Source organism: Spinacia oleracea, chromosome 4 (assembly GCF_020520425.1).
Source record: "Spinacia oleracea cultivar Varoflay chromosome 4, BTI_SOV_V1, whole genome shotgun sequence".
Lineage (NCBI taxonomy): Eukaryota > Viridiplantae > Streptophyta > Magnoliopsida > Caryophyllales > Amaranthaceae > Spinacia > Spinacia oleracea.
In genome coordinates this window covers 161,314,618-161,378,279 of record NC_079490.1, presented here as the reverse complement: position 1 = coordinate 161,378,279, position 63,662 = coordinate 161,314,618, and the positions used below count along the sequence as shown (strand labels likewise).

At 34.3% G+C, this 63,662-nt stretch overlaps 7 protein-coding genes and 1 long non-coding RNA gene across 19 annotated transcripts in view; 3 read left to right on the top strand and 5 right to left on the bottom strand.

Moving 5' to 3' along the window:
* Positions 1-8,122: 8,122 nt before the first annotated feature.
* LOC110799873 (uncharacterized) lies at positions 8,123-15,499 on the bottom strand. Its single transcript, XM_022005139.2, has 7 exons — positions 14,965-15,499; positions 14,361-14,609; positions 12,038-12,643; positions 10,444-11,040; positions 9,419-9,939; positions 8,516-9,058; positions 8,123-8,400 (listed from the first exon to the last, which is right to left on the bottom strand). Exons 1-7 carry the CDS (start codon positions 15,359-15,361, stop codon positions 8,290-8,292), a joined length of 3,024 nt encoding a protein of 1,007 aa, XP_021860831.1. The 5' UTR covers positions 15,362-15,499; the 3' UTR covers positions 8,123-8,289.
* A 6,730-nt stretch (positions 15,500-22,229) lies between these two features.
* LOC110799864 (uncharacterized) lies at positions 22,230-33,746 on the bottom strand. The gene is made up of 6 exons (XM_022005130.2): positions 33,018-33,746; positions 29,485-30,072; positions 26,945-27,550; positions 25,300-25,820; positions 24,078-24,620; positions 22,230-22,541 (listed from the first exon to the last, which is right to left on the bottom strand). Exons 1-6 carry the CDS (start codon positions 33,667-33,669, stop codon positions 22,497-22,499), a joined length of 2,955 nt encoding a protein of 984 aa, XP_021860822.1. The 5' UTR covers positions 33,670-33,746; the 3' UTR covers positions 22,230-22,496.
* Positions 33,747-38,373: 4,627 nt separating this feature from the next.
* On the top strand, positions 38,374-39,406 carry LOC130472100 (uncharacterized). The gene is made up of 4 exons (XM_056842534.1): positions 38,374-38,558; positions 38,709-38,955; positions 39,043-39,178; positions 39,303-39,406. The coding sequence occupies exons 1-4, from the start codon at positions 38,374-38,376 to the stop codon at positions 39,404-39,406; spliced, it is 672 nt and encodes a 223-aa protein (XP_056698512.1).
* Positions 39,407-40,382: 976 nt separating this feature from the next.
* On the bottom strand, positions 40,383-41,694 carry LOC130472099 (protein ALP1-like). The gene is made up of 2 exons (XM_056842533.1): positions 41,188-41,694; positions 40,383-41,090 (listed from the first exon to the last, which is right to left on the bottom strand). The coding sequence occupies exons 1-2, from the start codon at positions 41,692-41,694 to the stop codon at positions 40,383-40,385; spliced, it is 1,215 nt and encodes a 404-aa protein (XP_056698511.1).
* A 156-nt stretch (positions 41,695-41,850) lies between these two features.
* On the bottom strand, positions 41,851-44,433 carry LOC130471494 (uncharacterized). Its single transcript, XM_056841669.1, has 2 exons — positions 44,279-44,433; positions 41,851-42,380 (listed from the first exon to the last, which is right to left on the bottom strand). The coding sequence occupies exons 1-2, from the start codon at positions 44,400-44,402 to the stop codon at positions 41,935-41,937; spliced, it is 570 nt and encodes a 189-aa protein (XP_056697647.1). The 5' UTR covers positions 44,403-44,433; the 3' UTR covers positions 41,851-41,934.
* A 4,709-nt stretch (positions 44,434-49,142) lies between these two features.
* On the top strand, positions 49,143-50,183 carry LOC130472098 (uncharacterized). The gene is made up of 2 exons (XM_056842532.1): positions 49,143-49,713; positions 49,765-50,183. Exons 1-2 carry the CDS (start codon positions 49,143-49,145, stop codon positions 50,181-50,183), a joined length of 990 nt encoding a protein of 329 aa, XP_056698510.1.
* A 4,364-nt stretch (positions 50,184-54,547) lies between these two features.
* The window catches only part of LOC130471368 (uncharacterized), a 15,891-nt gene continuing 6,776 nt past the window's right edge, over positions 54,548-63,662 (bottom strand). The window contains exons 3-10 of one of the 12 annotated variants that reach the window (XR_008932019.1): positions 60,021-60,110; positions 59,804-59,907; positions 58,962-59,055; positions 58,432-58,498; positions 58,202-58,320; positions 57,176-57,334; positions 56,561-57,077; positions 54,548-54,854 (exon numbers count right to left, since the gene is read on the bottom strand). This is a non-coding gene — a long non-coding RNA (uncharacterized lncRNA). Of the gene's footprint in view, positions 54,855-56,560; positions 57,078-57,175; positions 57,335-58,201; positions 58,321-58,431; positions 59,908-60,020; positions 60,124-63,662 lie in introns of all 12 variants that reach the window. The other 11 variants (XR_008932020.1, XR_008932014.1, XR_008932010.1 and 8 more) reach the window with 11 other exon arrangements.
* On the top strand, positions 61,200-62,329 carry LOC130471367 (uncharacterized). The gene is made up of 3 exons (XM_056841436.1): positions 61,200-61,335; positions 61,584-61,739; positions 61,941-62,329. Exons 2-3 carry the CDS (start codon positions 61,585-61,587, stop codon positions 62,170-62,172), a joined length of 387 nt encoding a protein of 128 aa, XP_056697414.1. The 5' UTR covers positions 61,200-61,335; position 61,584; the 3' UTR covers positions 62,173-62,329.

Genomic DNA, 63,662 nt, shown 5'->3' with positions numbered 1-63,662 from the left:
AAAGAAACTCACTCAAGTTCCAAATACAATTCACCCCCCCCCCCCTCTTGTGCGTGTTCCTATCAGACTATCACATACCAAGTAAAAAAGGTTGACAAGTTCATCAATAAGGCGTTCATTACAAATACGATAAATACAAAAATCAAAGCCAAAAGGAAGCGCAACAAAGTTTTCGACTCCTTAGGTTAACCCGGGCAGGGACCCTTCACGGGTTAACTCGGCCTAATTAAGTTAGGGGACAAGACAATTTAATATTTAAAACTGTGGGTGAAAAATATATACGTTTCTTAAAGTGCCCCTAATGATGATTACCCAACTGGATGGTAGGTGATCAAAATCATTTCCAGTTTTCACTAGGCCAAGCTTTGGTTGGTACAGCTAGGGTACAACTTTGTGTAAGACTAAAGTATTGTCTTAGAAATTGCAGTAAGTTCGTATATTTTTGTTTGAACATAAAATCCATTTCAATTTAATAACTCTGTGTTTTCCTAATTTGCCCGTTAAATTGAAATAAGTTAACATAAGTTAAGGTTACCCGTTGCATTAGACATTAGACAGTTGCATTTGCTCTTTTATGTAGTAGTGTTTCCAATCCAAAATCCAACGCCTCTACACCCAAAACTTCATCCAATGAGCGTGTTTTAAGTGCTCGTGATCAAGGTCCTCGAGGCTTGCCATTTCCATTTCCATGATTGTTACCCTGAGATTTTACACTAGTTTTCCTTGCCATGGCGTCAGCACACGATAAGCTATCGTGCACTGAGAGAAAACTTGATCGAGGAGAAAGTTTCTCAGAATCTTGGGAAGTTTATAGTGCTCTTAAACAAACTTATTTTGTACAAAAAGTAGTCTTAAACAAACACATATTATATCGATCCTAACATCTTTACTATCTCTACGTTACCATTGTTAGCTGCCTCGTGAAGAGGGTTCCACAAGTTTGTTTCATCCCCTACTTGGATCAAGAGTTGTTGTGTTTCTTCGGGACTTAAAATTTCATCAATAACTTCTCTGATAAAATCTTCTCTGTTATTCTCGGCCGCCATGTGAAAGATATTCCCATAAGGACTACCATCATCGTCTTTGGGGAAGAAAGTTAAGTAATATTGGTTTGGTTTGTTGGAGGCAACACAATTTCTAAGGAATTCCAAATCTCCACTCACTGCTGCATCTCGAAGCTCTTCATCCATTTCCATGGATGCCATTTTTTGAGATGGACTCGATCTTTGAGTCTTTTTCAAACAAGTTTATTGTTTTCAGTTTTTGGTTAAGACTTTATTGGTGTTTGTAGACATGTTATAAAGTCGATCAAATTGTAAAGGAATATTACATCAACTTGCATTTTTTTAAACATCGACCTGCACAAATCAACACGTTTTATACTTATAAAATAATAAATTAAACACCTCTTTGTTCTACTAATAAGACAATCTCTATCTCTTTAGTCTAATTTAATAAACTTTTCACAAATATATATCCATGCATGTTTATGGTCAATGCCTTTCTATGCACATAATTTAATTAAGAGCATGTCTATACTTGATCAGCTTGTCTAAGTCAACTCCTCGATTATTGTTTTGTTTTTCTTAATGAAATTACAACTTGGTTTGATCGATACAATCATAATTCATACATGCTACAAAATAATACTGAATATTAAATTCCAAGTACAGTTGTAACCTATATATTTTAAGAAGAGCGATCATTTCTTAGTAAATGATTTCTTAAATCTTCCTCGGACATCACCACCTTGCCACTCCCTCTTTTGTAACCACCAGCTTGCAATGTGTTGGTCAACTAATCAATCATAGCTTAACCTCACTTAATAATGGAGTCTTAATCATTAATCCCAACTGGAATAAGGCCAAAAACAATTAACAACATAAATTACAAATTACACTAAGTAAATTAGTTGATTGAGCTCTTTGTTTAAACTTAGAATTGATCTTCTAAATTGTCCATGCGTTAATTTATATGCACATAATTGATATTAGAAAATAAATTAAGGTAATGCTCCATGGATATAGGAGCATCTGTATGCACATATGATTGATCAACTTGTCTATGTTTTATTAGTCGCCTCCTATTATAGTCAAAATCAAACGCAAATGACATTGTGTTGAACTTGTTACGGTTCAGCTCATTGATCGTTTTCCATATAAATGATATTTCGCACGTAACTACATCAAAATAACAGTTGTACATAACTGACTATAAGATTCCAAATCTGAATTAGCGTAAACTATTTGTTTATTTTAAGGAGACGAAGACCTATTATTTTTATTTTTTATTATGATCAACTCATAAATAATTCTTCTACGCAAATGACCACCAGACCACTCCCTCGCATTGTTGATGGAGTCATAATCATTATTGATCACCACACCTCCGGTCCTCTCCTCTATTTGTCAATTTTAATGACATTATCTCTAATAATACAAGAAACCATCAACAGAAATAAAAAGTTAGAGAAGCTTCACAGTACGACTTATATACACGACTTATTCATTATGGGCTACATTCAGGGCCGGTTCTGACATTTTGAGGGCCTTAGGCCAAATAAGGGATTTGGGTCCCTTCCAAAATAATACGTCTTTAACTGAAATAATATATATATATATATATATTTTTTTTTTTGTGAAATCCATTATATTGTTGAATTCAAATCAATAAAAACTCACTATATCTCCTTTGCAGGATCCTAGAATTTCAAAATCTGGCTCTATAAAATAAATACTCACTTAATTACAAGATAATTAATATGCGTAAAGAGATATTTTTTGAAAATAAAGGTTCATTTTGAGCATATAAAAATATCAGTTAATTTTGTCTTCATTAAAATGCTTATCTATTTTAAAACTTATAAACCCATAGTCCATCAAATAAGCATTTTTTTTGCTCACATATAGGGAGTCGAACCCTAGACCTCTAGTAGATATCAAAACTTTAGAACCTTCTTTCTACCAATGAGCCAAGGAAATAACATGTGTATTTAATGCGTTATTTATTACTAGTACTAAATTACTGGATAGACAATTATTTAGATTAGTTCCCTCTGTTAATACAATACATTTTTGTTATTTAATTTAATTATGAGTTACACATATATATGAACGACGAGCTTGTCATCTGAGTCGCCTAAGCCAACTCCTCGGTTATTTTTCTAATGAAAATTACAGTTAATTTTTAGATCGATACAATATTGAATTAATCTCCTTTTGCTTTGATGGAAAATACTTTAAGGGAAAATGATCTTTCAATTTTCCTTTGTTTGTTTTGTTAAGGGTGTAACAACTTTCCTTTTAAAAAAAATGAAAGCCATGTTTTCCTCTATACCCCTTCACATTTCTTTATCACACCTCCTATCCATGTATCATTTCCATTTTTCTTGGATGGAAACAAACAAAAGAAAACTATTTTCTCATGATATTTTTCCTAGAAAATTATTTTCTTTGAAAAATCACTTTCCTATGAAAATCTTTTCCATTAAACAAACGGAGCCAAAACATATTGAAGAAGGAGCATAAAAGTCTTAAGTATTTACACTACAAGAATTTGTATCTTTAACGACAACCTAATTACGACGGTCAAAAATCCCGTCGCAAAAGCCTTTTGCGACGGGGCTAATAACCAAACAATGACAGGAATAACCGTCGCAAAATGTCTTTTACGACGGGTTAACGACGGGATTTTCTATTAACGACGGCCCCCTTTTATGACGGTGTAACACCCCGATAATTCTCTCTTTTCTAAAAGAACATTTTAATATAAAACGTAGAGAATTATCAAGGCATTATCGCCCGTGTGAAAACGTAACGGCTTGTTCAGAATTTTGCAGCGGAAAACATAAAACTAACTGTAGGTTTATAAATAATCATTTTCAGAATAAATCCCAAAAACCAATCAACGAAAAACAAAGTTAATGTTACTAATTCAATAAGTTTTAGAGTCCACTTAAACAAACCAAATCCAACTTAGAAAATCAAATGAACTACAAGCTCTCTAATCCCGATCTCAATGATGCATCATCTTCAAACCTGTAGATGGGCAACGCTTATTGATCCTTAGAGACTGCTCACCAAAGATGGGTCATCACAGGATCAATAAGGCATAGCCATGATCAACACACACAAACAAAGCACGTAATCAGCAAAGCTGAGTACTACATACTAAAGCAATAATAATCCTAACATGATACTATTAAACATAATTAAGGGCAGACAAAGCATGATAATCTGACGGCCATACTTAACTAGACTAGGCTAGACTGGACTAGAATTTTATAACAATAATATTATTTTAATTGAAATAGGCAATGGACCGAGTTTTCTAGCTAGACGAGGTACGGGCGCGACTCCGTAACCTCAGTGACCTGCGATATCGAGGAACGTTTGACTGAAAATAGGACGCGGTGATCAATCCGGTCCGAATGAAAGGCCATGGGCTACCACCATGAACCCCAACTCCTGCTTGTCCGTCACTTTAGACGTGCACAGTCTAAAGCTATTGCTACTCAGTTTCACTTTACATGATTTACAAATTGACACCCTGTTATGACTCAACAATCACATAAGGCATGCAACTCACATTTATTTATAACTGTTTTTATCTTGGAATTGAGTAAGTGATCACAGAGGCATCAAACAAGACTCATTCCAATTAACTCCAATCTTTTCTCTAATACTGATCAACCCCTGTATATGGGTATAAGGTTTCAACTTACTAAATGAGGTCCTCCGCCCTCATAAAGTAGTGAAAAGCTAAAAGGGAACAACAATTAACTGATCTGAATTATATACTAAATAATCTAGTGTTCCCAATCAAACATGTTTGCATCAATCTTCCATACTAACATGTTACAATTCTCATAATGCAATATAAGTTCAATATGCCCGTCCAACAATATTAAACATGCAATTTCAACCTAACCGAGTTCGTCAATAATATCAACATAACTAAGTTCAACAACAATCTCAACACAACCAAGTTCACCAACAAGTTCAACATGGTTTCAACAATTAGCACACATTCCAAGCACACAGGTATGTACGTACCTTGTGTAAACAAACTGATAGGCCACTTTAACGAATTCAAAAATCGCCTACAAAGAATTCTTCGCCTAAAAACAGCCAATAAAATTCCCCAATCAATATCCAACAATTTACAGCAATACTAAAGTATTCTAAATACATCCTAAACATATTTTGAACCATCCCAAATATCGAAACTTAACTAAATAACCTCCAAGCATAATAACTATTAAACTAATGATCCCAAAACGTTCTAGACTCCAATAAAACATCCCTTTTAAAATTTCCAGCAATATAAAATAATTTCAAACGTCCACAAAACATAATCAGCGTTCTTAAAATCATAAAAATAATATCTTTAATAATATATAATCATTCTATTATGATTTAAATCATTTTAAACCTTAAAAATTCACACTTTAATAATTAAAATCATTCTTTCATTTCAATTACCTAATCTAAAAATTAATAATTTAATTATGCAAACTTAAAATTCTGAAATCCACAATTAAAGCATAAAGCTTATAATTTAAATTCAAGAAACGCAATTTAAATTATTAAAACGTTATTAAATTCATCATTTACACATAATATGTAAATCTGAAAATTCTAGTTAAATCATAAAAACATATAATTTAAATTCAAGAACGTAATTTAAATCCAAGAGAATAAATTCAAATTAATTTACTTAATTAAAAGATTTAAATAACTTAGGGTTTAAGAAACAACCAAAAGGAGAGGAGAGAGAGAGCAGCCGGCGGTCAGAACCACGGCGGCGCGACAGCGGTTGCGGCTGGGATGGGTTGCTGCCGTGGGAGGCAGTGGTGGTTGTTGGTCGAACCAAAAACCGCAAGGAGAGGGCAGAAACCGAAACCAACGAGGAAGGAGGATTTCCGGCTGGACAGGCGCGGCAGCGACGCTGCAGGTGGGCGGCGCAGCGAAGGGGAACGACGAGTGGATGGCGGTGCTCGGTGGTTGTGCGTGGCTGCGCAACAACAGAAACAGAGCAACTATTAACGTGCAACCGAAACCAAGGAGTTTAGGAGAACGAAAGAGAGAGAAGGAGAGGGAGGATTACCGGAGGATGGCGAGGGACGACGGTGGTCCGGCGGTGGCGCGACGGCGGCTGAAGGGAGGAGAGAAAAACGGCCGAGAGTAAGGAACGTGAAGGAGGTTTCACGTGATAGCATATATGAGAGAATGAGGGTTTGCTTTTCTTGTTTTTTTTTTTTTTTTTTTTCTTCTTTGGTTTCACGTGAATTAGGAAAAGAGAAAGGGAGTATGTAGTTTGGATTTTATTACTTTGGGCTTCACCAATTGGGCTAGAGTTAGGAGTTTAATTTTAGGATTCGAATCCAAAACCGAAATATGATCGTTTTCTAAATTCAATCGATTTTCGTAATTCAAATTCTTTTTAACTTAAAATTCTAAAATTATTCTTTATTGCACAAACCGTTAAAATATTTAGAATATACTTAAATAAAATTAAATATACATTAAATATATAATAAAGTTCTAAAATCGTTAAATATTCAGAACGTACTTAAAATAAAATAAATATACGTTAATTATATATTTATTACTTAAAATTCATAAATTCTATTTAAATATAAATAATGTACGTTAAAATATATTAATAAAATTTATAAATTTACGGGGGATTACAGACGGGTTCGCGACAGGAAATCCCGTCGTAATCAACGATTATTGGCCTTTCGCGACGGGATTTCCCGTCGTTAATAGTACAATTTCTTGTAGTGTAATTATTCGTCTTTTAACAATAAAGCTTTTTATTGTAAAATATTAATGAGAGGAAAATATTGTTGAGTTGTGTATTATATTATTCGTGAGCATACGCTCTATTTATATTACAAATGAGATTGTTGGAAATAATATAATGCAAAGAAAGAGTTTTACCATGTTGTGAAAATGTCCCACATTGGTAGAAATGAAAAGTGGGTTTTTCAAGTGGAGTATTTAAAGAAAAAGGTTTTGTCCCACATGGTAAGAAAACAAACTTTTCCCTTTGTTTAAATATAGGGAAGTAATGTTTATACTTTGAAGTACTTCCCCAAGTGGTGTGGGCTAGAAGGGGGCATCCCCATGCGCGCCGCCACCGTCCGGTTCGGTTCGTGTTCGTGTTCGTGGCACGTGCGCGGTGTGGTGGGGGCCTCGTTTTTGGGCCAAGACGTAACTGACGGTCCAGCTATTGTGAGACCGTTCAGTTACGTAGCTCACTCCATAACCTTAATGAAAGAATCGTAACCGCCGCTTTATTTACGAAAACGGTTCCTTGATTCTCGATTCCGTTTTAATTGTAAATTTTTCGGTTACGAATTTTTGTTCCTATATAAATCAGCTTTGGGGATCAGTTGTGATACACCGAAAATTCTAACTCTCTTTCTCTTCTCTTCATCTAAATTCTGAGCATTATTATGAGTTCCTAGTTCGTTTTATTCGAGTGCACGTTAAAACGAATTGCTGTGAAAAATCTTGGGGGGCAACGCCTATTGCGATTGCACCATAGTCGGGGCGAATTTTGCTTCTAAGATAGTGTTTTATAACACGTCACAACTTTACATACATCAAATATTCAGCCCACATTTTATTCTCATTTTCGTATTTTACGGTATTCTTTCCTACAGAGATATCCCAAATTTTTATAGGTTTTCTAAGTAATATAGACTTCTTTCTTAAATCATATGGCTCAATTATGACATACTACCTCCGTTATAAAATGATCTTTATAGTTTCCGTTTTAGTTTTTTTCATAATGTTGTTTACGCTTTACTTTATTTTATTTTTGGACATGAAAATTTATTACCTTACCGTTCCTACCTCACAATATTTACAATTTTCCACTCACTTTGTTTTACTTTATTCATTTTTTCTTCCATCTACACACCTTTTTACCCATTTCTTTTAATTTATCCATATTTTATTATATCCAACCAATTTTCCTTAATTTTGTCTTAATATTTGTGCAAATGGTAACCGTAAAGAACTTTATAAATCGGAGTTAGTACGAGATTCTATCATCTAGGATATATAATGTCGTTATCCTCAAGTGTATATAAGTATATTACTCCATGTACATGACAACCAACAAGATCGATCACCAAATTTTATTTTGAGGGAAATACAAAATATAAGATGAAAAAAAACTAATTTAACTTTTCACTATAAAAACAAAAATAAAATTGAAGTTTTGTGCGTCCATATCATGTACTATTTGGTATATAATAATAGAACCCAGTTTTCATTCTTCCTTTTTCAAGTTATCTCGCGGCTGGCTAGATGATCTGCGGCTTTCGTTAGTACTCTGCTCACGACTGATTAACGGATCCTGCTCATTCTTAGAGATGTACCCCTGCAATCAGACGGAGCATTAGATCGGTTACCAGATTTTTTGTATACGAGTAAAAAATACGTCATAAATGATAATTTCATAAATGGAAATATAAGTGATTTTCGTAATTACTTACCAGTTCGGCAAGTCGCATTGGATCTTGGCACTCATTTGCAGTAGGAAACACCTTCTCCATAACTTCATACAAAAAAGTCTTATCGATTGAAATTACAATGAGGGAACTTATGACGACAATAATAAGGATGGCTACCCATAAAGACCTTGGTGCTATAACTATATAGACGCCTGTCATAAACGCCAATAAGGTGCAATTCAGTGCTAACCTCAGTAGCACCATGCTTCGATCAATCAATTTTAGTGACCGACTACGATCGAAGACCATGGACCATGTTAGACAAATTAGCACCAACATCGAAAAAAATAAAGCGAATGTATCAGATATCAGAAACACTATAAAAGATGCCTTCGTTGCTAAAACTGCTTCCCCGTTGTCTTGATTAAATCCACCTGGGAGAGTGAATCCAGCGGTGAATGTAATGGTGGCTAGTAAAGCTGCTACAACAAAAAGGGAAGTTCGAACGTCTAGCATATTCGTCTTGTGTTCAAAGTATGTTGTTTTTATCCTTGGATCAAGCCCGTTTCTTTTGCACATATGGCCCTGCAATGGATTAATGTAACGGTTCATACCATTTAGTGTCAATCATGTACCAACACTACAAGAAATTGTACCATTAACGACGGAAAATCTCGTCGCTAAACGCAAATAATAGTTGATTAATGACGGGATTTTCTGTAGCGAACCCGTGGTCGTCATTAATGGAAAATCTCGTCGTAAAAGACATTTGCGACGGTTGTTCTCGCCCTTGTTTGGTTGTTATCCCCATCGCAAAATGCTTTTGCGACGGGGTTTTTTGACCCGTCGTTATTAGGTTGTCATTAAAGATACAAATTCTTGTAGTGCAACGAATGCTAGATTGTCATTAATTGAGAAAAATTATTGAAAGAATTGAAGTCATACCCATGCATTACCATCCTCGTAAACATGTGCAAGCAGATCCATGGCAGTTATAGTTTGATTGTCGTTGATGTTATCGATTATCTTCTCCATGTTGAGCAACGTTTCTGTCAAGAATATGTCCCCTTTGCGTATTGCTTTGTGTAAAGGTGTTTCGTCTTGGGAATTTTGAAGATTGATTAGATCCTTCATGTGTTCAACCTTGAGAAACTTTTCATACTCCGTTAAGTTTCGAAGTCGTATATGATGCAAGGGAGAATCTTTATGTTCAATGCAAAGATCTCTAAAGGCTCCGGGATCATGGTCGATGAAGGCACGAAGAGCTAAAACATGACCTTTCTCACATGCTTTAATCCAAACCAAGGGTGCACTACTGAAAATAGACGGATCCTTTTTCAGAACTGCGTTAATAAACCATGCAGGACCAATTTCATATGCTTTATCCCAAGATGATTGGTTGTTGATGTCTTGTTTGGTGATGAATTCTGGTGCTTCATTTACCAGCCATGTTCCAAACTCTACATCTGCATTCCATTTTGTTTTACCAAATGTTAGTAATAATGTATGTTGGTTTTGTAATTTTGTTGTCAACTTGTCATTGTCATTTACAATACTACGTATAAGAGAACCTATATTTTGACGAGGTCGTTTTTTCGGATATCAGATATGTGTGGCAACACAAATATCAGCTAAAAGACAAATAGCTAAAAGTAAAAAAGGAAGTACTATTCATATTTAAAAAGTGCCATTTAATTTCTTTTTTGTCTTTTTTCCTATTTTGTCTTTTGCTATGATATGCATTTGCAAGCACATATCAGATATCCGAAAATATTTCCTCATACTTTGACAATTTTTCCTGTGGTGGTAGCTGGATCTTGCCAATTGATTTATATAAAATAAAATACTTTTATAAGTATTTATATAATGTAGTTAGAGATATTGATGGTCAAAGTTATGCATTGACATGCTTGTCCAGTCAAAACGGTGCGAGTATTAAGGGACGGAGTAGACTAGAGATCGAATATTACCTGTCAAAGTTGGAACCAAATGCATTATATTCTGGTCATTAGAGGAATCCTCGAGATATATGCTCCGGGTTTCCTTATCCAATCTTGACAACATCTCTTTCGTTACTCGAGGGCAATTATTCTCTATAGCAAGAAATAATGTAGAGTGCTTTGGATCGTAATAATCTAGTAGTCCGTTAATATCATCTTCCTGATATAACGACAATATGTATAATGCAAAATCTTCACGTTGGTTCTGTATGGCCAAATGTAGAGGTCCTTCGTTTGCTTTATTTTTCACAAACCATGGTAATTGATCAATAGTATAAACATACCAATTTGGATATTCTTCTTTGTAAGATTCTACAAGAAGCTTTACAATTTGGACTGTTGATTCATGGGTAGTAGTTGCAGCAACATGAAAAGGATTGTTTCGGTCGTTGAAATCAGCATCACCAATGAGTTTAACAAACGAACTCCTCCAATTGCTCTTTAATATGAAATTAAAGATCCATATTTCACCGCTCGTGACCCACTTGTGCAATACTGTAGTACCCTTTTTGTCTACTCCCGTCAGTAATTCTGAATGCCCTTGAATCATTCGTTTACCAAAATCTTCTGCTTTTAATGAAAGAGTTGAATAAATATTCAAGTACTTTTAAATATATCAAAATGAATAAAAATTTTTAAAAAAATACAGGTGTTGTATGTTAAAATATTAATTTAGAAAAATCCAGATAATACACTTGTAAAAATATAACAGTGAAATGTATTGTGTACAAAAATCTAGAAATATAATTGTAAATTATAATCTAGAATAATCTTAGGAAATATCTAGGAGCTAGACTAGAAAAATCTAGTAACTAAAATGTCTAGAATTATTCTAAGAAAAATCTAGACGATGAGGGGAATAGAAAAATCTAGAAACCATATACAACAACTATAAATTAGGTTGTATGTGCATAAGTTTAGGGTGAGCCAATCGAGAGAGCTCCCACAAGATATGAGGGGTAGAACAAGTGTTCAACCAAAGCAAATATTGTTGTACAATTCTTAGTAATGTAATAAATGATGAAAATGCAATTTTGTTATATAATTGATGTCCATCAGAACTTCCGCGTGCGTCCTCAAATTTCAATCATTGTATGCTTTTAAGGATTTTTTTAATTTAATGTACTTTTTAAATATCAGATTTTTGTATTTAATCGCCTTATCAAATGTAATTTCTTATTTACTGTCTTAACTTTACGAAATACTTTTTATTCGCCATTTTTCAATGGCTTCCATTCAGTTATCGGTCCATGTCCTCTTTTATTAGATTTCAAATTAAAGAAGTTATTAAATAGGGCATGCATGGACTGAAAGTGGTATGCAATCCGATGAGATGATAAATTCTACGTATGAAATTACATTTTATAAGATGGCCGGTGAATGTAAAACGTTTCATAAAATTAAAATGGTAAATATGAAATTACGTTTATAGGTTGGTAAATACAAAAATCTAAAACCTAGGCGATTAGAATAAAAAATATCCTATTTTAAGTACCAATGGTAATTGCTATGATGCTTCAAGAAAGACCAAGATGGAAAAAGAAACAAAAGTACGTAGACTCACCTTTGCATAATGCAGCAAGATGGAGGATATTTTGGTGATTATTACTAGTAGTAAGAAGTTGAGTCCAACCTTTGTTAACTACTATCTCTAGAATCTTTTCGGCAACTTCATGACATCCCTTCTCGATTGCCAAGAACAAAACGTTCTCCTGACAGGTAATAACTACATTTACATCCACTGATAATATATACTTTGCAAGATTTTGTAATTGGCGGTCAATGGCCAAGGAGAATGGTGTATTTCCTTCATCGTCTTGCTTTAACCAGGGAAGTTGATCTTCTGAGATGCTCGATGTTTGTGCCAGTAATTCCTGTTTGTAAATTTCTACTAGCAACTTTGCTATTTCAATAGAAACTTCTTCATTAGAGGTACGCTTAACCAGAAAATGTAAAGGGTTGATACCATCGTTGTTAGTTGAAGAGACCAAGTCTGCGAAAACTCTCTTAGCATCTGGTATAATATCATTGCTTTCTAGGAGACTTTTAAATGGCCATAGTTTACGATCATATGCCCATAAATGGAATGCTGAATTTCCATTGTCATCTTGCTGTTTAATTAGGTCCCGCTCTCTTTGAAGCAACAGTCGAAAAATTTCTTCTGTTTCTCCTGTAATTAAAAAAAGCTTGTCATCATTACAAAAAATTGTATAATTTAATAACAATCTAATAATGACGGTCAAAAAATTCCGTCACTAAAAGGCTTTTGCGATGGATATAACAACCAAACAAAGACCGGAATAACCGTCGCAAATGTCTTTTACGACGGGTTAACGACGAGATTTTCCATTAACGACGGCCCCCTTTTATGGCGGGTTCGTGGCAGGAATGCCGTCGTTAATCAACGATTATTGACCTTTAGCGACGAAAATTCCCGTCGTTAATGGTACAATTTCTTGTAGTGCATGGGATACGACCGGGTACTCCGTATAGACTACTCCGTCTGTCCCTTTTTATTCTTTACGGTTTCTATTTTGAGTGTCTCATTTAATCTTTACTTTTGGAATATTTTCTTTTATATTGTAGCATAAATGTCCATAATATTCTTGTCACTCCATTTCTTTTTGTTTTCTACGTTTTACTTTTTGGGTGTCTCAAAATGTTCTTTACATTTTGTTTTATATTATCACATAAATGTTTTAATATTCTATCAAAATTTGTGTCAAATAATTATTTTAACCAATTAAATTCATTGGATAATTTAATATCTCACACTTTTCTATTGGGACATTAAATTTTTCTCATTTTCCCAATATCAGAATTTTGATAAGAGTGAAAAACATTATAAACAAACGTAACTTTTCTTGTTTAAATAAAAAAAATAGAGGAATCTCAATGCACATTAATTAGTTGCTAATAAACATGCAAAATGTTAACGTAAAAAACAAAAAGAAACGGAGGGAGTATTAAAAATCATGCAAGTGATTATTTTTATCAATCAAGTTCAATGGGGCATACTAATTTTTCACATTTTCCCATTGAGACATTAAATACCTCACATTTTTTCAGTGTCTATCTTGTAGGTAAAATTGAAAACATTATCGATAAACGTAATTTGTACTGTTTAAATAAAAAATTTGATAAAACTTTATCAACATTAATTAGTTGTTAAATCATGTGTATAATATCAAACATAAAGAATAAAAAATGACGGATGGAGTATATTTTAACTCAATTATAAATAACAAATTGAAAATATGTAACTTATGTAGATAGTGTGCAAAGTAAAAACTTGTAATTAATAACAATTATAATTTCTAAAATATGTACTACGTATTCATTGTTCTACCTTAAAAGTTAAAACCAATCGTCATTAAGGGAAAGTCTACTTTACAAGATCAACGAAGGATCCAAGCTTAAAATAATATGATAATACTGACGCGTTTGATAGTCGGCCATAAATAGTGTTAATGGAAATGAAATTGTATGTAAATTTGAAAGAAAAATCAATATTCATTTTCATTTCCATGGTTATGCTAGTTTACTTAAAATTATCTCTTTTTCTTTATAAATCTGCTCAAATATTTAATTTACTAGCTCTTGAATCACTAAAAAAAGTTATACTATTAACGACGGAAAATTCCATCGCTAAAGGCCAATAAACGTTGATTAATGACGGGATTTCCTGTCGCGAATGCGTCATAAAAGGGGGGCGTCGTTAATGGAAAATCCCGTCGAAAAAGACATTTGTGACGGTTGTTCCCGTCTTTGTTTGGTTTTTAGCCCCGTCGCAAAAGATTTTTACGACGGGATTTTTGACCCGTTGTAATTAGATTGTCATTAAAGATAAAACTTCTTGTAGTGAATTGATGAAAAAAAAATCTTACCAGAGCTATTGAAAAAATGTATGGAGTGGAACGGAGTGGTGCCATTGAACCCCGTGTAAGGAATAGAATTCGAATGGGGTGACCTCAATATCTCCAAAGCTAATTTGCTCAACTTATTATGTATAGCTTCGTAAATTAAGGAGGAGTCTCGATCAGTAGGCATTTTGCAAAGCAACTCCATATCCATTCTCAATATTTCCAATGCACATTCGTCGTGATCAGCAAACAGAGCCGTATGGCAAGGAGTACCTGTTAAATACTATACTTTAAATGATAAAAAACGTAAATACAGAAAATTAGATTAGGACGAGTTAATCTCTATCCTTAGGGTAATATTAGCCTCCACTCTATTGCTGATGGGATTCAAAGCTAATCTACCCCCAGGATTCCCTACTCATGAATGGAATACATCAAACTCAACCATTCCCATGAACATGACTTTTGGAAGAAAATGGACATTGTGAGAAGTATGAAAAAAACTGATTAAACGTTAATCTCATGCCTTAGGTTAAATAAGAAAATAATAGGCAGTTACCAAAATAACCAACTCTGATATTATCGTATTAAAACAAGTAAAAATTGAAAGACTATTATCTAACAGTACCTTTATTAGAATTCTGGATTAACCAGGGACGTTGAGAAGGATCAGATGGTAAAGATTTATACACATCTAAGAACATCTTTACTATCTCTACGTTACCATTGTTAGCTGCCTCGTGAAGAGGGTTCCACAAGTTTGTTTCATCCCCTACTTGGATCAAGAGTTGTTGTGTTTCTTCGGGACTTAAAATTTCATCAATAACTTCTCTGATAAAATCTTCTCTGTTATTCTCGGCCGCCATGTGAAAGATATTCCCATAAGGACTACCATCATCGTCTTTGGGGAAGAAAGTTAAGTAATATTGGTTTGGTTTGTTGGAGGCAACACAATTTCTAAGGAATTCCAAATCTCCACTCACTGCTGCATCTCGAAGCTCTTCATCCATTTCCATGGATGCCATTTTTTGACACCCAACCTTTTTTTTTTTTTTTTTTTTTTTTTTTTAATTTTTTATCTAGCACCTTCTTCGTTCTTCCCCATTTATATATAATGTCTAAGTTTCAATTTTGGGGTTTCCTTTATCTTTTTTATTTCATTGTATTCACTTGTTCAAAACATCGTGTTAACCAGTCTTATACTTCACCGTAATACATTAATTAATAATCAGATAATGTCAGCTTACATGTTTGGTTTTCACATGACCACCTACTATAAATAATACATTAATAACCAAGCTTCACCTAATAACATTTTCTAATCTTTGTCTAATTGTCTAGACTATTTTGAGAAGACCAATCATTTTTGGTTTATGATCAGCTAGTCTGATATTGTTTTTTTTTTATTATTGAAATTACAAGTTGGTTTGATCGATACAATCATACATGATACAAAACCAAGTAATTACTCCGTAGTTGTATTAAACTATTTTAAGAAGACCGATCATTTTAGTAAATGGTTAACTTCTTAATAAATCTTTCGCGGACATCACCACCGTGCCACTCCCTTTTTTGTAACCACCAGCTTGCATTGTGTTGGTCAATTAATCCATCATAGCTTAACCTCACTTAACAATGGAGTCTTAATCATTATGATCACTACTGGAATAAGACAAGAAACAATTAACAACATAAATTACAAACACTAAGTAAAGTGGTTGATTGAGCTTTTTGTTTAAACTTAGAATTATTCTTCTAAATTGTCCATGCGTTCATTTATATGCACATCATTGATCTTGGAAAATAAATTAAGGTAATGCTTGATGGATATAAGAGCATCTGTATGCACATATGATCGATCAACTTGTCTAAGTTTTCTTAGTCGCCTCCTATTATAGTCAAAATCAAGCGTAAATGACATTATGTTAAACTTGTTACAATTCAGCTCATTGATCGTTTCCATATAAATTAAATGATATTTCGCATTAACTACATCAAAATAATAATAGTTGTACATGACAAAGTATAAGATTCCAAATCTTAGTGTAAACGTACTATTTGTTTATTTTAAGGAGACGAAGACCTATCATTTTTATTTTTTTATTTTTTTATTATGATCAACTCATAAATAATTCTTCTACGCAAATGACCACCAGGCCACTCTCTCGCATTCTTGATGGAGTCATAATCGTTATTGATCACCACACCTCTGGTCCTCTCCTCCATTTGTCAATTTTATGACATTATCTCCAATAATACAAGAAGCAATCAACAGAAATAATAAGTTAGAAGAATTAAGCTTTACAGTACGACTAATATACAAGACTTATTCATTATGGGCTACACTTAGATTAGTTCCCTCTGTTAATACAGTACATTTTTGTGATTTAATTTAAGGCAATATATATTGTGAAAAACTACTTTATAAAATTATTTTTTTCCAAAAAATTATCTTATAAAAAAAATGTTGTAACTAACTACTTTATTAAAAATTATGTTACTTCTTTTTTAACAATATTACGGCCGTTCTCCCTCTCTCCTTTTCTCCCTTCTCTCTCGTCTTCTAGGGTTTTAGTTTTCTTGGTCGTTTAGGCCGGAAATAGTCTAATTTCTTCGGAGATTAGACTATTTTCGACCCTTATTTTTGTTTTTTTCTTAATGTTTTGTCTTTTTTGGTTTCTTTTCGTTGGTTTGTTCCCAATTTATTCTTGGGTTATTCACAATTTATTTGGGGTTTTCCTAGATTTTTCTAGGTTCTTAATTATCATCCATTGATGAGGATTTTATTTTTAGGGTTTTAATAACTGGAAAGGAGATTTGGATTCATAGAGGTTAGAGTTTATCATCAACTCGTCGATCGAAACAATTCGTGCGCAGATTGCAAAGGGCTCTACTTGGAAAGATGTGAAAACATGGAAAATTATTGCTCGCGTCAAGCTAGAAGCGGTCGATCTGAATACGAGATGTGCTTTAGGATGCAAAATAATAATTGTTTTGATTGTAAAAGTGATGTATTTTCTTTGAATCTTTGGTATGCAGATCTTTTTTTTTTATCATTGTACATGTCGTATGACTGATTATTAATGATATTGTTCTTCCCCGACAAAAAAATTTATGTTGTAAGATACTATTATGAACGTTGGCTCAAAATTCCAGAATTGACTTTACCATGTGTATCTTACGTGTCACTCAATTAACTTGTTTCTCGTTAGATAACACGTGAGATACACCTAGTAAAAGTCAATCCAGGAATCTTAACATGTTCATAATCTTACGAAAGGTAGTATCTTACAACATAAAAATTTTATAAGGTAGTTAATTACAACAATCTTTTTGTAAGGTAGTTTTTAACAAATTTGCCTTAATTTAATTATGTGTTACACATATGATTGACCTAGTACTGTAATCCCCCGTACTTTTATACATTTTGTTTATATATTTTAACGTATATTTAATAAAGAATTTACGAATTTTAGAAATAAATATATAATTAGCGTTTATTTTACTACATTTTTAACGATTTACGAAATCAAAAATAATTTTAGAATTTTAAGTTGAAAAGAATTCGAATTACGAAAATCGATTGAATTTAGAAAACGATCCTAGCTATTCGATTTTAGATTCAAATCCTAAAACTAATATCCTAAGTCTAGCCCAATTGGGAAAAGCCCAATAGTATATACCCATAACCCCATTACTCTAATTCACGTAAAACAAAAACACCAAAACTCCTCTCTTTCTATTTCACGTGAATCAGCTAAACCCTCCTCCCTCAAAACTCCCTTCTCTCCTTTTGTCGTCGTTGCTCCCCTCCACGCCGCTGTCCCCGCCGTTGCCCAGCCGCCGCGCTGCCGGTAAGTCGTTCTCTCCTTCTCCTCCGTCGTTCTCTTTCCCTTCTCTTTTCGTCCTTCCCTAACCGTTTTTCTCCCCTTTGTTGCGTCGGTTTTGCGCGCAGCCACAACAGCAGCCTCGAGCTTCGTCGCCGCCGCGAAAGCTCCTCCGTCGCAGTCGTTGCACGGTAGTTTTCGTCCATCCTCCCTTCCTTTTCTTCTTTTTTCGTTTTCTTTCTATCCTCCTCAGTCGACTTCCTGTTTCTTTTTTCGCACATCTTCCTCTTTCGTTGCATGCAACCACCCGCGACCACCAACACCAGCCGCGTCGCCCAACCCGCGACCACCAACACTGCTGCCGCCTCCCTTGCCGCCAGCCAGCATCCCCTTGAATCTTTATTGGTTATTTCTTAAACCCTAAGTAACTAATTATTTTAATTATAGTTTGTTAATTTAAATTATGTTCTTGAATTAAATTTATAATCTTTATGGTTTGAATATGATTTTCAGATTTGGTGTTGATATTATAAACTAATTATTTTCAGTTTCGGTTGATTAAAATATAAGTCAGGGTTTAATCATGTTTTATTGATTCGAATTATGTTTTCTTGAATTAAAGTTATAGTTTTTATGATTTAAATTATAGATTTCAGATCATACGAATTATATAATAAAGTTACTAATTTTCAGATTATATTATATTGGTTAAATTAGTGCCTTTAAGTAGTAAAGTGTGACTTTTGAGGTTTTAATGGCTTTAAATCATAATAGAACGATTATATGTTATTAAAGTTATTATTTTTATGATTTTAAAGATGTTGAATATATTTTGAGAAAGTTTTTAATCATTTTAGATTGCTGGAAATTTAAAAAGGAAAGTTTATTGGAGTTTAAGATTTGGGATCCTTAATATTATAATTATTATGCTTGGAGGTTAATTAGTTAAATTTCGATATTGGAGAATGTTCTAAATATGTTTAGGATGCATTTAGAATGATTTATTGTGGTTGCCAATGATTAGAAATTGATTGGGATTATTTGTTGGTTGTTTTAGGCGGAGAATTCTCTTTAGGCGACTTTTGAAAGTGTTAAAGTGGCTTATCAGTTTGTTTATACAAGGTACGTACATACCTGTGTGCTTGGAATGTGTGTTATTTGTTGAAACCATGTTGAAATTTGTTGATGAACTTGATTATGTTGGAATTACATGTTTAATATTGTTGGATGGACATGTTGAACATATATATTTCGTTATGAGAATTATAACATGTTAGTAGATGATTGATGCGAACATGTTAGTTGGGAACATTAGATTATTATATACATATATATTGATTCGGATCGATTGTTCGTTGTTCCCTTTGAGCTTTTCACTACTTTATGAGGGCCGGGGACCTTGTTTAGTAAGTTGAAACCTTATACCCATATAGAGGGGTTGATCGGTATTAAAGGAAAGGTTGGATTAATTGGAATAAGTCTTGATTGACATCTCTGTGATCACTTACTTAATTCCAAGATAAAACAGTGGAGAATACAGTGGAACAAAGCAGCAATTGGGAAATTAGTATGGAATGTTGCTCAGAAACAGGACTCACTGTGGGTTAAATGGGTGCATGAGGTGTATGTGAAGAATGGGGATTGGTGGGGATTTGAAGCTCCAAAGTCTGCAAGTTGGAGTTTCAAATGTATTTGCAAGGTTAAAGCTGAACTTGTGCAATCTGTAGGGTGTAATACTTGGCCTAATGGTCAGCCATACTCCATTTCTCAAGTGTACAAAAGGCTGCTCCCAGAGGTTATTCCACCTTACTCGTCCACCCTTATCTGGACAAGGAATTTGGTACCTAAACATAGGTTTATTCTTTGGTTGGCTTTGATGAAAAGACTCCCCACCTGTGCAAGACTGTTTCATATATTTTTTTTGATAAGCAAGTAGTATTATATATTGCAAAATCATGTACAACTCAGACTAAGATCAAGAGGACAAACCCTCTAATCAGAAACACAGGCAACCTGTGAACACTACCCTGTGACCAGGGCTAAAAACCAGCTATGATCCCTAGTGCTAACAGCCCTAGGTAAGACAATAGAAATCCTATTATGTATAGTTTTTTGTTTCATATTGGTATCAGTGATTCTGATGCCTGTGTGATCTGTGGAAGTGCATCAGAAACTCAGGACCATATCTTTGGTTTTTGCACCTATGCTGTTGGTTGCTTCTCTGTTGTCATGCAGTGGTTACAGATTCCTTATAGAACTGTTGGTCTGGACACTTTGTGCAGATGGATTAGGAATGGTTACAAAGCCTCACAATGGAGGAGGCATGTTCTCCTTGCTGCAGTTGCTGCCACAGTTTATATGATTTGGCAAGTAAGGAACAAAGGATCCGGGAACACACAATTTGTAGGATTGATAAAACTGTACAGCATATATAGTTCCTTGTAAAAAATAGATGCATTCATACTATAGGAAAGAAGATTAGTCGTGTAGATAGGAAGTGGAGTAACTCCCTATAGAGTGTTTTTTTTTATCTTTGTGTGGTGTTTTCCCCAAGCTCTTCTTTAGGGTCCCTCCTAGAGGGTTCGTTTTGTAAGAGCTAACCCATGGGGCGTTTGTTTATTTGAGCTTTCTAATATACTTTACTCTTAACCAAAAAAAAAAAAAAAAGTGGAGAATAATTGTTGATCGTACGACTTATGTGATTATTGAGTCATAACAGAGTTTAATTTGTAAATCATGTAAAGTGAAACTGAGTAGAAATAGCTTTAGACTGTGCACGTCTAAAGTGACGGACAATCAGGAGTTGGGGTCATGGGTCTCCTATGACTTTTTCTGGGCCGGATTGATCACCGGTTCTATTTTATTCAAAAGTCCCTCGATATCGCAGGTCATTGGGGTTTACGGAGTCGCGCCCGTACCTCGTCTTCCTTAGTGAAGAAGTTTCTAGTAGACAACTCAGTCCATTGACTATTTCAATTAAAATAATGTTAATGATACAAAGGTCTAGTTCAGTCAAATATAGTCTTCAAGTCAATATGTTTTGGTTATCCTTGCTTATGTTTAATAGTATATATCATGTTAGGATTGTTATTTTTTTAGTATGTAGTACTCAGCTTTGCTGATTACGTGCTTTGTTTGTGTGTGTTGATCATGACTATGCCTTATTGATCCTGTGATGACCCATTTTTGGTGAGCAGTCTCTAAGGATCAATAAGCGTTGCCATCTACAGGTTTGAAGATGATGCATCATTGGGATCGGGATTAGAGAGCTTGTATTTATTTTGTTTTTCTAAGTAACTTGGGTTTGTTAATTTGGACTTTAAACTTGTCGTATTATTTATATTTCCTAAATTTCGTTGATTGATTTTTGAGATTAAACCTGTAATCGATTATTTATAAACCTAAAGTAGTTTTATGTTTTCCGCTGCAAAATTCTGAATAAGCCGTTACGTTTTCACACGTGCGATAATGCCGGTAGTTCTCTACGGTTTATATTAAAGGGTTATTCTATAAAAGAGAGAATTGTCGGGGTGATACAAGTACGGTACAATAAGAGTATATTAGTGAAAGTCTAACATGTCTGACTATAATGTACTATATGTTTTCATTTCCAATTGTCGGTGTATAGAAAATAGAAATGAATCGAAGTTGGATATCAACGAAAAAATCCGAGTGACCCAGAATATCAAGCAGGTGTAAGAGAATTCATTAAGTTTGTTGTTAAGAATAGTGGAGGCAGCTCCAAACTACGTTGTCCTTGTATCATGTGCCATAATTTCTTGCATATATAAGAGAAATGGAGAAAATATTAATCATTTATCTAAATGGGCCTTTGGTAAAAATATATACTCTTGGATTTGGCACGGCGAATGCAGGGAAGAATCTTCGGTCAGTAACTCTGAGGCTAATGTTTATTAAGGTCATAATTAATACGAATGAGGGAGATAGGTTAGTGGGCCCATATGCATGGAAGATTTATGGACGGGTTCTGTTTTTTCTACTTATAGAAACTATACCGTATTAAATTACAAAAAATTAAAATCGAAAAAAAAGGCGGTTAAACGGATTTAAAAAGAAATTAAGGAAATAAAACCATTTTGAACAAAAGTGTGACACAAACACAATGGTTTTTCGTACAGGAATTGCCCCTTAAATGAAATATCAATGAGTAATAATGTAATATTGAACAGAAATTGAGTTAATGTGGTGACGTGTAAACTATATAACGTACTAGTGACTTTGAAGGAGTTTCCCCTTAACGACATGCCTTTGTAAGTCGTCTCACTCGACTTTTTGTATTTTTTTGTTTATTTTTTTTTTTTTGACATAGGCCTCACTCAACTTTATGGTTGCCTCCGCAACATGGTAAAACTTTCCCCTGAAATCCATGAAATACATATAAATATATAATTATTGCATTATTATGTGGGGTGCAAGATTATAAATGGTAAACAAAAAGTTGACTTAAATGGAATAAAAGTAAAAGTCAAGTAAACTTAAAAAAATACCAAAACCAAAAGTGAGTAAAATTTAACTAGAAAAACGGAGAGAGAACTACTCCCTCCGTCCCTTAATACTTGCACCGTTTCTACTTGACACGCTTGCCAATGCACAACTTTGACCACCAATATCTTTAACTACATATTATAAAAACTTGTAAAAAATTAATATTTTGAAAATATATATTAAGATGAAGCAACAATATATTATATATACTAACATTTATTTTCATATACTAGGAATAAAATAGGGTCAAAGTGAATTATGTGAATAGTGTAAAAAGTCAAAACGGTGCGAGTATTAAGGGACAGAGGGAGTAGTAATTAGGAAATATTTATGTGAACAACATTAACCGAAGCTTGAATTGATACAAACTCTGTCCTTGATGAAAGAATTTAAATGTCAAATTCGTAGCAACTCAATTGTATTGATTCATTAGCGAAAATATGTGTTCGAGATACATTATGGTTAGAGTTTTATGCATTTATAGATCATATCTTTTGATCTTTTCACCACTTTCTCTTAAGCTAGTCATCCGATTGTTTTAAAGGAAAACGGTTTAAAAGAATATTTCCACCTTACAACAATAATCCGACAACATAAGAATAATACTCCACTCTTGAATAATCTAAATTTCATGTTGCTTGCAATCAAAGACATTTGACACACATTTACCACTACAATAACAGCAAAACAAAGTTGTATAACTTTTTATTTTATCATCTTTTATGGAATTAAAATCATAATTTGTGAACCATCTATGTACCGCTTGATAATAATTTGAGGATGTACACGGAAGTTTTGATGGATCTCAATTATATAACAAAATTGTATTTTTATCATTGATTACATTAATAAGAATTTTACAACAATATTTGCGAGAGATCATGTCTCTCACTTATCTCTCTTGTAGAACTCTTGTTTCTACCCCTCACTCATATTTTTTATGGAGCTCTCTTGATTGGCTCATGCCTAAACTTATGCAAATACAACCTATTTATAGTTGTTCAATATAGGTCATCTTCATTCTCTAGAATTTTCTACTTCTTCACTAACTAGATTTTTCTAGACACTTAACTAGATATTTTTCAAGTAAATTCTAGACTTTTGGCTAGATTTTTCCACACACTTTACTACTAGATTTTTATATAGTACATTCTAGATTAACATTTTTCTAAGATTAACATTTTAACACTGCTCACGATTATTGATTGATATTCGTACTAGATTAACCACTTTTATTTTCATAATTACTCCAGTTTAATAATATTAACCATATACGGAGTATTTCAAATTTCAATTCGTAATTAAAGTGATCAAGGAAGTTGCATCTCAAAACATATAGATATTGAAATGTAAAAGCTTAACGTACACTTAAACAAAAGAAGGGTAAAGTTGTCAACAAAGAGCTCACCAGTTCGAGTAGATGCATTGGGTCTTTCCGATTTTGCCTCTTTTTCACTGAAGAGATAAACAAGACTTTATACAAAAGAGTCTTTTTTGCAGAAAGTGTAATGAGAGAGCACATCACGATAACCAGAATGGCTGCCCATAAGACTTTCGGGTATATAACAATAAACACTCCGGTCATAAAAGCCAATAACGTGGAGTAAAAGGCTATCATGAGTAACACCATACTTCGATCAATCAATAACAATGACTTACTAGAATCTTGTACCATGGACCATACGAGGCAAATCAATACCAACATAGAAGTACACATCGCCAATGTATTGGATATCAAAAACACCAAAAAAGCAACCTCCGTGGCAAGAAGTGCTTCTCCCGTTTCTTGATTTAATCCACCAGGGAGAGTAAATCCAGCAGTGAAAGTAATGGTGGCTAACAAAGCCGCCACCACAAAAAGTGAATTTCGCACGTCTAACAAATTTGTCTTGCGTTGGAAGTATGATGTTTTTATCCACGGATCAAATCCAATTCTTTGGCACATCTCTTCCTACAATGATATATTTAGAACTAAATTAAGTCAATAACTTATTAATACATTCCTATTTTTAAATGGATCTGGTTCATACTCTAAATTTATTGTGGATAATGTCTAAAAAAAATTCAACAACTTGCTTTTAATTTAGTTTGCATGTTTATAATGGTTATAAAAAAATTTAAAATGTGATTGGTAAAAGATATGATTCAATAATAAGTTTTTAAGTCAGAGTTAACTTTTTAAGAAAATATAGGGTTACTTTAACTCATAAAATGGTTACATTGTACTCCGTACTACTATATATAAGAAACTTGATGCTTAATTTATTCTGGTTACTATTTATGTAAAATGGTTACTAGAGGAAGTTGTTTGTATATTTATTATAAACCAGGTCCACACAGAAATGATCTGTTACTACATCTCTTCAAAATATTTTTTACACTTACCGTAGATTTTGACCCCAAGGAGAATCGGATATAGAGGGTAAAACTAAGGGTGTATGTGTAAGAAAAAGTATAAAACAGTGTAGCAAGTGAGGTTTTTATAAAATGTATTTAAAAAAATGGTATAACTAGCAATCCAGCAAAAAACGTACATGTGAAAATAAAAATCTTGCGAATTGAAATTCACAATTGTAATGCAACTCACAAATTGAAATTCATAAAATGAAGTTTGGGTAAAGAAACCATACCCATGTACTGTCGTCTACGCATACTGGTGCCAACAAATCTATCGCAGTTTTCTGGTCCTTATCCATGATGTTATAAACTATCTTCTCCATGCTGAGTAATGTTTCCGTCAATGGTTTCTTCCGACGTTGTATTGCTATGTGTAAAGGTGTTGCCCCTTGTGAATTTTGAAGATTGATAAGATCCTTCATGCGTGGAATCTTCATAAATTCTTCGTACTCTGTTAAACTTGAAAGTTGTATGTGATGCAAAGGAGAATCCTTAAGTTCAATACAAAGATCTCTAAACGCTCCAGGATTATGGTCGATGAACGCACGTAGAGCTAAAACATGACCGTTTTCACATGCTTTTATCCAAGCCAAAGGTGCACTCGTGAACACAGATGGGTCCTTTTTCAATACTGCTTTTATAAACCATGCAGGACCAATTTCATACGCTTTATCCCAACCTGATAGACCTTCATGGTCTTTCTCGGTGATGAACTCTGGGGCCTCATTAACTAGCCATGTACCAAATTCTATATCTGCTTTCACATTGTACCAACAGTTAGTTTCTGATTAAACATTCTTTATATATGGTAATTAAATTTTACATTTTTGTCAAGCAAATTGAAGTTCATGATAGTACCTTAAAATTTATAATAACTTGAATAGCACTAGAAAAACTTGTATCTTTTATGACAATCTAATAACGACGGGTAAAAATCCCGTCGTAAAAGGGCTTTTGCGACGGGGATAACAACCCAACAAAGACAGGAACAACTGTCGCAAATGTCTTTTACGACGGGTTAACGACGGGATTTTCCATTAACGACGGCCCCCTTTTATGACGGGTTCAAGACGAAAAATCCCATCGTTAATCAACAATTATTGACCTTTAGCGACAGGAATAGTACAATTTCTTATAGTGTAGCTACGATATATGGGTAGTCGTTGAAAATCCTTAACAAAAACTTAAATAATTATTTTCTTATAGTAATAATATATATATATATATATATCCCATTTCCGTGTCACCTTTTCTTCTACTGGTTGAAATTAGTTGAGTTTAATTTAAAAAGAAAAGTAATTGACCAAATATCATGCACCATCAACCAATAAGATAAAGTGACACACAAATGATACACAAATTGTGGGATAGAAATTCCAACTCGCCTCCTCTTCCCATCATATATTTGTTTAGGTTTAATTGTTTTTTACCACCTAAAAAAATTGACAAATTGTTTTTTACCACCTAAAGAAATAAAAATTATTTTTTACCACCTAAAAGTAAAATTAAAATTATCGATCTTTACCACCTTTTAACTACAACATGAATGAAACGTTATGTGAATTAATGGAAATTAAGGGAAAATTGTAGCTTATATACAAGAAAATCGTGGGAGAAGAGAAGGTAATAAATAATATAGTCGTTAAAATGAGATCACATAATGTTTCTGTCCATATTTCCGGTTAAGAGGTGGTAAAATACTATTTTCATTTTATTTTTAGGGGGTAAAAAACAATTTATATATCGATCTTTTTAGGTGGTAAAAAACAATTTATCCATTTGTTTATATAATTACGAACTTATTATTTACCTTAACAATATAAATGAGTGAATGCTAAGAGAATGAGTTGAATATTGGTGGAGTGGATCAAATAATACCTTCCAAAGTTGGAGCAAGATGTAGTATATTTCGGCCATTTGAGGAATCCGTAAGATATTTTGTCCGGCTATTCTTATCCAATCTTGCCAATATTTTTTTGGCTACTTGAGGGCACTTGTTCTGTATAGCAAGGAACAAAATAGTGTGTTCTGGTTCGTAATAATCTAGCAGATCATCAACATTATCATCCTCATGCAGTGCCAATAAGTATAATGCAAGGTTTTCACGTTGACTGCGTATGGCCAAATGCAGAGGTCCTTCATTCTTTTTATTTGTTGCAGACCATGGTAACAACTGCATGTTATTCACAGACCAATTTATATTTTCTTCTTTATAAGCTTCTACAAGAAGCTCCATAACTTGGTCTGTCGCGTTATTGGGGGTATTTGCAAGACTAGCAACAATGTGTAAAGGGTTGTTTCTATCACCGTAATCCATTACATCAATGAGTTTGATGAAAGAAATTCTCCACTTGCTCTTTAACATAAATTCAAATAACCATAATTCCGCGTTGCTAATCCATGTGTGTAGTACTGTCAATCCTGCCTTGTCAACTCCTTTTAGTAATCCAGGATGCTCTTCAATTAGTCGCTTACAAAACTCCTCTGTTTTCAAAGAAACAAGTTTATCAATTATTACAAGTAATAAAGTCCAAATAAATACGGAGTAAGTATGAATATAAATTAACCAAATTAATGAGGGTGTTGTTCAATTATTATCACTTTAAATTGAAAACACAAATGTTAACTTTAGATGCTTAAAAGTTAAGGTTTATATATGTAAAAATTATCTATTTTTTAGTGATATTTTTCATTTAAAATAAAATATTTATTCAAAATCACTATTAGGCTGCGTTCTATTCACCTGATTTCCACTTATTTTTCCTGAACTTATCTTATCTGAACTTAACTGAACTTATCTGAACTTATTAGAACTTATCAAAACTTATTTTAGTTATAAATTGTATTTGGCCAACCCTTATTTTTCCGGAACTTATCTTATCTGAACTTATCTGAACTTGTCTGAACTTATTTTTCTTGAAATAAGTAAAAATAAGGTGAACAGAACCTTTAAAATGTTTATCTATAATTTTTTTATATAATACAAAAGTTAAGAAAAACATATTAAAAGCTACAAAAAACTAAGTAATAGTTATAAAAAAAATCGGGTAAAAGTTATCTTGTTCCATTGAAGTAGATCTCGAACAACCAATGCAACCAATTCCGAAAGAAAATCAAAACAGAAAGGAGATTTCTGGGTGGATTTGGAGAGATTGAGCAGTATAGTGACAAGCTGTAACAATAAATTTATGTACACCTTATGTGTGCAAGACCTTTTGAATTTAAAATATGTATAAGTATAAATTACGAGATTTCACATGATGACTACATGAAACATAATCTAATATACATATATAAAGGAGGCATATTTGCTGAAATATTAGAGCGCCACCTAGGATTACTAATGGTTTCGGCAAATGAAAAATAAGATTTCTAATTTCTTTTTGAATTAAAAAATCAAGTGCCACGTAGATAATTAATTAGGTGTCACGTAGATATTTTAATTAATTAATTATTAATATATACAACCCCATCGAAAATCAAACAATCTAATAATTAAAAAATAATCGATTGCCACGTAGATAATTAATTAGGTGCCACATAGATATTTTAATTAATTAATTAATTAATTACTAATATATGCAACTCCATCTAAAATCAAACACTCTAATAATTAAAAAATAAATCTAAAATAAAATTCATCCAAAATCAAACAATAATCTAAAATAAAATAAATAAAATTCAATTTAAAATCAAACATTAATCCAATATTAGAGCGCCACATAGAAAAATCTAATGGTTTCGGCCAACGAAAAATAAGATTTCAAAATTAATTTTGAATTAAAAAAGTCGAGTGCCACGTAAAGAAATGATTAACTTTGACGTAGATATTTTTTTTTATTAATTATTTATTAATATTACGCATATACAATTTCATCCAAAAACAAACACTTTCATAATAAAAAAAAAAATCTAAAATGAAATTCAATGCAAAATAAAAAACTAATCTAATGTAATATATAAAAGTGGTATATACATAGGATTTTTATTTAAACATAACAATTTAATAAAATCCGTGCATCGCACGGGATGAAATCTAGTTTAAGTATATTATTGTCAATGATCATGTTTTATGTAGTATGCAATAATATACCATTATTAAATGCATAATTTTTTTTTTGTTTGGTGTACCATCCGGTTCACCTTTAGGGTTAATCCGGATTCGTGGCGAGTTTTGGGTAGATAGGTTCCATTTCCCGGTTCCCCCTCACAATAGTTGTTACGGGGGATCGAACACGAGTCCTCCCTACCAAGTTCAGCCTCAATCACCACTGAACCAACAGTCAATTGGTAAATGTATAATATTTTAATGTAATGTAACGGGATTTAACAGAACTACATGAAACACGAGTGCCTATATTATTGCCAATGATCCTTTAAGAGAGGGAAAAGAAAGAAAAGTAGTTAGAAAGACTCACTTGTGCATAATGGTGCAATATGCAAGATATTATGCTGATCATTAATGAGAAGTTGAGTACATCCTTTGTTAATCACTATCTCATAAATCTTTTCTGCAAGTTCATGACATTCCTTCTCAATAGCCAAGAACAAAAGATTCTTCTGACATTCAATAACTGCATTGTCATCGACTGACAATATGTACATTGCAAACTTTTCAAATTTACGAGATATGGCCAAGGACATCGGTGTATCTCCATCATCGTCATGCACTAACCAGGGAAGTTCATCTTCTTCAATATTCGACGCTTCTTTCTTGTAAGTATCTATGAGCAATTCTGCTACTTTAACAGCATCATTTTCACTAGCGGCAAATTGAGCCAGATTATGTAGAGGGTTGTCACCATACGTGTTTGTTGTAGAGATCAAGTCTGTGAAAACCGTCTTAATATCTGGGATAATGTCACAGCTTTCTAGAATACATTTGAATGGCCACATTTTACCATCACTTGTCCATAAATGGAATGCTGAATTTTCATTGTCATCCTGTTGTTTAATTAGATCTGGGTCTCTTCGAAGCAATTGTCGACATATTTCTTCTGCTTCTTCTGTAATCAACAAATGTTTGCTATGTAAACAATTGGTGACCCAAAAAATTAAAATTTTGTAATTAATTAATAACTCCAAATATAATTGGTTCTTTGCCGGAAAACTTTTATAACCAACAAAACTATTTCTAATCGTATATACTGGGCCTACTGGCCATGAAAATACACAAATTCTTATTTAAAATGGGTGTACAATAAATATTGTACATCGAAGTAAAAGTTAACTCAAAATGCTTAAAAGTTAAGCTTATATATGTAAAAGTTTTTTATTTTTCAGTGATAAATTTTTTCATTTTAGTTAAACTTATTTATTCAAAATCACTAATAATGTATAAATTAATCATTTAACCCTTTAAAATATTTATCTATCAAATTCTTTTTAATAATATAAAAGTTAATCAAAAATAGGTTAAAGTTACAAAAAGAAGGGTTAAAGTTATCTTGGTGTACAATAAATTTATTGTACACCTTGTGCGCACAAGACTTTTTGATGAAAATATACTTGATTCTTGGCTTCATGAAAATTCAAATATTCTGATCTTCTGGTCCAAATGATTTTTTGTCTGACCGATTCGGTTTTCGATCAGTATAGACAGAGGCGGAGCTACTATATAAGGTTTGAAGTTAGACCCGATCAAGACAAGCCCGAACTGACGGCCCGGACCGGCCCGAAAATTTAATTTTTTTGGGCGGGTTTGATAAACACAAAAATACACTTTTTAGTTATAAATTTGGCCCGGGCCGAAAATGATCCGAAAAGTCCGGTATATTAGGCCCAAAAATAACGGGTTTCGGCACAAATTTTTGGGCCGAATCTTGGCCCGGCCCGGCCCGACATACCGGGCTGATTTTTATGCACAAGACTGGCCCGAACCTGGCCCGGCCCGGCCCGCCGTTTGATCAGGTCTATTTGAAGTCCTTTGATCACAGTTAAAATAAATATTTTAAATATAAAATCAGAAATACTTCGTATTAATTTGTAGTTCTTTTATGGATAATTTTATAATAGCCACAATACCATAATTTATTAAATCTTAGCTTTTGATAAGAGTTGATTACATCTATTTTTCTGACTTTTAATTAATTATAAACTATTATGCAACTAAATTAAAATAAATTTACACACAAAAAAGAAATAAAATTGATCTTAAAATAACTATCTTTATACGATCTAAAATCTGAAAAATACTACTCCCTCCGTTTCTTTTTTCCTTTACGTTTAGCCTTTTGCACATTTATTAACGACTATTTAATGTGCATTTAGATTCTTGTATTTTTTTATTTAAACAAGAAAAATACGTCTATTCATAATGTTTTCACTCTTATCAAAATTCTGATATTGGGAAAATGAGAAAAATTTAATGTCACAATAGAAAAGGGTGAGAGATTAAATGACACAATAAATTTAATTGGTTAAAATAATTATTGGACACAAATTTTGATAGAATATTAAAACATTTATGTAATAATATAAAAGGAAATTTAAATAACATTTTGAGACACCAAAAAAAGAAAAGGTAAATAACAAAAAGAAATGGATGGATCGAGTACCTTTGTACCATAATGATGTTCCAATTTTCACTTTTTCACGTTTGCCAACACATTTTGTATCATTCATATCTCTAATTATACATTAGCAAAAAATATAACATTTTGATATTATCAAAGTTTTCATTGAGACGAACCAAAGAAAATATAGCATTAATATATTTTTTTATGTATTGGTCTAGACCGGAGGCAATCGACCCGGTTTCTGTGTCGAGAAATACCATTTTCCAGTCTTTGGTCCGGTCCGGTCCAAACCCCTTTAAAATCGGATGATTGGACCGGTTTTTCCTTAAAAAACTATAGTATAAACTATATATTTTAAAAGTTAATTCTCTGCTTTAATATGTTGTAAATATTATTATATTGAAATAGGTCTACAATTGGTCCAAACCGTCCCGGTCCGGATTTTGGACTGATTTTTTCGATTCAGTCCGGATCCGGTCCAAGTATAATCGGTCCAGACTCCGAGAAAATTTCGGTCTTCGATCTGGTTCAGTCCGAATTTGGACCGACGAACACCCCTAGTTGTTAGTTGTTACCCTGAGATATATTGTTACCCTGAGATATAATTACGGTAAAGGAAACTTTTAATTTGGTGTAAATGCTTTCATGGAAAATAAAAACATTTATTTTGGTGTAATAAATAATTGCGCAAAATGAAACATTTGTTGTGGTATAAAATGTTTTCGTGTAAAATTATTTTCCCCTTTTAATCCTTTGACGTTATCTTTTTGATAAAGGATGGAAAATAATTCTGCAATGATGAAAACTAACACTCTCAGTAGAAAGCATTTTCCACTTGCATAAAGGGAAATCAATGTTCCTTCTTAAGAGCAACTCCAATGGTGAGGTACAAAATATTGTGGTAAAATTTACCACATCAAGTTTTTAGCTACAATTGATTAAAGCTACAAATTTTCACATTGGTGGGCTACAATACTTTGTAGCTCCCTATAATATTTAATTTGAATAATTTATTTATTTGAACTATATTTTTTTTGAGCAATCTCCCCAAAATAGCTACAAGGTTTTAACAGCTGGTTATGTTATTGTTGTACCAATGGTGGGCTACCTGCTTACATGTTCATTTTTTTTTGTGAGCAAATCTCTTTCTTAACCATTAGAGTTGCTCTAACTTGCTTTTCTCTTTTCCCATCAATCATTACATCTACTCTCATTTTTCTTTTTTCATTATGACATTTTTTTTTTTGGTAAGGAGCCAAAAGAAAGAAAACTAATCTATTAAATTTAAAAATTGTGTTTTTCTTTGAAAGGTATTTTACATAGAAACACTAAAAATACTATCCGCCAATATGATCACCAAACAGAGCCAAAATATAAAAATGTATGAAAGGTAACGTAAATACTGGAGTAGCTTGTGTGATAATGAAGCATACCTGATCTATTTAAATAATGCAAGGAATGGAAGGGAGTGGTTTCTTCGATACCGACGCAACCAAAAGGATGTGGTGACCTCAAAATCTCCAACGCAAATTTGCTCAACTTACTGTTTACAGCTTCGTAAATTATGTTGGTTCCACTCTCTGTAAGCATATTGCAAAGCAACTCCATATCCATTTTCACGATTTCCAACGCACATTCCTCGTGACAGTAATATAGAGCCGTGTTTAATGGATTATGTCCCTCTGTATTCTTCACTAACCAAGGTCGTTCAGAAACATCAGATGGTAAACATGGTAAACATCTGTAAACATCTAGGAACATGTTTATTATCTCTACATTCCCGAGCTCGGCTGCTACATGAAGAGGGTTCCCGTTAATTGGTTCCCGTGGTTGTATAAGGAGTTGTTGTGTGTTTTCTGAAGGTAAGATTTCAATGGCTTCTCTGATAAAATCTGCGTTGTTATTGTACGCCGCCATGTGGAAGATGTTTCCATGGCGGCGGTCACCTTTATCACCGCTTTTGGGGAAATAAGTCATGTAGTATTCTATTGGTTTATTGGATTCAACACACTCTGTTAGGAAATCCACATCTCCATTTAGGGCTGCATTCCCCAACTCTACATCCATTATTTCCATGGATGCCATGTTTGAAGAGTTGAGAGGGAGTTTTTTTGGTTTTGGTTAAAAGGTGTATGGTATTGAAAGCACCTTCTTCCCCGTTATATATAATGTCTGATTAATTAAGTTTCAATTATTTTAATTTCATACTCTATTCTTGTACCAAATTAAAATTCATGCTAACAAGTAGTGATGTCGTGCTGATTAAAAATAAACCATGTCTAAACTTGTTGATATGTAACACAATATTTAAATAAGTGTAATATATGGAGATTGGAGACCAATAATCTTAGTTTGATCGTAGAGTACGTTTTAAGGGTACCCAATCACATCGCATAATGGAAGTTTATATTTATTATTGTTGGTTGACATGTTAATCTTAATCATTATTGTCAACATGTTTATCAAGTTTCTTTGGGTGTTAATTTGTTTCGTTTGGGTTAGGATCAAATCAATATCAGGTTGTGTCATATACTTAGGATTAGGTATATTGTCATCATCATCACAAATAGACTATTAATTTGAGTTAGATAAAATAAAAAGGACTATTAATTTTAAGACGTGGTCAATGGTCTCAAAGAGTGGGGTTTAATTTGTTTCGTGCTAGTTACGTTACATTTTGACACCAGGGTTATACACTTCAGATCGATTAATTGTACGTGCCATTTGGGTTGAGATTACAATTAACTATATCCAGACGTAAATACGAAATACATTAACAAGGTCTTCCATCATTAGGGAGCGTTTTGTTTGATTTTCTTTTAATGCGAATGAATCACAAGAGCGATCAATATAAATTACAAATGAAGGTGAGAGGGTTCGAAACTTAGACCTATCGTACACAAACATCAATCTAAACCACTTGGTCAAAACATTATCGGTGAAACATTTTCGTTTGATATAAACAAATACATAATTTATTGGCAAATTTGCTAAAAATGACATTTTATAATCCAAATTTTAAGAGAAAGAACCTTATAGAATTTTTTTTGTGAAATCACACCTTAATGTAAATTCTTTTTGCGAGAAAGGACCTTAAATAAATTTTTTTTGTGAAATCACACCTTAATGTAATTATTTTTTTTGCGAAAGACAACCAAAAGTAAGTTTCCGGCCATTGACTTGCACGTGAGAAGCACGTGTGGCTTTATTTTGCTAACCACACCCAATTTCCCTCCAAAATTCTAAGCTTTAAAACCTAAAGTTGAAAAAAAAATCGAAATAAAATCAAGTTTGACCATTTAAGACTCGGGAAAATCAGTGTCTTTGGCCAACTTAAGCCACACATGCTGCTCACGTGCAAGTCAATGGCCGAAAAAGCGCAGTCAATGCCAGAAAATTCTCTTAGATCCTTTCTCGCAAAAAAAATTTACATTAAGGTGTGATTTCACAAAAAAAATATATAAGATCCTTTCTCGCAAAATTTGAGTTATAAAGGTCATTTTTGACAAATTTGCCTAATTTATTTTTGGTTTTTTACTCAACACAATATGTCCAACACCTCTCTTCGTCCACTAACAGACCACATCTCTTCGGTCTAGTTTAATCAAAGATTTGACAAGTTCATGAGTCATAATCATTATTAATCACCACTCTTCTTTCATTAGTAAATGATTAACTGTTAATTAAATAAATCTTCCAGCTTGCATTATGTATGGCAACTCAATACAGGCTATACATCTTCACTATTAACGATGTCATAATCATTATTGATCACCACTCTTCTATTTGTCATTATTTATGACGACTAACCTTCTGATATCACCCCTAACAAGTTTTTATCCCTTGTACTGCACCATTTATATAATTTAGGGAAATTCCCATTAGTACTATTGGCTTCTGCCAATGATACACTTACTTTTAATTATACTGCCAATGATACACTTACTTTTAATTATATTGCCAATGGTACACTTATTCCATTAAATATTTACAATGACTTATTCCATTAAATATTTAAATGTGGTTTACTGGGTTAAAAATTAAAAAATTAAAAAAAAAAGTAAATTTCACATTTTCCTTGTTACTACGTAGTACACAAGCTGTTTAGGAGTACTTGACAACATTTAGAAAAAAAATCCAGCAAAAATGTGTGTTATGCCTTACAAAAATAAAGTCTCAATTAACCATATATAAAATTAGATTTTTTGTTGGGATTGTGTCGGTTGAGTACTAATTTGAGAGTTCACTTGCTGTGATTCTCTTGTTGTGTCTTTCCCCTTATGGACCTAACGTTTTAGTTGCGTTGTCTGCTGCTCTTGCTATTGCTACTACAAATTCAGCGACTTTTGCCGCCTTTTCAGTAGCTTTCAGATTTAAGTGTAGACTGTGTTCAGTTTTGTTTAGGTTTTTAGATGATAAAGGAAGAAGAAAGGAAAAAAAAGAGGAGGAAGATGTTTTAGGGTTCTGCTTCAAATCAAAGTGTTATGTTTTCTTCATTTTCTTTGTATTTTTATTTTTTAACCAATGGTTAACTATAGTTAAAATATCGAATGGAAAAGTTCATCGTAATGACATTATAGGTGTATTATTGGCAAGTCAATTTTTATTGAGTGTATCGTTGGCAGAAGTCAATAGTACAAGTGTACTAATGGGAATTTCCCTATAATTTAATAAATATGCATAGTTTATCATAAAATATATAGTATTTTATGAAAAGGGTATTGGACATGAACTATCATAAAATATACCAATTGTTCCACATTGATGAATTATCATGTTATGAATGTAACATATTTGGATAGTCATAGTTGATTAAAATTGGGATTTGGAGGGTAAAACAATTAAAAGGAGAAAAAATTAAATATATACTATTCGTTTCAAAACTATCTTTATACTTTCCGGTTTAAGCTCTATTTTGTTCGACTTATTTTGACTTATTTTAGACAAAATAAGTTCGGATAATTTAAGATAAGATCTGTTCAATTCAGCTAGATAATATAAGTTCAGAAAAAATAAGTTTTTTCCAAACATTTTAACACACAAATAAATTTATTTCAGTCAAAATAAGTTCAGAGAAGGTAAGATAAGTTCAGTTAAATTCAAATAATATAAATTCAGACAAAATAATTAAGTCGAATAGAATGGAGTCTTAGTCTCTTTCGTAATGTTCTTTACAATGTGTTTTATCCTATTTTTGGTAATGAAAATTTACTATATAATTCCTCTTACCCCACAAGATTTACAATTATCAACTCATCTTTTTACACATTTCTCTTATTTTATCCATATTTTATTATATTTGCTCCCCTAACTTCTTACACAATCTCTCTTTTTGTCTTAATATTTTGCACTAATAACGGTAAAGATCATTATGAAATGGAGGCAGTAGATCGAAAAACAAGGAGATAGACACATGACAAGCGAAACTTCATGTTTTAAGATATGAATGCGTAGTATCCTCTGATTCACTAGTATTCGGCTCGGACGATGCCTCGTATCGATTTTTACGTGATTAACAATTAATTATTATATTTTTTAATGAAATTATGTTTGAATTTTTTGTCACAAGATAATTTTTCTATATTATATGAATATTAATTTTGCACAGATAACATGTAAAAGGTCATAACTCAATTGGATAACACTATAATATATGTTGAAGAAGGAGGTCATAAGTTCGAATCTTATGTAAACCATATTTCTTATTTTTTTAAATAAAAGTGGATTGATAGCATGGATATTTATTGATTGAGAGAGAGAGCCATGTGGCAAGTAGATGTTTGTATAAAAATGTAAGAACATGAAGCAAAGAGTTCACGGTACGTTGGAAGTTGGAACTGAATGGTACGTGGCCGGTCTTTTACTCTTATATATAATCCTCCTATAATTGTTACTAACTCCATTTCAGATTAATCTTTACGCTTTCCGTTTTAGTCTATTTCATAATGTTCTTAACATTATGTTTTATTCTAATTTGGACATGAAATTTTACTATTTTACCTCTCTTACCCAACAACATTTACAACTTAATTTCCACTCACTTTCCCTTACTTAATTTATTCATTTTCTTCTTACATCCACCCATCTTTTTATATATCTACCTTACTTTATCCATGTTTTTATTATACCCACTCATCCTTTTACAGTCTCTTTTTATTTTGTCTTAATATTTGTGCAAATAGTAACCGTAAAAATCATTTTGAAACGGGGGTATTAGTTAAAACTGGCCGAAAGCTGGAGTGCAACTTTAATTACATGTACGTTTAATAACAGTTATGTGGGGATATCTGGACTGTTCAGCTTTGGAAGGATATTATGGCTGCCAGTTGTAACAAATGGCCCCTCTCTCTCTCTCTCTCTCTGAGTCTGGAGGTATGGGTGCATGGATGACTGATGGGTGGATGCCGGTGTTGGGTTAAACGGGTGACGAACGATGGATGCGAGTGAATGCGATGTTTGTAGTCTTTTTTTTCTTCTTTTGACATACAGTAAAAGTACAAAAAAAAGGCATGAAATAAATCTAGTCAGGTTCTAGTGAAAAGGTGGCGTACGAAAAGCCTTCGTTTATAATTGTTTGTGCCAACGCTTGTGCGTTAATTACTGACCTGTTCTCAATCAAGCTTACGAATGTTACAGTGCGTGAATCCCTTTCCTTGTTGTAGAATAGTCCTTTTGTTCACAGTAGGTTCATTGCTCATAACATTATAGTTTTTCAAGACCTTGCTAGGGGGTATGAAAGAAATAATAATGATGTTGGTTGCCTCATAAAGTTGGATTTGCAAAAAGCATATGACTGTGGAATGGGATTTTGTTGAGAAAATGTTGGTGGCTCTTAAGTTTCCTGCTCATTTCATCAAGCTCATTATGTGTTGTGTCAAATCTCCTAGATTTTCTCTCTCTATAAATGGTTCCCTGCATGGATTCTTTGAAGGCAATAGTGGTCTTAGACCGGTTGATCCTCTGTCTCCCCTCCTGTTTGTGCTATGCATAAAATACCTATCTAGAATTCTGATGGTGGTGGGGCAAAAATAAGACTTTAAGTTCCATCCCAGATGTAGGGCTTCAAAATTGAATCATTTATGTTTTGCAGATGACTTAATCTTGTGTTGCCAAGGGGATTATAGGTCTGTTCACCTGATGACGCAAGGGTTCCAGCTCTTCTCAAATACAACAAGCTTGAAAGCTAGCCCCTCTAAGACTTCTGTATACTATTCTGGAATGTCTGATACTAATGTGCAAAGAATCATGGGCAAAACATGTTTTGCTAAGGGGAGCTTTCCTTTTAGATATTTAGGTATTCCTATTTCTTCTAAAAAGATTAAAGTTGGGGAATGTGAGAAGATAGTGGAGAAAATGTGTGCCAGAATTAAGGTTTAGAGTTCTAGGAATATGTCCTTTGCTGGTAAACTAACCCTGGTTAATTCAGTCTTAATGACTCTGCAGACCTATTGGTCTCAGATCATGGTAATGCCAAAAGGGGTATACAAAGCTGTAAATAGTATTTGTAGGAATTTTCTATGGAAGGGCACTGCTGATTCTAGTGGTCCAGGAAAAGTGGCATGGGATTATATGTGCAAGCCAAAGAAAGAAGGAGGTTTAGGCCTCATAATTCTGAAAATGTGGAACATATATAGCAGCTATGGGTAAGCATGTTTGGATGATAGCTACTAAAAAAGACAATGTGTGGGTTAGATAAGTCCATTATGTCTACCTTAAAGAGCTGAATTGGTGGGGTTACTCTCCTAAAGTAGGAGATAGTTGGTACTGGAAAGCTATTTGTCATGTGAAAGATCTGATGAAAGTTTACCTGACTGAGGATTAGTTGTTCTCTCTACCTAAGTATTCTATCAAACAGGCTTACTGTTGTTGGGTGTCTGCCACAAATAAATTGCCATGGACTACTGCAGTATGGGGCAGATTAGGTCAACCTAAACACAGATTCATGACCTGGTTGGCAATGCTAGAAAGACTTAACACTAAAGACATGTTACTGAAGATGGGGGTTACTGCAAACAATACCTGTTTACTGTTTACTGTGTGGGCATGCTGTTGAAGATCACAAGCATCTCTTTTTTGGCTGTCAATATAGTTGATGAGTGACATTTATGTCACTCCTAGGGGGTAGTTTTTAGGTATTTTCTAGGTTATTTTATAATTTATTTGTCTAATTTTATCATTTTTAGCCTTTACTTATTTTATTTTATATTGTGTAGCTTAATTAGCGGAATTAGTGATTTTTCTTTGTTTTTAGGTCTAATTTCGTAATTTAGGGTCTGTTCGGCATTATTGTCAGTTTTCAGTTTTTTGTTTTTAAAAACAGAAAACCGATTTTAGTTTTGGTTTTCTATTTTCTCAAAACTGATTTTTTTTTTTTTAGTTTTCAATTACTAGAAACTTACAATTCACGTGTATTGTCTTGTTATTATTGTTATTACTCTAATTATTTACGTGAGACTTTTCTTATCTATTGTTTTGTTATTTTTTTTAATATTTTTTTAATTATTTTTTTAATTATTATTATTATTATTATTATTATTATTATTATTATTATTGGTGCAATTGTTATTGTTTTACATTGATATTTGTAGTAGCAGAAAAAAATCGAGCACCGAAATTAAGTCACATTCAACAAGCTCTCAAGAAAATAAACGCATATATTTCAACATTGGTAATACAAATAATTGATGGGTCATCTTTAAAGTCATAAAATAAATCCAATGAAAAAAGCTACAAAAAATTAACACTACCAAAGCAAAAAAGTCACATATGATGTACCGTTATTCTCTCAACGTCGTCTCTTATTGTGGATTTTGTCTATCCCATAATCGTTTTGCTAGACGGTCTAGAAACTTAGCCATTCGACGAAGTTCACTTTGACTAACACTAGGAGTCACTAGTTCTTCAGATTCATTGGGTGTGGTTTCATCATCTTCAAGTTCGACATTTTCATCCGCATAATGTATAAACAAGGGATCTCCATCCTTGCACATTTTTATGAAATTGTGAATAACACAGCAGGACAAAACTATGTACTTTTGTCTTTTCAAATCATACAGAGGCATATATCTGAGAATGGGGAATCTAGCTTTCAACACTCCAAAACATCTTTCAATCACATTGCGTAGTGAAGAATGTGTATAATTAAATATCTCTTCTGGGCCTTGTGGTTTCGTTGCTCCCCTATAGTCACGCAAATGATATCGTTCTCCACGATACGGGGAAAGAAATCCGGGCATTTTTGTGTATCCTGAGTCAATAAGGTAATATTTTCTCAAAGGAGGCATAGGAAACTTAGTCTGTTCTATATTTGTAATCGTTTCCCAAAAAATTCTTGAATCATTTGCCGTTCCCTCCCATCCAGCCATCACAAATGTGAATTTCATGTCAAATGAGCAAGCACACATTACGTTCATTGTAGGCTCAATTTTTTTTCCACGATATGGAATTTGTTGTTCTAGTGGCACACGTGCTGATACATGAGTTCTATCAATTGCTCCCATGCAATTCTATATAAAAGTGTTAAAATGAAAAACTTAACACATTTATGCATTTAATAAATTTAGATAATATTTTAAAGGAATAATAAAGATTAAAAAAAATTACCTTGAATATAGGATAATATCTTGGATTATTTTTAATCACTGGAGGAGTATCTTCAAATGATGGAGGAATGATCAAATGCTTCGATAAAGAACATATAGCATACAAGACCCTCCGAAAATGGTGATGAACGGTGTCTAAGGAATGTTGAAATCTATCAGCTACAAGTCTTTGCCTTGAATTATGAGCAATAATAAGTAGAAACATTGCAACTTGTTCCAAAACAGGTATGAATTTAGAGTCTTTCAACTTCTCCCTTTTCTTTAACTCTTCACACAAACTAATAAATATTTGTGGAGTCATACGAAGTAACTCGAAACAAGTCATTGGATGTCCATTAAGAAGCTCTAGAACATATTGGTGACCTGTTAACTTTGAAATTCTTTGAGGGCGGGGTTTCTTTTTAAGAAACCCATTGTTTTCCAAGTTAATATAGATTGTCATTAATTGTTGAAAGTCCTCCTCATCTGAATCTGATAAAAGTTCTTCAATATCCAAATCTATATCCATCTGCAACTTTACAAGCAAATCATATAAGTGAAGTTCTTACAATCACCTCGTACCAAAAAAAAAAGTGAAAGTTGTAATTATCATTATTCATATCTTATCCAATGTAAAAAATAGTAACATCAATTCAACCATGAGTTCATTATCAATAAGGTTTGCACTTAAGAGACACAATATAAAAATAGAGTTTAAATAACAAGACAAACATACTAGAATTAGTTGTCATTTCTAAAGAGAACATGCTTAAATGTTAAGCACAAAATCTATTTTCCTATCATTGGGGAATCGAAGGAACATTTTCCTCCATAATGGATCATCATGTATGAGTTTAGTTGCCTTTGCAAATGAAGCTCCATCAATTCCCTTGAGAGCACTCAATGAATCAATGCATTCCATGAGCAAATCATCCTCCTCCTTCGATTGTTGCCCACCTTCATTACTAACATTATATTTTTTCTCAAGAAGTTCAAGTTTTTTCTTAGAATTTTCACTCATTGCAACTAATGCATCTGCCAATGCCGTATTAACTTTCGCCCTTAATGTTTTGGGATTGATACTAGTCTTGGCTTTCTTGGTTTTTGGACCCTCTTCACATTGTTTTTCTACATCACCCACTTCTGCATCTGTGTCATCTTCATCCTCACTTTCAGAAGGGCTTTTTGTAGAAGGGTGTGAACAAGCACCGGTAGCTGTTGTATCACCAAAAATTGTACATAATTTATCAAATTGCTTACATCCTTTCTTTCTAAAAGTTTTTGCAGACTTATGTTTCTGCAAAAATAAAAACAAATAAAAGACAAGTAGAGGTAGATTAGTTATAAGAATGCCCCCTACACAAAAACATAAGAGTTGTAATGAACTTTTGACAATCGAGTACCTTATACAACTTTTCCCATACAACATCCTCAGCAGAAAGTTGATAAGTCACGGCATTGTATCCAATCCCAGTTTCCTCTAACAATTTACTAAAGTCTTTCCATTTTTGTCTCAATTGATTATACTTGTTCTTAAGTTGTTCCTGACTGTATTCCTTTTTTGTCTTCTCTTTTAGGTTTTGCTTGACAGTCTTCCAAGCTGGCTTGGTAAGAGTAGTAGTGGGTTTATTTCCCTTTTTCACCTCTTCTTATATCAAGCTTATAAGGTAAGATTCAATATTTTCATTCCATATCCCAACTCCTCCAATAGAATCGATCTCAACACAATCATCTTCACACTTAATCTCATTATTTGGAATTGACATCTATCAAATGATCACAAGTAATTGTCAGACACATATAATAAACAAACATATTTTATTTTCACAATGCAAGAATAGTAAACAAAATGGTCTCACAATGCAGCCAAAAAAGCTAATGAGCTAAGGGACTACTAATAAATTTCCATTTTGGGAAAGGGACACTAATTAGGAGGGGCATGTTTAAGGGTTTAAGCAACTAACCTTGGTTTCTACTATTTAGATTAATGGACAAAACTGGGATTAATTATGAAGGAACCACATAATTAATAATACTAATAATAAATAATAATAAAATTAAAAAAATGAAGAGAATTGTTGGGTTGTCCATATCATTGTCTTCTGTTTAATTCAATTCACCAGAATTGCTGGTGGTTGTTTTATTAGTTGACCACTTCTGATAGCTACTTTAATCAAACTTATCAAGGCATAATAGCAGGAAAGTCAAGTATGGATGTTAGGTTATGTTTGGGTGCACCTTACAGTCTTACACGAATGAGAGATGTTATATCAAACTAGTAATGTTGGATTATTGGTCATGGTTAGAAGCAAATAGTGAGTGTACAAGTGCGCCACACATGGTCATTTAGAGATATCTCTGCTGGATTAACTCGTTAAATAAACATAAACTCGCGAAGGATTCTAAGAAGGCAACCTAGTAACATCTCATCAGTATTGAAGACGATCATCTTCAACCTCAACAACAGACGCCTAAAAGTCCAAAACCTACTCCGTATGCAACAAGTTTCCTTCCTAGTTCCTACAATTCACTGACATTACTTGATTTCCATTGGATCTTCCCACTAACTAGGCAAGCTTTTCTCATCTCCTAGATTTATATGTATGACAATTTCCAAGTAGAGTCAACTAATATCATACAAAAAAGGATAGAATATCCTTCATTAATGAATACTATGAATCATCAGATTCATTGCAAGTGTCACTTAACGTCATTTTTTAAAACACATCAACCATCAAGGAATCATCGAACAACAGTATTAGTCTCACCAAGTAATAATACAAGTAGAATAATTAAGAACTATAATTACTACACAAAGATCAATCATACTCGAAGAAATTAAAATATAAACGGATTAAGTTACGCAAACTATAAAAAACCCATGTCAGTTATGGAAATTAATTCAGCAAAAATTGAAAACAAATTCCATAAATTTAAGAAAAAATCACCCAATTCAATCAGTAATTCAAAAAAACCCCAAAAGTATTGGATAAATTAGGCAACCCAGTTTATCAACCAAATTTTCAGTTCATTATGCAAGTCAGATGAAATTACAGAAGAAAGGGGTGATTTCAAGATGAATAGAAAAGAAGAAGGTGAAGAATCCTCCATACCTGTATGATGACAGTGAGCGAGCGGGAGATGGAGAGAGGTCCTTGAATAGAGATGGTGGTGAGTGAGTCGGAGATTGAGAGAGGTTGTTGAATGGAGATGGCAGTGCGGGCGAGAGGAATACATGGGAGAAATTTAAACGAAACCTAGGAAACCACTTTTTATGATTTAAGGTTTTCTGTTGTGGTTTGGCCAAAAAGCCCAGTAACTTGTTTTATTAAACAATAATGCCAAACAGCTGTATTTACAGTTTTTTGATTAAAAAATCGAAAAACGGAAAACAATAGCTATACCAAACATAGCCTTAGTTATTTTATTTGTTTTATCATTTTATAGTTTAATTATAGTTTCGTTATTATTTTTCTACTCTATTTCTATTTAGTTATTATTATTATTATTATTATTATTATTATTATTGTTATTATTGTTATTATTGTTATTATTATTATTATTTTCAGATTATTTTTATTTCGTGATTTTCCCTCGTGTTTGTTTTTATGTGTGTAGGTGGCCGAGTACTTTGAGGTCGGACACGAGTTCAACAATCGAGTTAATTGGGTCAACTTGTCAAAGAACTAGAGAATTGAATTATGGACAATGTAGTTTGTGGGCCTCAAAACTTGGGCCAAACTGCTGCCAAGAATTGTGCAACATTCCTTTCCTATCCTACACCACCTCCTCTCCTATCCTACACCACCACCTACAACACCCTACTCCTCGGCGCCAATCAGCCACGCATCTCCTTCCGTCCAACTTCTCACCTCCATTTTCAAAACCAAACAACGCAGCCCAACCTACCTTCCCTCGTCTTCAACCACCGTCAACCACCTTCCGCCATCCACGCAGCCACCATAGCTACAATATCCGCGCCAACTTCGCACAACCAAGAATCGACCATCATCGCCACCCAACATTAACTACAACAGCTACACAACACACAACCAATCAAAATCACATCCAAAATTCGCCCAAAACTGCAGCTAATTGCATCGATAAAACAGGGAAAAACAGAGTAATTAAGTTTGGTCGAACCCGTAACGGAGTTCGACCGAACCGAAAATTTAGAGTTCCTGATTGTGTTTAGGTCCGACCGAACTTCAATGGAGTTCGCCCAAACAAACACTAAGTTCGTCCGACCTTGTTTGAGTTCTGTCGGACATTTGAGCGCTCAAGTTTTGTACGGAATTAATGAAATCGAGTGGCTGCGATTTGATCGAATTATGGATGGTGATGATTGATCGAGGACGAACATTGATGACCGTTGATGATGAGCGATGGATGAAGATGATGATGCGCCGTATGATGATGGACGATTGATGATGATCAAGTGATGATTGAAGGTGATGATGAACGTTGGTGAAGCAGCAGAATAGAGGAGGCAATTGAGGGGGCTGACTGATTTCAAATCGAAGAGGAAGGGAATACGAAGAAAGAGAAAAATGGGGGGGTCTGACATTTCAAAGAGCTTTGGGGGGTTTTTCATTTTTTCTTTATTTTGGTTACTTCTCCCTTTTTTCTTTTTTCTCCTTTTTCCTTTAATTTTCTATTTTTTTTCTTAGAGTTTAGGGTTTTAGTTTAGTTTAGCTTTTTGAGAGAGAAAGTGAGAAATCAAATAGGGGTTTTGGGAATTTAATGTTCAAGGTGACAAATTGGGTTGTGGATTTCCATCATCAATCAATGAGCAATTTCTTACTCTCTCCTCATTTATTTCTTCATTTATTGTTTTATTTATTTATCGTTTTAATTAGTTTAATTATTTTTGTTTAGTTTAATGATTCATGTTTAGATTAGTTGTTATTATTGTTTAGAATCATGTTTTTAGTTGTTAATTTCTTTAAATTTCATATTTATATGATTATGGAGTAGTTTATTGGTTAGGGTTTGGGTGAAAACTCAACATTGATTGGCCGGTTTGGGTGTTTGTCATTGGAAATTAGGAATTTTCATGATTAAATTATTACATGTTTAGGCATTTCCAATACATGTTGCATTTAACTTGATCAATTAAGTGTTCCATGATTGCTTGGAGTAGTCTAGTTGGGTTGGAAAGGGATTAAAGACCTAAGCTTGACTATGTTGTTGAATTGGGATTTGATTTACCCCGGGTATGATAGGGTAGAACGGGAGTTCGTCCTTGATGCTTAGGGAAATTGTTCGCGCATCGGGAGATGGTTGGAGCTATTTGTGAATTCAACGCTTATCATATAGTGCTTGTGAATCTCCCCCGTTTTCAATTCTTTTATGTCCATTCCATGATTTGTTGGTGTTTGACCCATTCCCTAATCTCGTTTGCTTTTGGTTTCTTAGTTTAGTTGATTTAGTTTTAGTTAGTTAGTTGACTTTCCAAAACCCCGTTTCGACCTAGCTTGTTGTTCGATTAACATAAATTAGCGCACCTTAGTCCTTGTGGATTCCGACCCTTGCTTACCGCTTTGCTTGTGTTTAGTGGTTAGTTTAGGTAATTTGTTTGATTAGGAGAAACTAGTAACGACCTAGTTTTCCCCTCGATCAATAGTGCAAGATGTTGGAAACATATAACTATTAAGCTGGGCATTGATAGAGCTCCTATGTGTCTCCCTGACATAGTTAAGTGGGTACACAGTAGGGGGATTACAAAGTTTATTTTTTTTTGCTAAGCAAGTGAGAGATAATATTAATGATCAAACAAGAATACAACGACTTTCTCTCCAAGTTTCTCTCTGGTGCATGATACCTTATCGTGCACCCCTGCCATGGCAAGAAAATCTGGATCGAAAAACCAGGGGAACAAGCATGGAAATGGTAAGTCAAAACCTCGAGGTCCATCATCTGATTCTCAAGCTCTGAAAACTCGCTCATTGGAGGAAGTTCTTGGGGTGGAAGCGATTGATTTTGGCATTGAGAATGAAGTACTGACGCCTGAATCGAGTTTGCACTAACTTCAAATTCGCTTTGAATTGCGACACTCTTTTAATGATTACTTGCAAGCAATACACAATTCCAATGGTATTGCGAGTCGAACTCAATCCAGAAGCAATTTGGACGTAGGTACAATCCCTATCCTACTTGATGAAACTGTTGATGATACTACTGATGATGAATCGAATAATATTGTGATTGATAATGAGGTTGGGAATAATGTTGAACCTATGGATGTGAATGGTGATGATTCTAATTTTGAAACTGAATCTAATAATCCTGTAGAAATTGAGTTGGAAGATATTCAGGAGGAGGTTGAGTTTTGGATGTCAGCTGTAGTTTGTTATGTTGTGGGTGCTCATCCTCCAATTAATGTAATGGAGGGATTCATTAGGCGCATCTGGAAACATTTGAATGTTGATAAAGTGGTTATGGTGAAGAGGGGAGTATTCATTGTTAGATTTTTAACCATGGACTCGAGGGATAAGGTCTTAAATGGCCATTACTTTTTCGATAGCAAACCCCTAATAATGAAGCCATGGAACTCTGATATGGACATGGACAAAGAGGAGGTGAAATCTGTGCCTATTTGGGTGCAATTGAAGCTTGGTTTTAAATACTGGGGGGAGAGAGCTCTATTCAAGATCATTAGACAAATAGGGAAACCTATTAAGAGGGATCAAGCTACAATAAACAGGGATAAGTTGCAATTTGCTCGAGTGATGGTGGATGTTCCATTATCTAAGGAGTTTCCTGATTGTATTTCTTTTAGAGATGAGAATGGCTTGATGGTGAAAGTAGGATTGTACTATGAATGGAGGCCTACATTGTGTTCTAAATGCAAGATGATAGGACATTTACAGGAAGAGTGTAGACAAGGCAAAACTAAAAGAGTATGGGTGCAGAAGGCTAAGCAAGTGCAACCAGATGCAGCATTGCATACTGTTACAAGTCCAATGGTTGATCCAGAAGGGTTTCAAAGATCTCTAAGACCTATTAGAGTTAGAACATCTCCAAGAGAACCAGTCAGAACCTCCAATGTTTTTCAGATTCTTGATACTAGATTGAATGGAGATGCAGGAGTGTGTGATGATGACAACATTGGGGAGGAACATAGGGCTATTACACCTGGAAGGGGGGACCCTTCCCACTTCCATGGATAGAATAGCTGCTTGGAATGTCAGAGGCCTTAACTCACTTCAGAAGCAGAATGAAGTTAAACACTTCATTCAGAAATATGAGGTGGGATTGGTGGGGCTTCTGGAGCATAAGGTGAAGCTGCCTAATTTGGGTAAGCTTTATCAGAAAGTTTTTGCAAAGTGGTGTTTTACTAGTAATGCTAGCTATCATCCTGGTGGTAGAATAGTTGTTGCTTGGAAGGCTGGTAGTTTCAATGTCAATATAGTTGCTGCATCTAGTCAGTTTTTGCATTGTCATATTACTCCTGCTAGTGGTATGTCTGCTTTTTTCTGTACTTTCATTTATGCTCATAATGAAGCTGGGTTGAGACAGGATCTATGGAGAGATTTAAATCTGATTCATACTGTTGCCCCTTGGATACTATGTGGAGATTTTAATTGTGTCATGGCCCCTGAGGGAAGGATAGGTGCCCCTGTTAAGCAATGTGATATAGTGGAAATGTGTGGGTGTATGCATAGTTGTGGTATGGAGGATTTGAAGAGTGTAGGGAATTTGTTTACTTGGAATAATAAACAACAAGGGAGTAAGAGAGTCTTTTCAAAGATTGATAGAATGTTAGAAAATCAAGCATGGCAAGATGTTTATCCTGATGCAGAAGTTTGTTACTTACCTGAGGGACAGTTTGATCATTCCCCAGGTCTGCTTACTGTTTATCCTAGAGTAAATGGAGGAAAAAAGCCTTTTAAATACTTCACTATGTGGAAATCATCTCCAGTTTTTTCTGATACAGTTAAGACAGCTTAGAACACTCAGATTGGGGGGAGTAAAATGTTTACAGTTGTCAGCAAGTTGAAAAAAGTGAAGCTTGCTCTCAAGGATTTGAACAAGAGTGGTTTTACTGATGTGCATGCTGCTGACTTGAGAGCTCACAATGAGCGCATAGCAGCTCAAGAAGCTATGCATAAAGATCCCACTAATCTGGAACTAGCTGATGCTGAGTTGAGAGCTCTTCATGAATACAAAGAGAAGCATAAGATTTATTTAGAGTTTTTGAGCCAAAAAGCTAAAGTAGCATGGCTGAAAGATGGGGATGAAAACACTGCTTTGTTTCATCAGAGTATCAGAAGCAGAAATTTGAAGAATCAAATTTACAGCATCCATGATATGGATGGTGTATGGAAGGATAATCCTACTGAGGTTGCTGATGCCTTTCTAGATTATTACAAGCAGCTGTTGGGGAGTAAACATGAGACTAGAACCCCAGTTTTGAAGGAGGTGGTGCAGTTAGGTCCTGTGTGTCAAGCTCATCACAAAGCAATTTTGAATGCAAGTTACACTGCAGATGAAGTTAGGGCTTCCCTTTTTCCTATTCCAGGAGCCAAGGCACCTGGACCAGATGGTTTTGGCTCTCATTTTTATGGAGATTCTTAGCACATTGTTGGTGATGAAGTGGTTGATGCTGTTCTTGATATGCTGCAGCATGGTAAAATTTTGAAAGAGTTGAACCATACAGTGATTACCTTAATCCCAAAAACCAAATGCCCCAAAGATGTGACTGAATTTAGACCAATATCTTGTTGTAACACACTTTACAAGTGTCTTACTAAGGTTCTGTGTGGAAGGCTTAGACAGGTTCTGCCAGATCTTATCTTAGAAAACCAAGGGGGCTTTGTGCATGGTAGGTTTATTGTTCATAATATAATGGTTGTTCAGGATTTGGTGAGACAGTATGGAAGGAAGGGTGTGAAGCCTAGTTGTCTCATGAAAATTGATTTACAAAAAGCATATGATACTGTGGATTGGCAATTTCTCCAGGAAATGTTAGAGCATCTAGAGTTTCCACAACATTTTGTGAATTTGGTAATGTAGTGTGTTTCGACTCCGATCCCATGTTCTCTCTGATGTTCAATGGTTCCATGCATGGGTTTTTTAAATCCAAGAGGGGATTGAGGCAGGGTGATCCCATTTCACCACTCTTATTTGTCATTTGCATGGAGTATCTGTCAAGAATCTTACATAAAATGAGTGATATGCCTTTGTTTAGATTTCATCCAAGGTGTAGAGAGATCAAACTCACCCATCTGTGCTTTGCTGATGACTTGATTTTATGTTGTAAGGGTGAGTATCCTTCTATCCTATTGCTGCTCAAGGCTTTTAAGCTCTTTTCTGATTCTTCTGGCCTCAAAGCTAATCAACAGAAATCATCCATTTACTGTCATGGCATGTCAGATAATGATGTTCAGAGGGTGGTAGATGTTTCTGGTTTTACCAGAAGCTATCTTCCTTTCAAATATTTGGGGGTTCCAATATGCTCTAAAAAGATCTCTGTTGCTCAATGCAGTCATTTGGTGGATAAAATTATAGCTAGAAACAAAATTTGGAGCTCCAAAAATCTGGCTTATTCTGCAAGAATGCAGTTGATCAATTCTGTTTTGTTGAGTCTGCATATCTACTGGGCTCCAATTTATGTGTTGCCAAAGAGTGTTTTGCATGACATTGGGAGGATCTATAGGGCTTTCTTGTGGAGTGGGCAAGCATACAGCCAGAAACCTAGTAATGTTGCTTGGGAAAATATTTGTTGTGGGAAGCAATTAGGATTTAGGGATATAAATCTGTGGAATACAGCAGCAATGGGCAAATATGTTTGGGCTCTGGCTATTAAGTAGGATAATGTGTGGATCAAGTGGATTTCTTCAGTGTATCTCAAAGATGGGGACTGGTGGGAGTATAAACCTCCAGTTTCTGCAAGTTGGTATTGGAAGCAAATCTGTAAAACAAAAGAGCAACTGAAGCAATTCTTCACTCAGTCTGACTTCAGAGGTATGGCAACTTATTATGTGAAGCAGGTTTATGAAACAATAGTTGGAATTAAACCTAGAGTACATTGGGATAAAGTAGTTTGGAATAGATTGAATAATCCCAAGCATAGATTTATTGGCTGGCTAGCCATGCAATCAAGACTCCAGACCACCTCAAAGCTGGCCAGAATTGGAGTTAGTCATTCAGCTCTGTGTTTGATCTGTGGGCAAGGAGATGAAACTCATCATCATCTGTTTTTTCAATGTGTGTATAGCTGTGAATGCATCAGAGCTGTTAAATCCTGGTTGGGTATGTCCATTAATAGTAACAGTCTAACCAGCTTGGTTAGTCAAATTGGACATAGCAGATGGTCTAAATTTAAGAAGCAGGTGTATTATGCAGTTTTGGTGGCTGTAGTGTACCTGATCTGGCATTGTAGGAATACTAGTTTCTGGGAAAACTATGTTCCTACTGTGAATCATACTGTGAACAAGTTGAAGCAATTGGTGAGAGGTAGAATACATGATGTCATGCCTAAGAATGTTAGCAGAAGAGATAGTGAGTGGTTCATGAACTTGTAATGCTTGTAGCTAGTTGTTTTTGCAGCCTTGTTTAGCTGGTTTTTTTGCTGACTCCTTGTGATTAGGGTCCAACCTAGTTGGTTCGTAATGCTTGGAGTTAGCTTAGGTTGTATTCTTGTTTGGCTTTAATATTATCTCTCACTTGCTTAGCAAAAAAAAAAAAAAAACAAGAATACAACCTAGGCTAACTCCAAGCAATACGAACCAACTAGGTTGGACCCTATCTACAAGGAGTGAGCAGAGACAAGCTATACAAGGCTGCATAAAACACAGCAAATTGCCAAGCATTACAAAGACATAAACCAATCACTATCTCTTCTTCTGACACTTTTAGGCATAACAGTTTGGATTCTACCTCTCACCACTTGCTTCAACTTAGTCACAGTGTGACTCACAGTAGGAACACAGCTCTCCCAGAAACTGGTATTCCTACATTGCCAAATCAGGTACACTGCTGCAAAAATGGCTGCATAACAGACCTGCTTCTTGAATTTGGAACATCTACTATGACCAACTTGTCTAACCAGATTGGTCAAGTTGTTACTAGTGACTGACACACCTAACCAAGCTTTGACTTCTCTGAGACACTCATTACTGTAAATACATTGAAAAAACAAATGCTAATGGGTTTCATCACCTTGACTACAAATCAAACAGTGAGCTGACTGGCTAACACCAATTCTGGCCAGCTTTGAGGTGGTCTGAAGTCTTGACTGTATGGCTAACTAACCAATAAATCTGTGCTTGGGAATTTTCAATCTATTCCAAACCACTTTGTCCCAATGCACCCTAGGTTTAGTCCCAACTATTTTCTCATAAACCTGCTTCACAGAGTAAGTAGTCATTGCCCCTAAATCTGTCTCAGTGAAGAATTGTTTCAACTACTCTTTTGTCTTACAGATTTGCTTCCAATACCAACTTGCAGAAACTGGAGGTTGGTACTCCCACCAATCCCCATCCTTGAGATACACAGAAGAAACCCACTTAATCCACACATTATCCTTCTTGGTAACTAGTGCCCATACATACTTACCCATTGCTGCAGTATTCCACAAGATGACATCCCTAAAGCCCAATCCACCAACTCGCTTCCCACAACAAGTGTTCTCCCAGGCAATATTACTAGGTTTCTGACTGTAAGCTTGCCTACTTCACAAAAAGGCCCTACATATCTTAACAATTTCTTGCAACACACTCTTTAGCAGCACATAAATTTGAGCCCAGTAAATATGAAGACTCAACAACCTAGAATTGATCAACTGCATTCTTGCAGAATAGGAAAGATTCTTGGAGCTCCAAACCTTAATTCTGGATATGATTTTATCCACAAGATGACTACATTGAGAAACTGAAATCTTTTTGGAACATATTACAAAGTTCAGGAAAGGGGTGATGTTCACCTTTATATTGTGTACAACTTATCACATTTGTTGTGAAAGAAACAATGCTATGTGGAACTCTCACGTCAGATGTATGGATAGGGTGTGTAGCAGTATACAACATGTATATAGTAGAGTGAGTACAGTTATGCCTAGAGCCGTGAGCACTAGGGATCATACCTACAGGTTTACAACCCTATTTGAAGGGTAGATTGGTTTTTTTAGCCAATTGTTCTGGTTCAGCTCATTGAGATCATGTCCTCATGAATTGTGTATACTGTAATTGTTTGATGCATTAATATACTTACTTGATTATCAAAAATAATAAAAAAATTAATGTGTTATTTAATTATACGATTAGCAAATATTATAAAATGTAATTTTTAATTACACAAAAAATATAATTAGAGTACAATTACTATATTTCAATTTTTAATTTACAATATAAAAGAAAATATATATTTACTATAAATATAATAAAAAAGTATTTTCTTCTTTTATATTGACTACCTTATTTACATAATTTTATAGGAAAAAAAACGCGGTTGCTAGTGAAAGCAATTTGATGAGTCACGGGCTATGTAACACCCTTGTGGTACCATTCAATAATTGGCATGTAGGATTGTGACACATCACCATTATATAAGGGAACGCCTCACTACAAAAAAACACGACTCATAGTGACGCTTTTTTGGTCGAAAAGTGGCGCTAAAAAGCGTCCCAATTTTCTGTAGTGACGCTTCAAAAAAGCGTCATTATATTTTGGGCCACTATATAATGACGCTTTTAGTAGCCACGAAATTCGACTTTTATGACGCTTTTTTAAGCCACTCCTTAAATATAAGGACGCTTCTAGTGGTTGATTTTTGTCGAGCTACATTTGTGCCAAATCGATTGTGATGCAACAAAGCGTCACAATTTACCTCCCCATATTTCCCACAAAAACGATTATGATCCCAAAAAGCGTCACAATTTACCTCCTCATTATTTCCCACCAAAACAGCTTTGATGCAAAAAGCGCCACAATATACTCCCAATCATTTTTTTTGAAATAGAGAAACTTTATTACTTAAGGAAGTATTACAAGAAAAGTACAAGCGGAGAAACAAAAACCATAGCTAAGGGTGCACAGACCGCAACCCTAAGAGACAAACCCAAAAAGCAAGCATCCAAACATCCATCAGAACAACCTAGAATCATTAAGAACGGAGCAGACAACCTGCAAACAACAACACACCAGCAACACCTTCAACACAACAGTGCAGTCCATGAAAACCAAACTGCAGCAGAAACATATACACCAAGCAGACCATAAATCTGCAAACAGGAGGCAGAATGAAGCATAGAAGCAATACTAAACAACCTGCAAACAGCAGCAACACTAAACAACCTGTATACAGCAGCAACCAACCAACAAAAACAGTTGACTGCAACAACAGAACAAAACAACAACGAACACTCATCCATGTGCATATTTGCAATGTCCAATAATCAAACTTACTTGTAATCACATATTTAATTTTAATTAAAAAATATCCATGTGCGTATTTGCACTGTCCAATAATCAAACTAGTTAAGAACATACCAAAATAACTGTAGGATCCTATATTATATATCCATACATCAAATTTTTGTCTTAGAAAATCACACTAGAAATAAAAACAACTTCTTTCGTCCCTTTAACATTAAAAAAAATATTCGTTCCTAAATCCCCGTGATTGAGATCGGAGCTTCAATACCTTGATCTAATTGTTACCTTTGCCACCTGAATCATCATTAATCTACACATGAAAAAATTATGTCATAAATGTGAAATGTAAAAAGCATTATAACACTATTTTATTTGAGGAAATACTTTCATAAAAAAACAGACATATATGGGAGACAGCGGGTTTAGAAAACGTAGCTGACTGCCGCTATTTTTTACATTTTGCTGATTGGTTCAAATGGGTGTTGCAATGTATAAATAAGGAGCAAGTGGAGATCTCACTATGTTTTGTTTCATAGAGGGGGTGAGTGTTGGGTGTTTCTTAGTTATACCTGGGAAAATAAGTTTTATGCAAAGCTCTACTACTATTTTCACCTACTATTTTCAGCTACTGAATGAACCTCGTACTAAGTTGACGATTGCAATTACTGTTAATAATCAGTCTCGCAATTACTTTTAATATTTTCAGCAACTATTCTCGACTTACATATGCTTAAAGTTCTACATTTTGATAATTAAAGATGATTCTAAAAGATATAATATTCTTGTAAGTATATGGCTAGCTAGATTAATGCATAATCAGCCTGATATAGATGTTGTTAGCGATGTGATGCGCATGTATCATTCTCATCAATAGACCAATGGAATAATCTGTTATTGGTATTCTTTTTATTTCCTTGGTACGTTGTGTTTCTATCATCTTACTCCTATAATATATTTCAAGTTCTTTTTGGTGAGGAATTGTGTAAACTCTTTTTGAACTTCTATTTCTTTAAGTTACTCTTATGATTGGGAGTTTGGATAGTCCGATAGTGTACTAATCTGATGAGTGTTCTTCATTCTTAAATCGAATAAGTAATAAACATTTACAAAAACTCCAAACTCATCATTTCCTCTTCTTTATGTGGGTGAAAATGTGGGGGTTTCTAGTTTGAGAATCTGCTTGAAGAGTAATCAAAGAATTACCTCATGTGTACATTTTGTGGGGGTGGGGAGGGCAGAACCCCTAGGTACTGGGGTACTGATTGCAGGCGCACACAGCCTGCTTGATGCTTTTCACTCGATGAAAGACGAGCTCAATGTGATAAGAAGTAAGGGGATGCAGGTTGTGCAGGCGCAAGACCGAGCAAATGCGAAGTGGACAGTGCATCATGGCTGGCTAAAGGTAAACACTAATGCAGCCGTAAGTGGGGCGGTAGGGTGTAGCTTAGGGGTGGTATTCCGTGACCATGAAGGAAGTGTGAGGATAGCAGCTTGCTCACAGGTGAAGCACTGTGGATGTAGCTGAAGCTAAGGGCATAGCTCTAGGTCTCCAATTGGCTGGGCAATGTCGTGCAAGAAGAATATTACCTCTGGGTCTCCAATTCTCTAAGTAATGTTAAAATAAAACTTACCTTCCTACCAAAAGGGCAGAAAGTTTACTATGGAGTATACGACATAGAAACGATTTTAATATTGGAAAGAAAGTCCAGCACGTTCTAGAAATAGTCTTCTAGATGTTCCAATCTTAACATCCTTCTAGGTCTGAACAAAGTTGAAGAAAGATGACTCATCTAAAATTTCAGATCGAACTCGTGGTTCCACGTATATGCTTAACTTCTTCTGTTCTTTGAAAACATTAATGTATACATCTCGTGTTACTTGAAACTAGAGTAGATTTTCATGTTGATGGCACGACCAACTTGATTAAGGATTCAGATAAAATACATGAGAAAGAAATACAAGACATGAAAGTACAGTTGAAAATAATGGCATATTTTTAATAAAAACATTGTGTACCTGACCAGTTCAGAGCATAGAAGTTTAACAGAATCTGAATTTGGCTTGGTCAATATATACGAACAGTCTGGGAATCAGTGTCCCACTTGAGGAATATCAGAACTTAGACATGTACTCACGTACAATATGGGTGTCCGAGTTCGAGTAACATAAGAACTGAAAAAGCACATTCGTTGTTTCCCTAAAAACAGACAACTAAATAAACGTAGATTCACACATTACGAGCATCATGTTTACACAAAAAGAAGCAGAGTGTAGAGTAGTTTTAGTTTGTTAGATCAAACCTGTGGATGGACCATCGATCCTCCAACTGCCAATGAATATGCAATGCTTCCAGACGTGGTGGATGAAATTAATCCGTCTGCTTGAACACGTCACAAAAGTGTTATCACAGTAGCACTCTAGGTTTGTGAGGTATGAGGCCGGATATCCCTCGATCAATAGTAGCCTCATTCAAAACGAGTATTGGCTCCTCTGCATCGAACTCCTGCTTTGCTGTCTCTCGAATTACATCGCACTGGAACATGTGTCGTAATGTGATACTGATAGGATTAAAAAAAAACATTTGACAGGATTTCAAATATATAAGTATTATAAGAGAGTACTTAATCAAACCTCAATTTTCAAGGGGGAGGTCACAGGAGCATATCTCTCAACAACATTTCCTTGTTTGTCCAACAAAAACTTCGAAAAGTTTCATTTGATCTCATCTAATATTTCTTTGACTTAAAAAACTTGTAAAAGTGGTGCTGCACTCTCCTTGTTGACATCTATCTGCGGAGTTTACATAACCAACTTGTAAGTTGCATATACTCCATGGAGTTGTTGAGAATCACAACAGTAAAAAATTAGAGAACCGTCAGGGTCAGGCAAGGATGGGAAACTAAACAACGGATGTTTATTCTAAACGAACAAAAGAGATCGACCAAAGGACAAAAATCTGCATCAAGGGCTCGTCTATGGCTTGGAGATAAACAGGTTATGTTTTTCTTTTCCTACAAATTTTTATTTTTAAATATGTTTTCCAGTTCAGTAAGAGGAGGGTATTAATCAAGTAAATTTTCCATTAGAAGGTGAGGCAAAAACCTTCAAGGAAAGGTACATTTTTATGGTAACAATACAAACTCGCATTCAAAATGATGATGACGCTATCTATGGTTATACGAGTTTCATTTGCTCTAGTCTGTAGGTCATCAGATGGATTTTAATCAACATATATTTACTTGAGCTACAATATGAAGTCTCAGCAGGCATTGATACACATTTACAACAATTCGCATTCTCTAGTAATCTTGAGTCAAGATTTTAGAATTAAGACCTATCATCAAATTGAAAGACAAGTCTCTCTTTCAACCTTCAGTAATTGCAAATGCAGATAAACAGGAAACAAAGACGAGAAGTGACAGATTATTCTACGTGTGGTATCATATTTTAATCCGAAATCTGATCTAATGGATGATTTTATGCATGGTATCATCTTTTATTATACCAGATACTTAAGCCAGCCCTCAGTACAAGAAGAAAAGGTGTAATATCTAATTGATTGAATAAATAAAAAGCACATATTATATGATTTTGTTTCATTTAGCGTTACATTTTTCACCAGTTGGGTCTCATTTCATGTTTTCTGAGATTCATTACCTTCTGAAATAAAGGGAATTTTACTTTAAAAGAAGAACAGACTGCTTCGTTGATTTCTTCATTACTTCCTGGTTCTTTCCATCCAAACTGGCTACATGGGAAGGCTAACATTTCAAAGCCTAGCATAAAGATGACAGTCACATCAACATACATGATACATCTAAGACCACTGAATATTAGATACTGTAAGAAAAACTTTACAAAAACGTAGAGTTGGAGAAAGAACAAACCTTGGTCCTTGTACTTCCTATACAAAATGTTCAATTCCTTGTAGTTCGACTTCGTTAAACCACTACACTTTTAAGGAAAACAAGATCCTCAAATGAGAAAATTCCAAATGGAAAAGAGTTTGAGGGGAAAAAACAGATTGTTGTATCCACATGGGACCATATCATATCAAGAACTCTAATCAAAATTGTCATGTTGGACTGACTCGTGATTGATTTCAATAAGTTAAGACAAAATCGAGAGGTTAATGGATGACCAGATTAAGTTTTTAACACCATATCAAGCTTGCAGCAGCTAATATCAAGTAGGCAATATATCATGACAACTTACAACAAATTAGAAATTCATGATGAAACCAAATTTACATTTTTTTTCCAGATAGTAACTGACTAAACATGTTCGTCAAAAGCACAGTCGGTGCAAAACTGTTATACAAAAGTCGAAACATGCTGAAAGCCTATAACTGAAGGTTTTGAACCATACCAAGAGTCCTATATTCCAGTGCATCATTAAGTGGAAGATTATGGTGTACCTGCTGAAAGCCTATCTAAAGGTATTGAACCATACTAGGAGTCCTGTATTCCAGTGCATCATGAACTGCAAGAAGCTAGCCAACTACTGCACCACTAATAATAACAGAGTCAGCAAAAGGATGGACTTAGGCCACTGTCTTAAGATGCAGTGATATTACAACCAACCAACTGACCATTTGATTGTGGAAATTATCTTCTTTTACACTATTAACTATTTGGTTATTCTGGTCTGGCTGCTTAGATGGTGGCATTAGATCCATATCTGTATTTTCTTAAATCTAATGATGCTGATTTTTTTTGTTTTCATTTTAGCCAAACTTTTCTCCATTTCAGTGATCAACCTGTTGTTAGGCCATTTGTCCCAACTCCTGCCCCAGTCTTGAGAAATGCGGGCAGGCTCCGACATTGGGTTCTCATCTTTATCCAGTCAGTGCATCCGCACCTTTTTCTTATGCATGTGAAGCGTTTATAATCTTAAGCTTTATGCAGGGATCTACTAACTCTAGTTATCATACATAAAATTAAAGAATTTGTTAGGGCATAAAACTATAACACACAAGTTTGTTGTCTACAGAAGCATAAAGACAATAAGAAAAGAAAAACAAGCATTCTGCTCAGATAAGTGCATAATATATTGTATTTTTATCCCCTAATTTCAGCTTTCAGCTGTCTTTTTTATTGCATTTTTTTCTCCGCAGTTAATCTATTGATTAAAACTAAAGGTACTCAAGCTGATTTAACTAATTCCTTGTTCATACTAGTATGCTCGTATAATCTGCATAATTTGATTGCAACTTAAGTTCAACATCCCAAGTTTCAAAGCAATAAACAACATGATTACCTAAAGTTCTGAAGACCTAGCAATTGGCTCCTTAGGCATCAAGCATCTAATGGAGGAAACTACATTTAAAAAGGAAAACCCTCCAGGATCCATAAGCATAGACACTGCATAAGGGTAACAGCTTGAGCAAGACAGGAACTTGGAATGAGAACCCTTCCCCCTCCCAAAAAGCAGTACCCAAAAGTAAGTGCTATGAAGACATTAAGTAGATGAAAACCTGATTCAATGTGTAGATGGAAAAGGGAATGAAGAATATGCTTGAGGATATGTGTAGATTTATCAGTTCTTCAGTTGTTGTAGCATTAACCTGTGAAAATGTTCTGAATTGTATTATTCACAAAGAGTTAGCATGTTGTGTATATGAAGCACAGAATGACAAAGGTAAATTTGATTTATATCAATTATTAATGAAAAATAAGCTCATTATAGTACCAATTACCAATATACGCTTGCCCACATAGGTATGCCAGGAAGGGCATATTGCAGACTAAAATGCAGAGAGCTCTATACACTCTTTCTAGTATGTATTAATATAAATATTTACTGTCAAATGCCAAATAGCAGGTAGCCGCATAAACATAAGTAAAACAGAATTACGGAGAAACTGATTTGATTTACCTTCCCAACCTCCCTGATTCTAGCTAAAAACGGTGAAAGAACATGTTCTGAATAGTATTATTCACAAAGAGTCAGCATATTGTGTATATTCATAGGTAGAGGGAAGGTAGAATCTATGTTATTGTGGAGAAAGTAACAGTAGTCACTACTGTAAAATGATACAAATTTAGACGGATTTTTTTCGACTGTTTTGGAAAGGGTCGCTATAAGGGTGGGGGTGCAAAATTTTAATTTACACATTTCGACGCTTTTATTCGCCGAAACATACATAGACCCATCAAACCGTCACTATGTTCCAAAATAAACACGTGTAGCTCGCTCCCACGTCCTTCCATTGTCCCGCTATTCTAAAAAATTCAGCATAAAAAATTCTAAAATCCCGCTTTACAGAACTACTCCCACACCTCCCACGAATTCATTAACGGTTAACAGTTCAACCTCAATGGCTGTTAAGGAGAAGAGAGAGAGTGTATGAACAACAATGGCGTGATGAACCCGATTTGTCTCAAGGTCTTTCCTCAACAGAGTCGGGTCGCCTTTCATCCGACCATCCACCTCCTTCCTTCGCCGCTGCTCCCAGATTTCGTCTACAATTCTCACCGCCATTCTTTCACGAACCCTGGTACCAATTTATCCATTCATTTTCCAATTCACTTATTTCGCTCATAAATTTTCAATTGAATGCAAAGTATTAATATGTATGAATGTTATAATTGCTCAGCTAATATTCAGATAGGCTTTATCGCTTAAGCAAATGCATATCATGGTGGCCGACGCCCGATTGACACGAGACATTGCAGTTGATGCCGGGTTACCTAATTTTCCTATCCCTCTTTTTCTCCTCAAAAACCCAGTTCTCGCTCTTCACCTTCGAAATTCGCTCAAAATCCATGCTAAGAATTTTTAATTTGCAGGTTTGATTTTTCACTATGTTGTCTAACTTTCTATCATTTAATTTTGATTTCTACAAATTTACAATATTTTTGAGAGAATTCGGCTGATTTTTATGTTTTTTATTTAGGGCTAATTGTTAATTATCGTTGTTTTATTATAATTGATATGGGATTTACTTGTATGTATTTTATGTCGTATGTTGATGTGAGAAATCCAGCCTTTTTTCTTCAATTAGGGACCTTACTCGTCCTTCCTCTACCCCTTTTAGGATGATCATTCCGCAGGAGGGCAGAATTCCTACTCTGCATTGCATACAGCAAGTTGCTGGTTATATTTTGACAGCTAAACAGACGTTGTTAGAGGAGAAGTATACGTGTGACATCCTCGAAATTTTGAAGAGCCATAGTCAAGATGATGATAATAGGTACATGTCATTTCTTTCTCTAATCTATTTGCTCCCTCCGGAAATAATTATCCTATTATCGAATCCTCGTAAATAAAATTATCTGAAACTTTTCTTCCACAATGTTCTTTGGTTGATCTTTTGAATACTTAGTATAGCATTTTACATAAGAATTTTGGAATTCATCCAACTTATTATTTATGGTTAATGACTTATAAGCAGGAGTATAAAAGAAAATTTGAAGAAGCTTATTCTAGGTGAAAACTATACGGATGATGAAACCGAAAATTCATCCGAGGAAACTCCCGAAGGAAAGAATGATTGGAGCTATTTTGAAGATCAACTGCATGAATATGTGGGTTCCTGTCAAGAAATATCACTTGAAAAAGTTGGAATGTGGATGGTATGTACATTACTCCAGCAGTTATCTCTCTTTTTTCATATGAGTATATGACATTTAATATTTGAAAGTAATAGAGTCCTATGATTGACAACTTGGGTTGGGTTGATCAGGAGAGGGCGCGCAAGAATTGTTTGCTCCTCGCAAATACATTAAGTAGTGCCAAGGAGGTTGTGGACTGTTTAAACAAAATAATCAGCTGGCTTCTAATTGTTGCAACTTTCATAATGTGGTTACTTTTGACTGGGTTGGCTAGCACAAAAGTACTAGTTCTCATAGCATCACCGTTGCTAGCTGCAACTTTCATATTTGGGGATGCTTGCAGGACCCTATTTCAAGGGATCATGTTTGCTTACGTGGTACATCCTTTCGATGTTGGTGATTTATGTGTCATTGATGGAAACTTGGTTAGTGAACTAATCTTGACACATAATTTTGATTTAATTAGCAGCAAATCTTTCTTTATGTATAATTGAGTTATGAATCTGCTACTTATTTGCATATATAGATAGAGGTTAAAACAATTGGTGTTTGGAAAACAACTTTCTTAAAAGTTGGTCTGCAAGAGGAAGTGATGTATCCAAATTCAGAGCAATCCAGCAAAAACATAATCAACTACAAGACTGATTTTGATTGGAATGATTATGTAGAGCTTGATGTAGCATCTTTGGGTGAGCGAAAAATCAAGATCTTGAAACAAGAAATTGAAAAGTAAGTGTGTTTATTATTTGATCTCCAGTATTTCTCATACTTGAAGCTGTTTACGTAAATTTTTTATTTCAACAGATACCTTGATGATGGAGAGAAGGATATATTCACAGCAGGTTATAATTGTGTGGAAGTATTAACAACTGCAGAAAACATAAAAATAGCTATTAATTTTAGACACAATGTGAAAGTTAAGAATAGCACCTACTTTGAATGCCTCCGGGAAAAGCGCAAGCGACGATCAGAGTTCGTTCTCCATGCACAGACCGTATGTTTTTTGGTACCAATCATAGTAGCCCTGTTTTGGCTTTTATTGCTCTCTGTGCTGTCAAGTTGATTCTCGGTACCGCCAAGGTAAATTAGTGGTGGTGATGATTGATATAGAAGAATTGTTATTCAGTTTTGAGCCGCAAGGTTTTATTTCAATGATTGTCAATCTTCATTTGATTTCATATGGTGCGTAAACTTAATTGCTTTTCTTTCCATTGTGTTTCGTGCTTAAGTTATATCTCCAACATTTTAGTTGATCACCATTTTCTTCTGGCTTTGGCAAGGTAGATAAATTATCAAATTTAGCTAATAAGCAGAGGGTCCCATCGTGCACTAACTTTTATCTAAGATATTTTGATGTTAGTTAGTTACGTCATTCGTGAAATTTATGGGATGCAAATGAAAAAATCGGATGAAAACGAAAATTAATCTATAGATGATCTTTGATTCAGCTTGAGAATTATGAGTGCTCCTGACTATCTAACTTAGACTTATCTAAATTACTAAAAAAAAAAGACATGCATAACTATGCCAAAAGGACCCGAGCTTGACCCTGGAATTGGTTG

Bases quoted from the DNA above. Each gene is read 5' to 3' on its own strand.
- LOC110799873 (XM_022005139.2), bottom strand. From the start codon at position 15,361: ATGGCATCCATGGAAATGGATGAAGAGCTTCGAGATGCAGCAGTGAGT. The intron at 11,041-12,037 runs GTGAGTCTACGT...CATTAAAAGCAG, and splicing joins TCTTGCTGCATTATGCAAAG to AAGATTTTGGTAAACGAATG. The intron at 8,401-8,515 runs GTAAGTAATTAC...GTCTGATTGCAG, and splicing joins CAATGCGACTTGCCGAACTG to GGGTACATCTCTAAGAATGA.
- LOC110799864 (XM_022005130.2), bottom strand. From the start codon at position 33,669: ATGGCATCCATGGAAATAATGGATGTAGAGTTGGGGAATGCAGCCCTA. The intron at 27,551-29,484 runs GTGAGTCTTTCT...CTTTGAAAACAG, and splicing joins TATTGCACCATTATGCACAA to AGGAGTTTTGTAAGCGACTA. The intron at 22,542-24,077 runs GTGAGCTCTTTG...CATGGATTTCAG, and splicing joins CAATGCATCTACTCGAACTG to GGGAAAGTTTTACCATGTTG.
- LOC130472100 (XM_056842534.1), top strand. From the start codon at position 38,374: ATGACTGTGGAATGGGATTTTGTTGAGAAAATGTTGGTGGCTCTTAAG. The intron at 38,559-38,708 runs GTTTGTGCTATG...AGGGGATTATAG, and splicing joins GATCCTCTGTCTCCCCTCCT to GTCTGTTCACCTGATGACGC. The intron at 38,956-39,042 runs GTTTAGAGTTCT...TATTGGTCTCAG, and splicing joins AAATGTGTGCCAGAATTAAG to ATCATGGTAATGCCAAAAGG.
- LOC130472099 (XM_056842533.1), bottom strand. From the start codon at position 41,694: ATGGATATAGATTTGGATATTGAAGAACTTTTATCAGATTCAGATGAG. The intron at 41,091-41,187 runs GTAATTTTTTTT...ACTTTTATATAG, and splicing joins GATATTATCCTATATTCAAG to AATTGCATGGGAGCAATTGA.
- LOC130471494 (XM_056841669.1), bottom strand. From the start codon at position 44,402: ATGTATTCCTCTCGCCCGCACTGCCATCTCCATTCAACAACCTCTCTC. The intron at 42,381-44,278 runs GTATGGAGGATT...GTGATACAACAG, and splicing joins CGCTCACTGTCATCATACAG to CTACCGGTGCTTGTTCACAC.
- LOC130472098 (XM_056842532.1), top strand. From the start codon at position 49,143: ATGTTTACAGTTGTCAGCAAGTTGAAAAAAGTGAAGCTTGCTCTCAAG. The intron at 49,714-49,764 runs GTTTTGGCTCTC...TTGGTGATGAAG, and splicing joins CAAGGCACCTGGACCAGATG to TGGTTGATGCTGTTCTTGAT.
- LOC130471367 (XM_056841436.1), top strand. From the start codon at position 61,585: ATGATCATTCCGCAGGAGGGCAGAATTCCTACTCTGCATTGCATACAG. The intron at 61,740-61,940 runs GTACATGTCATT...ACTTATAAGCAG, and splicing joins AGTCAAGATGATGATAATAG to GAGTATAAAAGAAAATTTGA.